We start from the raw sequence: 72,089 nt of genomic DNA on the forward strand, positions 1-72,089 counted from the left end.
GTGAGATGGGTTCTATCATCACCAGTCAACTCATTTCTGATTTTGGTCTTGGTCTATGAGTGACTTCATCAATAATAGAGGCATCATATGAATCTTCATTAACAATAAACCACAGTTCAATATCAATAGATTGCAAGAAGATAATCATTCTTTCCTTCCAACTCACATAATTGGATCCATTAAATATTGGGGGTCTAGTGACAGATTGTCCTTCAAAAAATATGGCATTGTTAGTTGTCATTTTTTACTCCAAAATCGATTGAACTTAATCTCTAGGAGACCAAGGTCTGATACCAATTGTAAGGATCAAAGACAACCTAAGAGGGGGGTGAATTAGGTAAATTAAAAACTAACCAAGTTATGAGATATTTTTTGGTTAAATATGAAATTTACCCTCTTTTCTAGATGACCACACAATGGAACAATTAATGAGAAAGCACGAATGCTCGTGAGTAGAAGAGATGAACAATTTATATTGCAAGATAATAAATACAAGAGATAGAGTAGCAAACCAAATTTCAAACTCCTCTTGAGTTTGAATATCACTTTATAAAGCAAGCTTCTTCTAGTTGATCAATTACAACCAATCTTTGTGTACAAAGGAAGGATCACTTCCTCCTTACCCTAAGTTACACTTGGTCAAGTTAGAAAGTTTTACTATCACTCGGATAACCCTCACAAAACTATACTATTGAAGTAATTTACTCACACAAGAAAAGTTTATACAAGATTCACACAACTAAGAGTACAAATCTTCTTTTGAGAAAGTTTTCTCACTAAAATTGCTCTTGATCTTTTGTAGCCTCAATGTGCAAAAGTTGTCTTGAAGTGGTTGACTTTGATCTATTTATATGGGACCAAAAAGTTCCTCCATTAATGCTTCCAACGGATAGAAAGCAGTTGAAAAGTCAACTAGCCGTTGGTGGTGTCGGACGTTCGGTGATCTTGTTTCTTATGTCCGACAGCAGGCAGTAAGCAAAAGACATTTTCTTTAATTCATTCAGACGTCTGATACCTTCATAGTTTGCATCCGAAAGCAGATAATAAAATTGAGAAATTTTCTTCAATCCTTTCGGACGTCCGGTACCTCCAATGCTCTGCGTCCGAAGTGTTGCGCAGATTAACGGACGTCCGGTGCTTTCATGTTTTACGTCCGATCGAGGTCAGTGAGTTTAGGGAAATGTTTTAATTCTTTCGGACGTCCGGTGATGGAATTATTCATGCGTCTGAAGCTGCTCAATGATTGTCGGGCGTCCGATCCAGTCTTTACGTGCGTTCGACAGCTTCAGCAACAATTTCATCTTTGAACCTGATTTACTTCATTTCTGAAAAGGTCTTTGAGGAGATATTAGTAACATTCATTTGTTTTGTAATCATCAAAAGCTAAGAACGGAGATTAATAGACTTAAATGTTATTTTTGAAGGATTGAATGGTTAATCTTGAGAGTTGATTGAAGTAATGAGTGAGTCCCGATGAGAGTTGGGCAGGCGGTCCGCCAAACCCTTAGGTACGCCCTAGGGGGATGGGTCGTCACAGGTGGTATCAGAGCCGTCTAGCGTGGTCTCTACGTGGGATGAACTTGGGACAAGTGGTGTTATGGTACCGATTACATGAATGAGTGTAAAGCACTAGGTACTTTTCTTGAACATAAACTGTGAATCATGATTGTTGTAGGCATAAAACCTTTATCATGATACTTGGAGAAGATAGATATGTACGTCAGGTAGGAATCTCTAATATAGGTGATTTACTCTTGGGACCGCCCGAATCGAGTTATGAATCATCTTATTTTGGATTCTTGTACCCGAGTACTCAAGAGTTGAGGGCATTTAGATGAGAGTCGACATCACGAATGTCTTTGAGGTAGATGTGAATGGAAAAGGTTAACGCATGAAAGATTTTAATATGTGACCTAGGAATTGAACTGATTGAAGAGAATAGATCGATAAGTGCTATAATGGACTAATCCAGTAATTGGTTGGTTAGGGTTTCTATGGCTGGTAGTTAGATTGTTTGCATGTTGGAGAAGCTAGTACTGCAGACCTATCTCCTTTTAATTTGGTTCTTGATTGACTACCTTTGCCTATGCTTCCTTGATACCTACCCCTTGATGTAAAAGTAGGGATTTGGCTTTGATTCCTATCTTGTCTAGATTGAGAGATTTGGATTCGGTATGGAAGTTTTGGAGAAAAGGGTTTGGATTCTAATCTTGTATATAGTCTTTTGGTGAACGTAGGATGACCGCTCCAATTGATAATGGAAAGGATACTATGGGGGTAAGTAACCGTAGTATCTTTTGGGTATATCTTTGACAATGACCATGAGTAAATTGGAGGTTGTAGACTTGAGTTTTTGTGAACAAAAATTAGAATTTCGAGGACGACATGTCATTTTCCTTATTTTGCAACTATATTGCTACTGTATGTATTTTGTTCGTGACATGTCAATGCTAATATGTATGGTACTTGCTTTTGTCTTGTGTACTTGAATTTGATCAGGTGATATGTACAGTATCTTTGTGATTTGATGTAAGAACTTGGTGTGTTATAAATATACTAAACATGTTTTCTTATCTTTGGCTTTGAGATTTGAAAATGTCATTATCTTGCCACTTTAGTCAAGTTATTTTATTTATGTACTATATAGCCTATTTTGACAAAAAAGAAAGAGAGGGAAAGAAGGGTATGGATGGAAGACGTAGTCATGAACGTGGAGCTGGTCGAGGACATGAGGCTAGGGAATCGTAAGAACCAAGGAATGAAAGAGAAGCAGCGGCCGAGCAAGACCGTGGACTGAGGGTCGAAGTAGAGAACCAAATATTGACGGCGATACAACAAATGACCAATATCTTAACGCGATTGGTAGAGCAACAAAGCCAAACTCTAGTGAATCAGTCTAGGAACCTTGAGATAGGCGAGGATAGGGCCCTAGAGCGTTTTCAAAAGTTTTTGCCACTAAAGTTCTTTGGAGGGCCTGATTCGGAGATAGCTGTGCATTGGTTGGAGACGATGGTTAATATCTTTGCAGCTTTGAACTATATGAAAGAAAGACAAGTAAACTTTGCTATATTTCAATTCAAAGGACCGGTCCGGGCATGGTGGAATGTTATTAGGGCAAAGTGGGAGAGAGAACAGACTGCATGGACTTGAGTGAATTTTATAAAGGAGTTTAATGAAAAATACCTCCCACCTTTGGTCCAAAAGAAGAAAGAGGACAATTTTATTAGGTTACATCAGGGAACCCTGAGATGGCTGAGTATGAAATGTAATTCACTAAACTGTCTAAATTTGCTCCTGAATTGGTGGTTCCGGAGCGAAGGAGAGTGAGATTGTTTACACAAGGATTGAATTTGGAGATCCAAGAAGCTTTAGCGGCGGTTCAAGTTAATACTTTTACGGAAGCTCTTGATAAAGTTCAAAGGATTGAGAATGCAAAGGCACAAGTAAAAGCTTTCCACGCACGCAAGAGGAGTTTACCTAGTAGTACACATGAGGAATTTAGAGAAAATGCAATGCCTTCCAAAGTAAAAAGAGCGAACCATTCACCTTATCCACCACGGACATTAGGAACACTAGAAAAAGGTTCAACAAGAGGAAGTCAAGTAGGAAAAGGGCAACAAGAGGGAATTCCTCAAGAGAGTCGAATAGTGCCTCCTCGCTTGGTCTGTGGATATTGTAGAAAGACAAATCATATTGAGAATGAATACTGGGTAAATGGGCGAAAATGCTTGGTTAGTGGGAATATCGACCATCAAATTAGCAACTGCCCAAGGAAGCAGTAACAGGGAAATAATGCTCAATAAGGGGATAAAACTACCTCTAGACAAGCTAATGAAAGAGGGAATAGACCAAGAGTGCTAACGCGGGTATACGCCATAGACAAGCAATAGGCTCCAGAGTCATTTGAGACAATGGAAGGTAAAAATTTCGAGGACAAAATTTTCTTAAGGGGGAGAGAGTGTGAGGACCCGAAAATAATTTCAAATTTTCTCCTATTTTGAAAAAATAATTTATATTTTCTTTTAATTTTACTTTGCTTGCCTTAATTTCATAGTGATTTTATTAGTTGAATCAAGATTCTTATCATTTTCCTTTTATATTTTAGCTCATGTTAAGTTTTATAGAGTATTAAGGTAGTTTGACCGACTAGTGAAATATGTGTGTTACATTTGGTGGACAAGAACGAGTGTGGTACTAGAGAAGTTATGTGATTAAAAGTGTTAAGAGTGTATTAGAGAAACACAAGATGGATTAGCTATAAGAAACACAAGAGAGACAAAGAGATAGGAATGGAATTGGATTTTGACACCTGTCAACCATCAAACCCAACTTTGACCAAGACTATCCTTTGCCTTTATCTTGAAAAATTGAAGAAAAATCCATCACTTTCTTTACACCTTGTGGCCGAACCTCTAAGGGAAGAAAAGAGAGAAAACTCTTCAAGTTCTATTTTGCTTTCTAGCTTGATTTTGTGGGAAAATCAACCTCAAACCCTAAATCCATCCATAAAAGGTTGCAACAAGGAAGGAAGGAGTTTGGTGTGGTATGATTTTGAGGAAGAAAGCTGTGATTTGCTACTCTTCTTAGGGATTGAAGGTAATCTTGGTAAGGAACTACTTTTCCCCTTTAATCTTGCATTTTAGTGGATATATTACTTGAATATGGAAGTTTTATGGAAGATTTCATGGGTTGTGAAGTTGGTGAAACTTTTCTAGCTTGGATTCATATTTTCCAGCCATGAAATGATTATTTTTTAGCTTTGCTATGAAATTTTGGGTTGCCATGAGGATTTTCCAACTTATACATGTATTTTTAGCTTCACTTAAAGGATTTCTTACTCTTGGCGTCAAATTCCAGCCTAGGACTTAAATTTCCAACTTAGGGTTATGATGTGTATGTGCTAGATATATACTTAAATTAGTTAGTTTTGTGGTTGAAATAAGGACCTCTTTGTAGTTTATATTTTGTGGACTTGTTGGAGCTGCTTTCCTGTGAAACTTCAGCTTTGGAATTGAAGGGAAAAATTAGGAAAAAACAGGGGAGATGCTGGCTCTTTTTCTTTCCTGTAGTTCATGTGAGTGGAAGTGATATTGAGGTGTGAATTTAGGGCATTTTTGTCTTCCTCTTGCATATGATTTTACTCAAAACACTTGTTACAAGATATTTCTTTGCATTTGTGTTAGTTTTGAGCCAAAACAAAGAGGTTTAAGAAAAGAAAACCTAGTTTTTCAAACTAATAGTTTGCTGAAAAATTTTCGTAGGAAGCCCTGCATAGTTTTGGGAAATTGACTATAACTTTGTATAGGAAAGTCGGAATTGAGTTCCGTTTGTTGCTTTTGAAACTAGACTTATAAGCCTTCAATGATATAAAATTCCGAGTTTGGTTCAACTCCTATAAATAACAACAAATTTGCAAAGTTTCTTGAAAAACCATGACTGTTTTGTCTTTGCACATGAGACAGCAGTGAGTTTGAACTAAAATTTGACTAGCCTATAAGTTGAATTTCATGAAGATGTCTTCTAAAGTATGTTAGTGGTTAGAGTCTATTTTCTAATGGTGTAAATTTGTGATTTTTTGACTTACGAAACTCAAGTTATACCTTTTCAGAAAATGTCACCAAAGCTGAAATTTTTATCAAATGGATTGAGTGGGACTTGGAAAACTTTGGAAAACATTTTCTGGGTTTTAAACCTTATTTTGGTGAGATTTTGGATGGTTAAATTTCTCTCCTCATTTTAGGATACATTTAGATTTTTCCTTGACTTGTGCTACCAAATTTTTCCTTGAACCATGTGTGTTTGAGAGGCCATCTTGTATAGGCTTGTGGCTCATAGTTGAACCTAATATGCGAACTTTGTTTGCTTAACCTTTGGATGGTTGGACTATAATATTTTTATCTTGGTTGTTCTTAGGATTTGTCGGTGAGCACGAGTATAACTCGAAGACGAACTTTTGACATTTACTCTACTGATATCGGTGAGTGTTCCTTGCATGTTGTGCTTCCAATGATTATGTGGAATGTTATAAATGTTTGCTTGAATGTTAAACGCTTCTCAATGATTGTTAAATGGATTTTCAATGGGCGAGTGTGTATTTTATCGCACTCGACCTTAGTGAATGCGAATTTTCAATGATCAAATGATTGAACGTTACTTGTGCATGAATGTAAGCTTTTGGCTGAACTAGGCCCTTGCCTTTCGTTGCCAGTCGACTCGAGCCAGAAGCGGTTTCGGTCGGACGGCTGGTGACCTTGGAACAGTGTTTGGTATACTCGAGTATAACCATAAAGTCTGGTGGAGAACTGGCTAGTGAATACAATGCAATGATTGAAATGAATGAATGAAATGAACACTGAAGGAGTTTTCACTGTTAAATGTTTTCAAATGTCGGAGGAATAAGAAAAATGGTTGGAGACTGAATGGCTAAATGAATGGCTCCAAGTGAGCACGTATCTTTCCAATGATTGAATGTTTATTTCTTGAATGACTGTTTATTACTGTGTAAAGTGTTAAATGTAATATTTCTATGTTTTACCTACTTGATGCTTGTTTGGGAACTTCGCTGGGCTTTTAACTCAATCCTTTACTTTTATGTTCCTTACAGGAGTGGAGGCCGGAGCAATTAAGTGTGAATTAGTGTGTCTAACCCTCTTGTACTTATACCTTTGGTAGATAGAATGTATTTTGACATTTGATATTGTATCTTACATTTGGCTTTTGGGTTGTAAATAAGTTTGTATTTTGGTTGAATTGTAGAACTTAAATGTTATTTTTGGAGGATTGAATGGTTAATCTTGAGAGTTGATTGAAATAATGAGTGAATCCTGGTGAGAGTTGGGTAGGCAGTCTGCCAAACCCTTGGGTATGCCCTAGGGGGGGCGGGTAATCACAGAAGAACAAGAAAAAACTAAAACTAAACTCTAAATGCTAAAATCTGATAAGAACTCTTTCTAATGACTAACTCCTTTCTTGTCTAATGATTCTTGCATATATAATGTTAAGAAAGTCAAAAAGTGTTCAATGAAAAGACATAAAACTTCCATTCCACTATCCTAGGGTCTCTTGAACTTATGTAGCTGAAATTCTAGGCTGGAATTGAGTTGGAAAGTAATGTGAAAACACAGCAAGTTGCAGAACAAGTTGCAGAAAATCTGTGCACAATACACGACCTGCAATATGTGACTTTCACTGGTGTTTTCTAAGGTCGCGTATTGTCTTCAAATACGTTTTCTTGCTTCTTTTCTTCTCCAATTCAATTCTAAGGCTCAAAACAAGATGTCTTCAATTGAGTTCATACATGGCTTCAAGAACAATTGCCTTGAATAACCGACTTTCTTTCCAAGTTATCGTTAAATCAAGCTCTAATGGATTTGAAGTGTGTCCTACTTGATCCAATATTTAATAACTCTTCTCCATTCCTACAAATATAACCAACATTTGCACATTAAGTTGCTCAAATGAAATTCACAAAATTAAAAAACTTAGGGAGCAAGTTACAAATTAAATCATCCTAAGTTGCATAAAAAATAAGCACAAAATACTACTTAATAATATTAATAATAAACACTTATCAAATTCCTTCACACTTAAATCATTACTTGTCATCAAGTAATAAGAAAAATAACCCAGCAATGATTTGAGGTGAGACGAATTAAGTGAATTTGAAATTCAATCCTTCTCTCAAATCAGCAAGCTTTCATTATGCAACCATTCCTATTACCCTCATTACTCATTATATCAGGTAAAAGAGAGACAATTATACCCAAGATTCCACATAACAAAGTCAGTCTCTCTATCTCACTTACTCTCACAAATAACTAACCTATATTATCACCTCAGAGTTTCTTCCTTTGAATTGAAATATGCTAACTTATGAGATTTAAGAGGGAACTATTCACTTTATTTTTCCTTTATTCATTCTTAAAAAGATGAAAGTGTCTTTTAAAGCAAAAATCAATATTTTTAGATGAAGATCCCTAAGTACTCCGTAGTTCACTTATTTCTCCTTAATTCCAATACCTTTTTACGCGAAAGTCGACATTTTCAAATGAAAACTCCCAATTACTTAGTACTGGAATTTATTGAAGTTTTTTCTTTCTCTTTTTTGTTATTTGTTTTTTTCTTTTGATGAACATGTGACGCCCCCACTTCTCCCTAAGGCGAACCAAAGGGTATCCGCGGAACACCTGCCCAACTCTCGCCAGGACTCAAGCAATTTTCGTTCAAGCTTAATGCAAATACTATTCAACAACACTAGATAAGTAAGAAAGTGCGGAAAACTTCCAAACTTAACAATATATATAACGATTATCCAACCCTTTCATCAAGTTCCCAAAATATACAACATCCAGGTACATCAAATACCCAAATCATACATTAGATTCCCAAAAGTACAATCAATAAGAGATCTAGTCCAAATTACATTAGAAACCCTAAGCTAGAAGTACACCAAAAGGGGTTTCTCCAAGTTCAGTCCATGTTCCATCCTGTTAAGAAAAATAAATCTACAGGGTGAGCAAAACGCTCGTGAGGCCAAGAACACACATGCAAGCACATTGTTCAAGTAACAATCCCAATTTAACAAATAGAGCAACAATATTGCAATAAATAACAATTCGAGCGGGAAAAGTAAACAGAAACAATTCAAGGATATAGTAGCTCTCAGGAGCTAAGTTCCACTCGCTCTGCCGATGTCATTCGTATACCTTCCCGCGATGACACTCCGTCAACCGGGTCCATATTTCCATTCCGTAGATCACCACTTACTTCCCTCCATCCACCGTGCACCTCCCGAGCCCGCAAAACATTTATAAGGCGATACTCCACGAGTATTCCAAGCAAGACCTCTCATTAGGTCGAGCTTCATTATCTCATGGCTCGCCAAGGTTCCCAACCAAGCCCATGTCGGCTCGAGTCCAAGGTCGGCCTATGAGTTTGGGCGTCCCCCATTTACATTTGAGAGTCGAGGAGATTCACTCCAACGACGTATGCAGCCATAGCATACTATTTCATTTCATTCAATCATTCAATCATCTCATTTCATTCAATTAAGTCATTCATAATTCATTTAGTACATTTGAATCATGAGTCATTTATTTCAAATAAAAATGAGTGCGGTAAAGTACACACCCGCCTCTATTTTCAAAATCTCCAAACAATCATAACAATTAAATTTGTATCAAGTATTCATACACTTGACACTCACCAATATAAGTAATGAGGAAGAAATGTCCCTCGGAGCTTTAGACATTCACTGTGGGATCCTCTTGAAGGTCCTCGTGTGCGCCTGAACAAATAATAATAGACTATCATTCACAAACCCCCACTATTAAAGAAGATCGTACCATAGTACAATCTTAGAAAGTCTCGTGAAACGAGCCCAAATTATCCTAAATCGAGACTCTCAAGTGGGGTTTCAAAGTACAAGAGAAATTTAGTTTTCATCTTGGAAATCAAGTATAAAACATTCAAGTAATATCGAAGGAATAAGGAGTACTTGAAAAACTCCATTTCCTTGGAATTCGGAAGATTTCAGTTTTGATACGATACATTAGAAAAATCGTATCTCACGCTTTACAAGTCAAAAATTGGAAAACTTGGTACCGTTGGAAACCTCTTCCAAGATACTAAAAGTTCATAGAATACACTTTTCCATGATTCCAGACGGAAAGTATTAAAACATTGGCTCAAAGTTACTGTTTTGAACATGAAGACAGCTTTCGGGGTTGGTTTTTGGCCAAATTTGGAAATTCGGCAAAATTCGTTCAATTCGAACTAGTCTTTGAAATTTGAAAATCTATTAGAGTTGCAATCCAAGTTTAGAATAGAACAAGCAGAATGAGAATTGAGGTTTTGAGCAACAAGATATGGTAGCTCAAAGTTACTCAAATTTCCTTGTTAAACAAGGGTTTTCTAAAGTCAAGTCATGCATTTTGGAAATTTAGTTAGGCAATGAAATGGAATCGGATTAGCACCACAATTAGCAGTATGATACTACCATATAAGGACTATATCTCTACCAAATTTCATGGATAAATACCTTCGGGAAGGTAATCAACCAAACAACCAAATTTTCGAAAAATCCTAAGGCAAAACTGCCTTGAGCTTTTTGTTTTCTATTTCCAAACATTTTGTCAAGGGATATCTCAAACATGGTTCATTCCAGTAGAAAATGTCCAAAATGTGTCCAAGGTACATTCGATAGATGATTTACACTAAGAAGCTTCGGATAACAAGTCCCAAACCATACATAGTTTCAAATCTGTCCAAAACACTGTTTTCGTTCACAAAGTCAGTTTTGAATTTCGATCATAAATCACTCAATTCAACTCAGAATTGAGTGTGGTTTGTGGTGTTAGAAACAAGACTCATAAGGTTATATTTTCTTAGAAGAAACCATTCTCAAAATCTGTCCATAACTAACTCATACAGGAGCATCAAATCGCAGTTCATAATCTGCCTCCCAGTGACAAACGAAACAGGACAGCAATTTTTAAACGAATGGTTTGGCTCGCTCGAGAGGAACCAGAGTGTGCATTTTATACCAAATGAAAGCTGGGAATGTTTAGTTTTTAGTACAACAAACGGCACTCGATTCTGACATCGGAGCGATGAATTATAGCCGAAACAAGATGACTGTCTGGTAGTGACGGGAATCATTTTCCAGTTTGGCAAATTTTCTAAATCTCAACATGCACTCACCCAAATCACGTAACATCTTGAGGAAACTTTACACACAACCTATATTACACATTTACATCAGAAACAAGTCAATTTCACTTCAAGAAAGTACACTAAAATGCACGAAAATGGCAGGGCAGAATCGGCACCTTCACATGCAACCCCTCATTTGACTTCCTTTTCACTTTTATCACTTAACTCTACTAAATTAACACTTAATCAACACAATTAACATCTAATCTTATCAAATCAGATCATCAAAGTCATTGTGGGATTTCATAGAGCCCACTCACCAATCCTTTAACAAGTTAAAGCTGCCCATGAGAATCCAAGAGCTCATGAGTGTAATCTATCTTCCATAAATCAAGAATTAAGTGGTTGATCATTACTTACTTTCTTAGAGAGCTGTAAGGATCGAAGACAACCTAAGAGGGGGGGTGAATTAGGCTTTCAAAGAACTGCTAAAATATAGTCCACTTTTTTCACAGATTACCTTTCTTTTCTCAAAAACCTCCCAATGAACGAGATAGCACAAGAGCACAGATATTCGTGAGATGAAGAGAGGAATAGTTTATGTAGAAAAGCAGTAAATGAAAGTAAAGAAACAAACCAGGCTTCAAACACAACTGAGGTTTGAACACCACCTTTATATATCAAGTTACTTCAAGTTGAACAAACTTGCAACCAATCTTTTGTGTACAAGGAAGGGATCACTTCCTTCTTGCCCCAAACCACACTTGGTCAAGTAAGGAAGTTTTACAAACACTCGCAAACCCTCACTATGCTACACTATTGAAGAAGCTGTGTCACACTTGAAAAACTACACGAAGATTGCACAAAACAAAGAGTACAAATGTTCCTTTTGAGTATTCTAGCACTTGAATCACTCACAATCTGATGGAGTCTTGTTGTACAAAGTTGTCTTGAAGTGGTTGACTTTGTTCTATTTATAAGAGACCAGAGAATTCTTCAATTAATGCTGTCAACGGGTAGAAAGCAACTGAAGAGTCAACTAGCCGTTGGTGCTGTCGGACGTCCGATACTTGGTATTTATGCGTCCGAGGGTAGGATGCATTCTTGGACTTTCTTCTTCAATTCCTTCGGACGGCTGATGCATCCTGAGTGATTCGTCCGAAGAGCAGCAATACTTGTCGGACGTCCGATACACAGTTGTTGAGCGTCCGATCCTGATCAGTAAACAAGTAACTCCTGGCTTGTCTTCTTCGGACGTCCGAGTCTGAGTTCTTTATTCGTCCGAAGATACTCAAAGAATGTCGGACGTCCGATACTCTCCTTTTGTGCGTCCGACATCATCCTCAGCAGACTTCATTCTTTTTTATCTTCTTTTTCTACTTTAAATCCACAGACCTGTTTGGTTCATTTCTGAAAAGGATCTCTACAAAAGGTATTAGAAACATCCAATTGTTTTGTAATCATCAAAAGATATGAGTTGAGATAAACAATCTCCCCCTTTTTGATGATGACAAAACAATTGGATAGAGCAAAATATAATAGCTTCCCCTAACGAAGTGCACGAGTAGTATACAGGAAAGAAACGCAATCCACATCATCAGTGCTGATCCAACTTAACTCCCCCTGAGACTGACTCCCCCTAACTAGTTACTCTATACCATCAGTGTTAAACCAAATCCAATTCCAATATACCAATTCTCCCCCTTTTTGTCATCACAAGATTTCGAAGCAGTATACATCACAGCAATGCATCTCATTAGAAACAATATCATTTACAATGCACATCACAGTTTGGAATCAATCATTGAGCAGATATCAATCAGAAACATTCATTCAACCAGCAAATTGCACAAACACATAACCAATTATATCATTCATAACAAAATACTTAGTTATAACATTCATAAGCAGTAAAGAAAATATCCAGTTGTACAGACCATGTGTCCAGCACTTAATACAAAAGTACAATGCAAAAGATAAACTATAGTCCTAGATAAAGGTGCAATGACTTAGTAGTGCCTAGATGGTGATTTTAGATGATCCAGGCCTTCTCCTTGCCAGACGATACTGTGCAGGATCCTCTTCTTCTTCAGTTTCTTCATCACCATCTTCATCTGATTCCTCAGTTGCTGGAGCCTTGCCTTTATCCTTGGGTTGAGAACTAGAAGCTCGTGTAGTCTCAGCACCAGTAGTTGGTCCTGTGTGATACGAACTCGACCCAACAAGAACCTGTCTTGAAGAACCGAATCGATCAGGCAGCGGAAGGATCTATCTTGACCAGGTTATGGATACAAAGATGGAAAGACCTTACGACCCCTCTAATCCCCGTGACTACGAACTTGTTGATATTATCTCAACCCGTAACCAAACGAATTAGTGAACCTCAGGCAAGTGTATCAAGGAACGCTCCCAAAGGAACAAGAAAGAGAAAACTCTCAATTTTTATTCATCTCATAATTGTCTTTTCAATAATTAAATAAAGTTGGCTATTTATAGCCTTACAAGACTCAAAACCCTAATCTAAATTGGAAACAATACAAGCTTCCTTATTTGACTTGACACAACTTCCTAAATAAATTTGGAAGTAATTAACTACTTCTCTAAAACTCTAATTTAATTAGAATAGGGAACTAACTGACTCAATTGGCTTAACTATGGTCAACATGACCTTAGCCTTTATTCCCTAATTCAAGCGACTTACTTAACTCTCAATTTGGAAATCAATCAAGATATCAATCAAGATTTGGAAATCAATCAAGATACCAATCAAGATTTGGAAGCCAATTAAAATTTGAAAAATTTGGATCTTCAATGATTCTCGAGCCCGATTGCACCATCAACCATCATTAGAATGTGAAGACTTGTAAAATGAAAGGAATCCATGCAAATCTTCATGTTCTCATCATTCCCCTCCTCTTGAAAGACGATTTGTCCTCAAATCGAGTGCTTGTTTACAAAGGAATAACTTGGAGAATGTTATATGTAATCCAAGAACTTCAAGAAATTATCAAGCCAACTACAAGAAGCAAGAACAACAAGAAACAACCACAAGGTATGGGGAAAAAAGAGAAAAAAAAAATAATAATAATAATTTTCGGATGAATAGTACTGCTACAGTCGATGAACAGTACTGCTACAGTTGCGGCGATGAACAGTACTGATACAGTGTGAACAGTTCCGATGAACAGTACCGCTGTGAACAGTATTTTTTTTTGCTATTGACGACTCGATGCAAGGTTAGGACTTCACTTGGAAGAAATTTAATGGGAGTTAAACCCTTGAAAAACCTGTTTTCAAGAACGACACCAAGAAATTCCAACCTCGATCAATCAAGGGGGTAGGTTAGACTCAAGTGATAAAATAAAAAAAAAAACAAGAATCAAAAAATTTTTTTCTTTTAAAATTGAAAGGCGGCTAGGGTTTCGATAGAAAAAAAAATAGACAAATAAGAAAAGAAAAAGGATATTAACCTGAATCAAGAGCCGAAGCTCTGATACCAGATGATACGAACTCGACCCAACAAGAACCTGTCTTGAAGAACCGAATCGATCAGGCAGCGGAAGGATCTATCTTGACCAGGTTATGGATACAAAGATGGAAAGACCTTACGACCCCTCTAATCCCCGTGACTACGAACTTGTTGATATTATCTCAACCCGTAACCAAACGAATTAGTGAACCTCAGGCAAGTGTAGAAGGCGCCACAATTCAACATGGTCTTGAATTGATAAGCCGAAACTTGAACAAAGGAGATACAACTCACTTTGTATCAAGGAACGCTCCCAAAGGAACAAGAAAGAGAAAACTCTCAATTTTTATTCATCTCATAATTGTCTTTTCAATAATTAAATAAAGTTGGCTATTTATAGCCTTACAAGACTCAAAACCCTAATCTAAATTGGAAACAATACAAGCTTCCTTATTTGACTTGACACAACTTCCTAAATAAATTTGGAAGTAATTAACTACTTCTCTAAAACTCTAATTTAATTAGAATAGGGAACTAACTGACTCAATTGGCTTAACTATGGTCAACATGACCTTAGCCTTTATTCCCTAATTCAAGCGACTTACTTAACTCTCAATTTGGAAATCAATCAAGATATCAATCAAGATTTGGAAATCAATCAAGATACCAATCAAGATTTGGAAGCCAATTAAAATTTGGAAAATTTGGATCTTCAATGATTCTCGAGCCCGATTGCACCATCAACCATCATTAGAATGTGAAGACTTGTAAAATGAAAGGAATCCATGCAAATCTTCATGTTCTCATCACTGTGGGCTCAGTTCTTGGCTCATTTACATTGCTCTTAGGTATTGGATGGACAAGAAGGTTTCTTTTTTCAATGAAGGAGGATTTTTGGTCAGAGGTCATGGTCATCATGAGACCTTCTTCAACAAGCAAGACATGCTGCTTGAGGTCTTCAAGCAAGGAAATGACTTCAGAATTGGATGCAAAGGATCTGCTAGCAGACTTCCTAGGATGAATGGTGAAAGGAGAGACAAGGTCTGACTGATCATGAGGAGTCCTAGGAGTGACAGGGATTTCATGAAGATTCTTCCTTCTAGACTCAGCAACAGTTTCCTTATAGCACCAATGGCCTTCAAAAAAATTTTAAGTTCTTTCGTTCAACATAAGCTTTTGAGAAGATGGATGAAGCACTGTCTTTGGGAGATTTTCTAGAGAATGGAATTTCAAAATGGGCAAAGATAGGGGTCAGAAATCTGCCATAAGAGAGCTTCCTACGGCTGTCAGTGCTAATTTTGAGCAAAAACTTGCACATTACAAATCCAAAGTCAATGCGAATTTTTTCAACAAAGCAGTAGAACAGATAGAGTTCCATTTTGTTTGCATCTGTTCTGTGGCCATCAGTTGGCACTAACAGATTTGAAATGATGGTGAAGATGATCAAGTTCTGAGGACTAAGATTATCCAGTCTTGCCTCAGCAGGAGTATTGAATGTGGTTTGAAAATAGGTCATGAGTTTAGCATTGTAAAAATGATGATAGGCAGAAGGAAATTCCTCATACGAAAAGAAATTGGCAATTTTTCCTTTGAAACCAGTTTCAATGCTAGTTTTCAGAATAGAATTCACAATGTCAGGAGTTAACATGATGTCTACAGAGTTGACCCTAGAGATGAGTTCAGTGTGTACTCTACCCTTTCTAAGATTAGCAAAGAATTGATAAAGCATGTCAGGATAAAAAACATTAGGAATGGTCAGAAGATGAGTCCATTTCTGGAATTCAAATAGATTGATGACAGGTTCAAGATCAAGCTTACGAAATTCAAAGGGAATGATGAGCCTTTGGGTGATGAACCCTTTTTGAGAGACTAGCTCAAATCTATCTCTGGCTTCATCATCGATGAACTTTGGTAGAGGAACAGGTTCAGGTTCAGGCTGAGATACTGGATTCTTCCCAGAACGTGTCTTTTTTGAGGTTTGGGTGACAGATGCACCAACATTTTGAGTCTCAGTCCTTGTCCTTGGAGACTTCCTGATGGAGGGTTCAGGTGTTGGCTAACTCTCAGTAGTGTTTTCTTCATTCTGCTGATCAACAGAGGGATCAGCAGATTGCTTTTCCTTGGATTGGGGAGTTCTCTTCCCCTTTGCAGTCCTTTTTCTTTTACTAGAAGACCTTATGGCAGTTTCATCACCTTGGGTAGCCTGCTCTGGTTCCTCATTTCCACCAGCAATGTTCCCTTCAGAGATCTGCCCTTCCGTTTGTTCATCAGATGATTCAGCAGTTGGAGTAACCAATTTTCTTCGAGCAGTCTGCTTCACTTTGCCACCACGGGTCACTTTCTTCTTTTTAGGTGTCACAGGAGGTGGATCAACAATTTCAATGTCTTCATCCCTAAGCCTAAAAGACCGTCCGGCACTAGTAGATCCTCCCCTAATTCTAACCATGATGCAATGTGGATATGATTTTTGATGCAGAACGTTGTGTATAGAGAAAAAAAAACAGTAAAAGCCAACAAGAGTGCACTAAAATGCCGCAAAGAGAAGGTTATATGAAGTTAGGGTTCCGTGAGTAAATTGGGAATTTTGGGGTAGTTGGGTGTTAGGAGTGCTTTTTATGAGTGGTTAATGAGCAGGAGAGGTGTAATAGAGTTGGTTGAGTCAATTTCTCGGAACTTGGTTTGAGGAGGGAGGAATTTGAATTTCAAATTTTAGAGAAACTGAAAGGTCGCGTTCGAGTCTTATGGAGGAGAATGAATTAAGAAGAATGGGTAACTGCCTTATACGACACATTTTTTTAGTGTCGGACGTCCGAACGAAGTGATGCGTCCGACACAACCGTCCGAACCAGGGTTTTTCTGGAACTTGGATGAAGAACACTGTCGGACGTCCGTTCCAATTTATTGGACGTCCGATAAAGATTGACTAGAAATAAGACTTAGAGCATTTTTTCTGAAACACCCAATTTTGTCCTCAAGGACACAAATTGATCTAACGGAAGAGCTTTTGTGAGGATATCAGCGATCTGTTCTTTAGAACAAACAAACTCAACACGGATTACCCCCTTTGAAACAAGATCGCGAATGAAATGATGCTTTATATCAATGTGCTTAGTCCTAGAGTGTTGAATGGGATTTTTTGTTAAATTGATTGCACTAGTGTTGTCACAGTACATGGGTACACATTCATATACTAAACCGAAATCATTTAATGTGTTTTTCATCCATAGCAATTGAGCACAGCAAGCACCAGCAGCAACATATTCAGCTTCAGTAGTGGACAGTGAGATAGCATTTTGTTTTTTACTAAACCAAGAGACCAAGCAATTTCCAAGAAAGTTGCATATGCCAGTAGTACTTTTTCTATCTATTTTACAGCCACCAAAGTCAGCATCAGAGAATCCACACAAAGGAAGTTCATGACATTTTGGATACCACAAGCCATAATTTAAGGTTCCTTTAAGATATCTTAAGATTCTTTTTACCGCATTCAAGTGTGATTCTTTTGGACAGGATTGAAAACGAGCACATAAACACACAGCAAACATGATGTCAGGCCTACTAGCAGTTAAATAAAGTAAACTTCCAATCATACATCTGTACTTCTTCTCCTCAACTTTTGTACCTTCTTCATCCTTGTCAAGTTTGGTAGATGTGCACATAGGTGTCCCAACAGGCTTTGAATCCTCCATTCCGAATCTTTTCAGCAACTCCTTGGTATATTTTGTTTGATTTATAAATGTTCCATCTTGGGTTTGAATCACTTGGAGTCCAAGGAAGAAGTTCTGTTCTCTCATCATGCTCATTTCAAATTCTTTTTGCATGATGATGGAAAAGTCCTTGCACAATTTTTCATTAGTAGCACCAAATATGATATCATCCACATATATTTGCACAATCAAAAGATCTCGTGAGCTTTGTTTTGTAAAAAGTGTAGTGTCTACAATGCCTCTTTTAAAACCATTTTCAATCAAAAATCCACTCAGACGTTCATACCATGCTCTAGGAGCTTGCTTTAATCCATATAAAGCTTTTGATAGTTTAAACACGTGATCTGGATAAGATTCATTTTCAAAACCAGGAGGTTGGTCAACATAGACTTCTTGATCTATAAATCCATTTAAGAAGGCACTCTTAACATCCATTTGAAATAATTTGAAATTCTTGAAACATGCAAATGCTAAAAACATTCTTATGGATTCCAGCCTGGCTACTGGTGCAAAAGACTCATCAAAGTCTATTCCCTCTTCTTGAGTGTATCCCTTAACCACCAGTCTAGCCTTATTTCTAACAATCTCCCCTTTATCATTCATTTTGTTTCTAAAAACCCATTTAGTGCCAATGATAGGATGGCCTTGTGGTCTGGCAACCAGGGTCCAAACTTTGTTTCTATCAAATTGGATTAACTCTTCTTCCATAGCTAAAATCCAGTGCTCATCATTCAATGCATCAGCAACATTTTTGGGTTCAATATGTGATACAAAAGCAAGATTGTCTACCAGGTGACTAGAGGAACGAGTCCTGACCTTTTCAGAAGGATCACCAATTATAAGTTCCCTGGGATGATTATGAGCAAATTTCCAGGCTCTTGGAAGATCATTAGTAGTAGTGGTATCTCTATTATTTACTTCTTCAGCTGGATTTACATGAGCATCAGTATCCTTTGAGTCAGTTTCTGGTGAGGCAGAGTCATGATCATTGATTGCTAGCTTCTTCAGTTCTTCTTGAACACCTGTGTCATCATCTTCACCACAACTCATAGAGATGTCACCATTAGATTCATCAAAAGTAATGTGTATAGCCTCCTCTATAATCAATGTTCTACGATTATAAACTCTAAAACCTCTTTTGTTTTCACAATATCCCAAGAAAATTCCCTCATCAGGTTTCTTGTCAAACTTTCCAAGATGTTCCTTGATATTCAAAATGAAACATTTACAACCAAATACTTTGAAATAACCGACAACAGGCTTTTTGTCATTCATGAGCTCATAGGAAGTTTTGTTCAAAATTGGTCTTAGAAGAACTCTATTCATGGTATAACAGGCTGTGTTTATGGCTTCAGCCCAAAAATATTTTGGTAAATTGCATTCACTAAGCATGGTTCTAGCAGCCTCTTGGAGAGTTCTATTTTTTCTTTCTACAACTCCATTTTGTTGAGGGACTCTAGCAATAGAGAATTCATGAGTAATACCATTATGATCACAAAATTCTGGAAAACCACAGAACTTGAATTCTGTCCCATTATCACTTCTAATTCTGACAATTTTCAAGCCAAGCAGATTTTGTACTTTAGCAAATAATGAGGTAAAATTCTTAAAGGCATCATCTTTATGAGCAAGGAATATCACCCAAGTATATCTGGAATAGTCATCAACAATCACAAAACAGTATCTCTTACCACCAAGGCTTGCAGTCTGTGTAGGACCAAACAGATCAAGGTGCAGAAGTTCAAGTGGTTTTGAAGTAGAAACACATTTCTTAGGTTTAAAAGAAACCTTGACTTGTTTTCCAAATTGGCAAGCATCACAAATTCTGTCTTTTTCAAATCTAATTTTTGGAAGACCTCTAACAAGCTCCTTTTTAGAAATTTCTTTCAGCAAATCCATATTGAAGTGACACAACCTTCTATGCCACAACCATGGGTCCTCATTTGCTACTTTGAGACATTTGAGATAAGAGGAATCAATTTTTTCAAGGAAAACTACATAGACATCATTAACTCTTTTTCCATTGAAAACAATGTTGAACTTTGAGTCAAATATGAGACATTCAAACTTTTTGAACAATACAAACAGATTCCTGTCACACAACTGGCTAACACTTAACAGATTGTAGCTCAAATTGTCAACAAGAAGAACATTTTGGATAAAAGTTTGATCATTCTTACCAACATCGCCAATACCAATAGTCTTGGCTTTGTTATCATCTCCAAACGTTACCTTACCACTTGCTTTTTGCTTGAGTTTAATGAATTGTGATGCATCACCAGTCATATGTCTTGAGCATCCACTATCAATGAACCATTTTGATTTTTTAGCAGTGTTATCCTGGTTTACCTACACACAAACCCACAAGATAATACTTGGTACCCTTTATATATTGGGTCCTTGAGAGTTAGTCTTATGTTTAACTACCCACATGCATCTCATGCCATTCCTCATATTTTTCTTAACATGACAGTTGCTATTCATGTGACCAGATTGACAACAAAAGTTGCATACTAACATTGGATTAATCAAATGAACAGGTTTAATGAATCTGACTTGCCTTCTTCTGTGGATAGCAAACTCATTTGTATTATGGTTCAGTCTTATTTGATGAGTATAAGGCACAGTGTTATTCTTTTGAATATGGTTCTGTTTCAAATGATGTAACAATTGACATAAGTCATCCATCCTTTTTCTTAAGCTGCATTGCTCACTCCTGAGTATGTCACAGTAATTTTTCTTTTTGTAAAGTCCAGCAAGCACATCAAACTCAGTCCTTTTCAGGTTGTCATTTTCATACTTAAGACATTTGTTTTGTCGAAAAAGATTTGCATTGTCTTGTATTAAAAAGCTAATTTTCTGCTTCAGTTCCTTGTTTTTAACATAGGATTCTTTCAATCTGTTATGCATTTTTTCTAAAAAAGAATTAACATCATCATCAGATTCACTATCACTATCGGTTTGAGAGTTGTATTGTGTTACCTCTTCATCTCCAATAGCCATGAAAGCCACTTGAGCAGATTCCTCTTCTTCTTCAACTTCGCCTTCTGAGTTGCAATCATTCCAGGTAATTTGAAAATTATTGAACTTTGGTTTTCGTTCAATCTTGTTTTCCTTCTTTTTCTTCATTGGACACTCATTTGCATAATGCCCAGATTGACCACATTCAAAACATTTGTCGTTTTGCTTCTTGTTGAACTCTTGTTTCCCTCTATTTCTGAAGTCATTAGTCTGATTCTGGAAGGAATTGTTGGATCCGCTTTTCCTGAATCTTCTCTTATTGAGAAATTTTTTGAATCCTCTTGTGATAAGTGCAATATCACTGTCATCACCTTCCAAGTCATTTTCATCCAGTGAGGCTGTTTCATCTTCATCTTGTGAGGCTTTCAGAGCAATACTCTTCCTTCCTTTTGTATCTTCTTCTTCCTGCATCTTAGATTTAAGTTTCAGTTCATAAGAGGTTAGAGAGTTAATCAGAGATTCAATGGATAAAGAATTTAGATCCTTGGCTTCCTCTATGGCAGTCACTTTGCTTTCCCAATCCTTTGATAGAGCATTCAGAATTTTTCTGTTCTTTTCACCTAGAGAGTACTCCTTCTCAAGTACCTCTAAATCCTTGATCAGATCATTAAATCTACAATACATTTTGTCGATGTTTTCATGAGGCTCCATCTTGAAAGATTCATACTTGGTGACCAGAATGGACTTTTTCTGTTCTCTTACGTTGTCACTACCCTCATGAATTTCTCTTAGCTTATCCCACATTTCTTTGGCAGATTTGCACCCTTTTACTCTAATTGACTCATTTGAGTCTAAGGCACTATAAAGAACATTCACGGCTTTAGCATTTAATGTGATATTGGTTCTATCTTGAGCATTCATCTCAGCTCTCGTTTTTGACCGCAACAACCCTGTTTCTGCATCAAGAAAGTTAGCATCATGCGGTCCTTCATTCACAATAAACCACAGCTCAATATCAATGGATTGCAAGAAGATAATCATTCTTTCTTTCCAACTAACATAATTGGAACCAGTAAACATGGGAGGCCTAGTAACAGATTGCCCCTCAACAAACATAGCATGACTGGTTGTCATCTTTACTCCAAGCCGTTAGAGCTTAATCTCTAGGAGACCAAGCTCTAATACCAATTGTAAGGATCGAAGACAACCTAAGAGGGGGGGTGAATTAGGCTTTCAAAGAACTGCTAAAATATAGTCCACTTTTTTCACAGATTACCTTTCTTTTCTCAAAAACCTCCCAATGAACGAGATAGCACAAGAGCACAGATATTCGTGAGATGAAGAGAGGAATAGTTTATGTAGAAAAGCAGTAAATGAAAGTAAAGAAACAAACCAGGCTTCAAACACAACTGAAATTTGAACACCACCTTTATATATCAAGTTACTTCAAGTTGAACAAACTTGCAACCAATCTTTTGTGTACAAGGAAGGGATCATTTCCTTCTTGCCCCAAACCACACTTGGTCAAGCAAGGAAGTTTTACAAACACTCGCAAACCCTCACTATGCTACACTATTGAAGAAGCTGTGTCACACTTGAAAAACTACACGAAGATTGCACAAAACAAAGAGTACAAATGTTCCTTTTGAGTATTCTAGCACTTGAATCACTCACAATCTGATGTAGTCTTATTGTACAAAGTTGTCTTGAAGTGGTTGACTTTGTTCTATTTATAAGAGACCAGAGAATTCTTCAATTAATGCTGTCAACGGGTAGAAGGCAACTGAAGAGTCAACTAGCCGTTGGTGCTGTCGGACATCCGATACTTGGTATTTATGCGTCCGAGGGTAGGATGCATTCTTGGACTTTCTTCTTCAATTCCTTCGGACGGCCGATGCATCTTGAGTGATTCGTCCGAAGAGCAGCAATACTTGTCGGACGTCCGATACACAGTTGTTGAGCGTCCGATCCTGATCAGTAAACAAGTAACTCCTGGCTTGTCTTCTTCGGACGTCCGAGTCTGAGTTCTTTATTCATCCGAAGATACTCAAAGAATGTCGGACGTCCGATACTCTCCTTTTGTGCGTCCGACATCATCCTCAGCAGACTTCATTCTTTTTGATCTTCTGTTTCTATTTTAAATCCACAGACCTGTTTGGTTCATTTCTTAAAGGATCTCTACAAAAGGTATTAGAAACATCCAATTATTTTGTAATCATCAAAAGATATGAGTTGAGATAAACAAGAGCTAAGACAGAAATTTCGGTCACTTTGAGCTGGAGAAAAACCGTGAGAGGCAGCTCCTATCCTAGCTTATCTTGATCACCAAGTGATTTCAGTGTTATGTGTAAAATTTGGAGGTAATTTGAGCAAGGAATTGAGGAGAAAGAGTGGAGGAATTTTCTGGTCTTGTTCTTCCTTTGTTGCTCGGTTGTTTGAGTGTATGTGAGGAAGGAAATTCTGATGTTATTAGCTTCTAAGGTAGGCTTAAAACTTGTGGCTCAAATTTGCTCAAAGTTGTCCACTAAAATAATGCACATGCACGTGCGTTTCGTGCTCGATTCCTCTTGAGTTTATTGCACTAGTGCACAAAACCTCTAATGCACTTACATTCATATTATTATTATTCACTCTTAATAGTCTCAAAATAATGGTCTAAGGCTCCTCAATTAATCGCGTGCGTAAAACGCGTATTTCTAATTTAAGCGCGATATAGTGAAATTTCTAAGAAGTTCTTATAACGGTAATATAACTAACTAACCTTTGAACACTTATACATAAAAAAATACCTATTTTAGGACTAATGTACAAGTCTCCAATTTTCCAAGCTTATTGTATCCTCGAATCGATTATTGACTCCAATCGCGTATTCACTATTTTTATTTAACGAGCTTCCAAAAATTAAATTTTGAAACAAGTCACTTTAAAAATATAACTAAGCTATAAATCCATATAATTAGGTCTAAAAAGGTTAGAAAATAATATTCAGGGCAATTGGCCTAATAAATAATTAAATGAGCTTGAATTAAGAGTTTAAAATAGATGAATTTTGTGAATCTTCACATGAGTCTTGTATTACTTCCTCAAATCTCCAAAAATTTGTATCAGCACGTCTTTCGAAATATTATCGACACGCAAGCGGTAGACACTTACTTAGAACTCATTCACCTTTAATTTCTCAATTAACTTTTCTTTATCTACTATTGATCATTTTTAATTCTCCAATATTAATACACTCCCAATCCAAGTATAGCCTCGAAAACGTGTACTCTTTGTTCCGAACTAAACGAATTTTCAAAAATTAAATTTTCCTACAAAACGCTTTAAAATATAAAAGAGGAATTGTTCCATATAAATGGATTTTTAAATGGTCAAAATAAATAATTCGGAGAAAATGAGTAAATAAATATTTAAGTAAACTTGTAATATTCGATAAATAAGAAAATTTTCGGGTCCTCACAGAACAACTCTCTCAAGAATATAGATACAATGAAGAAAACACCTTAGCAACTATATAAATCAATTACATGTAAAAGCAGGTAGGATGAGAGATTTCATTTCTCTTGCAAAATTGTAGGCATAATTTTCTCTATTTTACAAGATATACTTTCTCACATGTAATAATTCTAATCACAAAATAATTGCTATAATTGCTTCCAAGTTGAGTGAACATCGAATTGTCAAGTTACTTGAAATTATCTCACTTAAATAGGAGAAAATTAAATAAAAAGGGACTTAATTGTCATGCATTGGTGAACTTAATTGAAGTAGATTGCAAAAATTTGGGGCTAAAAGTTGAAATTTGGATAAAATTGTGAAAAAATTTTTGACAGAGTTTCCCCTTAAAACTGGATGAAACTCCTTATCAGCAATAGCCAAAAAGCAACATTTTAAGCATAGGCAATAATTTCCAACAACAAATCCAAATATTTCATGCAATCACAGAACAAAAGTAACTACTTAACACATTTCCTCCCCCACACTTAACATACATATTGTCCTCAATGTGTAGGGAAAGAAAGTAAAGAAAATAAGAACAAGTTACCCTCCAGTTTAAATGGCTGAGATCCATTTCAACCATAAGCCACGAGCCATCTACAATCGACAACCAACGATCTACTAAAGCTGCCATAAGTCCCCAAATGGAAACTGATAAGTGCAAGTTAAATATTCTACAAAGAAAAGATGAAAAGAAAACTACTAAAAATAAGCACAATGGAAACAAAAACAAAGAGCATGAAGAGTCCGGCTTGACTTCAATGATCTTCATCTTCATCATCATCATCATTGTGAGGTGGAGGTATGCCCAATTGATATTCAATCCACTCCAAACAAGTGTCCATTCTTCCCAACCGATATTCAATGTCATCCAAACTTCTAAAAAACCTCTGCCAGTTAGATTGATGCTGTAGAGGAGGAGCAGTAGTGGAACGTCCAGTTTCGTCCTGGCCATGACGGGCTTTCTGTCGCCGTTCTCGAGTAGGCTGAGGAATGTGCTCAATAGTAATGCCCATGATTCGAAGTGAAGAAACCGATAACTGGGTTTTAGGGCGAACAAATACCCGAGCCACTCCCTGCAAATTAACTTCCACCCGCTCAAACACCAAAGAGAGGAGGTGGGGAAATGCAAGCTTGAAAGAAGTAGTTCATCATCTCACCGTCGACCTTATGTAACTGATGATGATATTTGGTAATGGGATATGAGCGAAAGAGGATTCTCTATTGTGAAACATATAATCTAAGAAATAAATGTTGCTCTTTCAGATCTCCGTATGGCCAATCTTCTTTGGGATCAGATTATGTGCCATCATATAGATAATGAGGCGATGACAAATGTCGAAGACACTAGCGACCATCTCTCCTTCCTTGAAGATCGGAATGGCTGGTACTCAAGACCAAATCGAGACATGGCGTGTGATGGATCCCATTTCTTATTTGGAGCAACAAACCCTTTCTTCTGATCAACAACTAGACCCGTGCTGTTGCACCCCAAAATGCTTGCGAGAAGACTACGAGTCAAGTAAATTCGACTAATGCGCACCCATGAGTCCACCAACTCTCTCCTATGGCTTGCCTTGTTGATAATATTGGCATAGAACTCGCGCACCAAGTCCGAGTAGTAATAAGTCGGCAACATGAGAATCAGTGCCCAATCAAATTGGTTAAACGCCTCAAAAATCTGATAAACTACCTCAATTTCCAAACTAACATGTTTCTAAAAAATAAATTCTAGGTTAGCATGTGCTTCATGCCACTGTTGATTTTGTAGACATGTAAATCTGGCATTATCAAAAACTATAACCTCGGCGCTACGCGAAGTGCTCCCCCATTGTCGCTAGGTGCAGGTTGAGGCAAAGGTGATAGTTCCTCTTCTTCACTTTCCTCGATTTCCTCACTTACCTCCGTCTCCTCGCTCCCTTCACTATCCTCAGTGCTAGAGGAGGAAGGTTTGCGAACAACAGGTCGCTTTCCCCTTGCCATGGTATCTAAGAAAGAAAAGATCATTAACTGCTTATACTAAATTGGTCACATTACACAGTACACAAGAATTAAGTCTTATAAAATGCCTAAAGAAAATCTTTCCAATTATAGTAACTGTAGGCATTTTATAGGATTATCTTCCAATTGTAGGGATCACAATTGACTCAATGAACCATAATTGCACATCTTAATGTCATAAATAAGCAATGAAAGCCCTAAAATGTACAAAATTATGACATATAAGACTTGACGTTAAATTTTTCAAAAATGTCAAATTTGTCAAAAATTGTCAAAATCACCAATTTATTAAAATTGGTGACAATGAAGATTAATTTAGTGATTTTAGCAATAATTATATTTATAGCAAGCATAATTTAGCAATAATAATCAAAATGTAGCTATAAACTTAGTCAGGCAAAAATTATCCCCATAATTCACAAAATCCATTAAAATTACTCTCTAACAACAATGTACATGGGAAAACATTATCAACCAACCAATTCTTAGTCAAAAACATCAATGAAAATAACTCAATATCATTTTAGGCTAATTTTCTAATTTTATCCTAATATAGCAACTTAAAAATTAAACAACCATATAGACATCAAATTGTAACATTAGAACATGTAATCATGCTTAAATAATCTCAATAAGCATATTAGAGACCATAAACATCCAAAAAAGGTATCAAAAATTCAAAATTAGAAGATATCAGAAAATTCAGGAACTTGAAAAATACCAACTTCTAAAATTCAACGATTTGATGAAGAAACTTATCTCAATCACGTAGAATGATGTTTGGTGATGAAGAATATGTAAAAAAAAAGAAACCCTATCAAAAACACCCCAATTGATTTCCAATTGCAAAATTAAAGAACTAAGAACACTAGCCCTCAGGCTCTTGAAACCCAATTTTTGGATATTTTTCTTGGATTTTAATCGGTTAAAAAGGTTCTATCGAGGTCAAATAATGTTGGGTTGATGATTTCTTACAAGAAAATGGAGTAAAATTGATTATTTGTGAAGATATCTGTGTGGGGGTAAGAATACGCAGGTTAAGAAGAGGAAAAAAAGCAAACAATGCAGGCTACATTTTTGATTTTTAACACCAAGGAGCAATACACGACTTCAGGAAAACGCGACCTTAAGTCGCATTTTGCTTACTCGCTTTTTATGTGTTATACTCATATAAGACAATACGCGAGTTTAGTGAATACGCGACTTCAAGTCGCGTTTTTCTGATACTCACGTATTCTACTTTAAAATCGCAGAATTGAAAATGCAGCTTGGGAAAAGCCACTTTAGATCGTGTATTGATGCCACGTTTTTCAATTTCTGCAATTTTTCTGCAGAAAATGCTAACTTTCCAAAAAATCACATTTTTTGCCCCAATTGCTCAAAATGCATTCTGGATAATTTCTTTGTGAAAATAATTAATATGCGCGTATGTAAAATGATCAAAACATGCATTTACCCCCTTCTAATGAATTAAAAGCAACATTTGCTCAAATAGAATGGTTGAGTTCCTTGATCGAAATTCGTCTTTTTTGTCTCAAATGGTCATCTTTGCTTCCATTTTGAATTCCTACAATATAAAAACAAAAAACTAATTTAAATACATACTTTAAACACAAAATCACATCAAATTAACATATACAATAAAAACATTGGGTTGCCTCCCAATTAGTGCTTTTGTTTATAGTCGTTGGCTCGATTCAAAAACCTCGGCTCCTTAGGTTGAAGAAGAATCACCCAAAGGACATATAAGTCCCTTGGGGATGATTTCACCCGCCATGTAAGATTTTAATCTTTATTCATTGATCTTGAACTGCTCATTTCTTACATTAACCACCTCAACTACTCCATAAGTAAAGACTTGAGTAACTTCAATGGTTCCGATCATCTCGACTTAAGTTTTTCTGAAAACAATCTTTGGCATGAGTTGTGTAGAAGCACTTTATGCCCCATCTCAAATTGTTTAGGGATAATATGCTTATCATGCCAATATTTGACCTTATCTTTATAAATTTTGGCATTCTTATAAGCATGAAGTCGGTGTTCGTCTAATTCGCTCAACTCAAGTAATCTTCTTTCACCTGCAAGATTAAAATCCATATTAATTGCTTTAATAGTCTAATATGTCTTATGTTCAACCTCAACAAGTAAATGGCAAGTTTTTTCATAAACTAATCGATACGATGACATTCCTAAAGGTGTTTTAAATGTCGTCCGATAAGTTCAAAGTGTTTCATCGAGTTTTCTTGTCCAATCTTTTCTCGATTTGTTCACCATTTTCTCCAAGATGGGCTTGATTTCCTGATTTGCTAACTCTGCTTGTTCATTTGCTTAAGGATGGTATGGGAGCGATGTTTTGTGTCTACAACCATATTTAAGCAATAAGGAATCAAGTTGTTTATTATAAAAATATTTCTTTCATCACTTACTATAACTCTCGGGATACCGAATCTACTAAAAATGTTCTTCTTAAAAAACCGAAGTACCACCTTAATATCATTAGTAGGTGAAGCAATTGCTTCTATCCATTTAGAAACATAGTCTACAACTACTAAGATGTACCTATTATTAAAAAATTATGAAATGGTCCCATAAAATCCATACTCTATACATCAAATAACTCAACTTCTATGAAGGTAGTTAAGGGCATTTCATTTTTTTTTTAGAAATATTTGCGGTTCTTTGACAAGGATCACAACTTTTAACATATTCTCTAACATCTCAATACATGGTCGGCCAATAAAATCTCGATTGCCACACCGTAACTATGATTTTTTAAGTACTAAAATGACCACCCTTTTCTAAATTATGACAATGATATAAAATATCACGTACCTCATTCTTGGGAATACATCTACGTATCATACCATTAGCACAATACTTATATAGCAACTGTTCCTCCCAAAAGTAACTTTTGACATCATGCAAGAATTTCTTCTTTTGATGAAAATTTAAACCCTTTAGCATTACTTCACTTACCAAATAATTAGCAAAATCCGCATACCATGGAGAATTGATAATTGTTAGGACAAGTTCATCCAAAAAATTCTCTTTAATTGGAATTTGATCATTTGTAGGGATATATTCTAGCTTCGAAAGATGATATGTCTGTGATGCCCCCACTTCTCCCAAGGGCGAATCCAAGGGTATCCGCGAGACGCCTGCCCAACTCTCGTCAGGACTCGGTACAAATTCAATTCAAACTTAAGAATAACCAATCGATACTACAAGTCGAAGATATGAAGGAAGGTCAATTCCTTAATAATCGTTCAAGTCTTACATCATAAGCTACCAACAATATCTTACATTCCCAAAATATACAGCTTCCAAAAGTTGTCTAAACAAATACATTCAAAATTCTAATCAAAAGGGCCATCAAATCGACATCTCCATAATTCCCTCCATTTCGGCTCCTGTTAAGGAAAACAATACTAATGAGATGAGCTGACGCTCAGTGAGGCCAAGAAAAATCATGCAAGCAGGTAATTCAAGTAGCAATAAAGCTGGTACGAGAGATAAAGCTATAACATTCAAGCAATTCCCGAATATTCACAAAACACATTCAAGAAGGATACGGGAGCTCTTAGGAGCTCATTTTCACTTGCTTTGCCAAAGTTCAATCCAAAAGTCTATAGAACTTTACTTATTCCATTTATGGTTCTGAGTCAAATGAGAGGTACCTCCCACCCGAATCGGTGTGATACATACTATCGCTCAGTGGTCGATTATACATTTATGGTTCTGAGTGGAATGAGAGGTACCTCTCACCCGAATCGGTGTGGTACATACTATCGCTCAGTGGTTGATGAGACATCGCTTCAATCGACTTATACTTTGCTTATAGTTCTGAGTCGAATGAGAGGTACCTCCCACCCAAATCGGTGTGGTACATACTATCGCCCAGTAGTCGATGAGACATCGCTCCAATCGACTTAAAAAGGTTTATGGTTCTGACACGACATGAGAGGTACCTCCCACCCGAATCGGTGTGGTACATGCTATCGTTCAGAGACCCGATTATACGATTATAATTGTAAGGGTTGATGACATTCAGTCCAATCGACAAATACCGTTATAAACCGATGAGCGCACTCCAATCGGCAGTTATACAGTTCAATTATGAATCGAGGAGAATCACTCCAACGACATATACAGCCATAGCATATAATGCAATTCAATTCAGGTAATTCAATTACAATTTATTTTATTGAGAATGCATTCGATAAAGTACACACTCGACTCAGCAGTTATAACCCATCCATTTCATAATGAGCAATTCACATAATTTTCAAATATTCATGTACTTGACACTCACCAAATAATTCAAGTAGCAATGCACAAGCGTTTGTTTTAGACGTCTCCCGTGAGATCCTCTTGAAGGACCTCTTGAGTGCCTGAGCAATTAATAATGAACTATCACTCAACATCACTTAAAACCCCTAATTATCAAGAAAGATTGCACACCTGTACAATCTAAGAAAATTTCACGAGTACGACCTTTACTTACTCGTAAATCTAGACTCAAAAGCAGGGTTTTAAAAGTACAAGAGAGATCTGATTTTCCTCTTTAAAAATCAAGTGCAAAACGTTGGAGTGATATGGAAGGAAAATGGAGAGTTAGAAACCCTCAATTTCCCTTAAGTTCGGAAATTTCAGATTTATCAAGTGGTCTTTGAAAAATTGTATCTCACTCTCAGTAAGTGCAAAATTGGAAAACTTGGTACCGTTGGAAACTATTTCCAAAGTACTAAAAGTTCCTAGAAGACACTTTTCCATGATTCCAAAGGGATGACATTCAAAATGTGGCTCAAAGTGGCTGTTTTGGACCATTAAGACAGTTTTGGGTTGATTTTCGGCAAAGTTTGGAAATTCGGCAAAATTCACACAATGCGAACTAGCCTCTAAAATTTGGAACTCAATTAGAGTTACAATCAAAGTTTAAAACACAATAGGTGGAACAGGAATCGAAGTTTTGAGTATCGAGAGATATCAGTCCAAAGTTGGTCACATTTCGCAAACTGTTCAGTCATTTTCCAGATTTAAAGACTATCTTTGAAATATCATTTGGCCATCGATTTGGCATTAGAAATACACCAAAATTGGTACACTAAATCCTCCATGTGTGAACAACATTTCTACCAAGTTTCAAGCAAAAATTCCCATGGGAAGGTAGTCATTAAAACAACCAAAGTTCAAGAAATATTTCAAGGCTAATCTGCCTTCTCACTTTTCTTTTGCTTGCAAACATTTTGTGCAATGAAATCAATTCTAAATCACTCCATTTTCAAAACCAAGAGTCCATAAACATCCACTAAACAATTTAAAGGTAATGAACATCACAATTTTTGAAATATAACTCCCCAAATCAGATTTGACCATTCGGCCAAGAGAAAAGGAAAAGTTTTCCAGATTTGAAAAGCAGACTTTGGGACATCTGTTGGGCATCGAGAAGGACTTGGAATGGCACCAAATTTGGTAGTATTACCCTACCATAAAAGGGTTATTCCTCTGTCAAATTTCATGCAAAAATTCATACGGAAGGTCAGTTAACAAAGCCACTAAAGTTCCAAGAATTTCCAAGGCAAATCTGCCTCGTACGTAAATTTTCCTTTTCTAAACATTTGGCCAATGAAATCTTCTCAAATACGGTCCATTTGTGTAGACAATATCTAAGAAACATCCAAGATGTGTTTGATAGTTGATTAACACCAAGAATTTCGAAACAACAAGTCCCAAATCAAGATTAGCTAAAAATCAGTCTAGAATTAGGGTTTTCTTTCACGAAGACAGTTCTGAAATTTGGCCACATCTCACTCAATTCAACTCAGAATTGAGTGTGATCAGTGGAGTTGAAAACTAAATTCATAAGGCTACAATTTTTTAGAAGGAATCATTTTAAAATTCTGTCCACAACTAGCTCATATTTGAGTATCAAGTTGCAGTTCAAAACAGGGCTTCTAGTACAGACGCGAAACAAAACGGGCAACTTTACAAGGGTGGTACGGATCACTCAGGTAGAATCAGGGCATGCATTTTATACCATTGAAAAACTAGGAATGTCTAGTTTCTAGTGCCACAAATGAAACTCGATTTTGACGTCGGAACAAAATGTTATGGCTGAAACAAAATTACTGCCAGAGCAATACAGGACAAAATTCCAGTTTTGGTAGAATTTCAAAATCTCAACATTTGCTCATCCAAATCATGTAAATTTTTGAGGAAACTTTATACACAACCTATATTACACATTTACATCAAAAAAGGTCAATTTGACCACAAAAAAATGCACTAAGGGTCATGGCAATGGCAAGGGCAGAACGGGTAAAATTTTCCTCTTCACTTCCTTTGAACTTTCTTCAACAATACAACTCATTTCCACTAGATTAAATACTAATCCAACATAAACAACATCAAATCTCATTAAATCAGTCCATCAAGCCATAGTGGGATTTCATAGAGCCCACACATAAAATTTCCAACAATATAAAGCTACCCATATGAATTTATAAGCTCACAAGTGCAAGATAACTTCCATAAACTAAGATTTTTGAGGTTGATCGTTCATTACCTCTTTAGATGAGCAAGGCAGAAAATTTCGGTCCCTTGGAGCTAAAGAAAAACCATGAGATGAAGCTCTTTTCCTAGCTTGAGGTGATCTCCATATGGTTAGCAAAGTGTATGTAAATTTTGGGGTGATTTGGTGAAGATTTAGTGATGAAATGAAGAAGAAATTGATGAAGAAATTTGGATCTTTTCTCCTTGGATGGCCGGCCAGATTAGAGCAAGAGAGAGAGTGTGTTTGATGAAAAATGAAGCTTCCTTGAGAAGCTAAAATATGTGGCTAAGAATGCCTCAAAAGTCAACTCTCTCCTCGCGTGCACACAAGCGAGTTTTGTGCTCGATTCCTTTCGAGTTTATTTCACTTGTGCACTAAACCTCTAATGCACTTCCATTCATACTATTATTATTCACTCTTAGTGGTCTAAAAATAAGGGTCTAAAGTTTCTCAATTAATCGCGTGCGCTAAAATGCGTACTTCCGATTTGTCCGTGATAAAGTGGAATTTCCAAGAAATTCTTATAATGATAGTATCACTAACTAATAATTGAATACTTAAACATAAAAATACCTATTTCAAGACTAATGTACAAGTCTCCAATTTTTCAAGTTTATTGTATTCTCGAATCGATTATTGTCTCCAAACGCGCATCCACTATTCACTCTAAACGAGCTTTCAGAAATAAATTTTCGAATCAAGGCACTTTTAAAATACTTGTAGGTCATAGTTCCATGTAATTGAGTATAAAGAGGTTGGAATAAAATATTCAGAGAAAACGGGTGAGTAAATAATTAATTAAGCCATTAAAATAAGATTAAAATAAGTAAAAAATTCGGGTCCTCACACTGTCACAAGATTCTCCGATCCCTTTTTATCCTTTATTTTAATATCAAATTCCTGTAATAAGAAAATCCATCGGATTAGACTAGATTTAGCATCTTTTTTATGAAGGAAATATTTAAGAGTCGAATGGTCCGGATAGATAATAACTTTAGATCATACAAAATAGGATCTAAATTTATCTAAAGCAAATATAACTGCCAATAATTCTTTCTCCGTGGTTGCATAATTGAGTTGTGTCTTGTTTAGCAATTTGCTTGCATAATAGATGACATGCATCCTTCCTCCCTTCCTTTGCCCTAAAACCGCTCCAACCACATAATCGCTTGCATCACACATCAATTCAAATGGAAGTGACCAATCCGATGAAGTTATAATTGGTGCAGAAGTCAATTCCTTCTTCAACCTATCAAGGCAATTAAACACTTGTCATCAAATTGAAAAGGGGTATCTTTACATAATAAATTACACAATGGTTTTGCTATTTTAGAAAAATCTTTAATAAAATGTCTATAAAAACTAGTGTGTCCAAGAAAATTTCTTATCCCCTTGACATTGTTTGGAGGTGGTATTCATTTGATAATTTCTATTTTTGCCTTGTCCACCTCAATTCCCTTAAAAAAAAATCTTGTACCCTAAGACGATTCTTTCATGAACCATAAAATGGTATTTCTCCCAATTTAGCACAAGATTAGTATCCTCACACCGCTGCAAAATCAAATCTAAATTATGGAGACAACGGTCAAAAGATGAACCAAATACTGAAAATTCATCCATAAAGATCTCCATAATTTTCTCAATATAATCATAAAATATGACCAAATTTATAGTAAATGTGATATTCTCTTGACCCTCTGGAGCTATAGCTATTTGGTTATAATTTGAAAAGCCATCAAGAAAATAGTAAAATTCAGAGCCGGCTATTTACTCTAATAGTTGATCAAGAAAGGGTAATTGAAAGTGATTTTTTGTAGTAACTGCATTTAATTTCCGATAATCAATGCACATTCTCCACCTAACCACAAGACGAGATGAAATTATTTCATCATTTTTGCCGATTATTATTGTGATTTCACCCTTTTTAGGAACAACATGAATTGGGCTAATCCAAATACTATCAAAGATAGGAAAGATTATACCTGCATCGAGCCACTTGAGAGTTTCATTTCTTATCACCTCTTTCATATTTGGATTGAACGTCCTTTGTATTTCCACCACCGGTTTGCAATTGTCTTCTAATAGAATGCTATGCATATATATAGAAGGACTTATACCCTTAATATCCAAGATTGTCCACCCAATTGCCTTTTTATACTTTCTTAGAACTCTTAGCAACTTTGTACAATGTTCTTCATCTAGGTGAGCACTTACGATTACCGGTAGTGTGCTATTTTCTTCAAGAAACTCATACCTTAGATGATTTGGAAGCTGCTTGAGTTCTAATTTTGGAGGTTCAATTTTCGAAGGTGGTGGGAGCCCTTTTCCTTGACCAAGATTTTTATAAACATTACCTCTTTTATAAGGTGTTTGAAAATCCAAATACTTGGTCAATTCTTCAATTTCTTTACAATCTCCCTCTTGTATTGCTATACTTATTAAACAAAACTCAAGAGGGTCGAAGTCAAAGTTGACTCGACTCAACTCTTGGGTTAGCTTATCAATAGTGCCTATGGAACAAGCATGATCAGTAAAAAAAAATACTTTTTCATTTCATTCAAATTAAATTTCACATCTTTTCAATTACTTGAAACTTAAGTTTGCCTTTTTTGAAATCAATAATAGTACCTGCAGTTGTTAAAAATGGTCTATCAAGAATAATTAGCATAGACATATCTTCTTCCATATTTAATATCACAAAATCCACAGAAATGATAAATTTTTTATCTTTAATCAATACATTCTCTAACACTCCCAATAGATATCTAGTAGACCTATCGACTAACTGCAAGGTCATATTAGTGCATTTTAACTCATACAAATTTAATTGTCTAACCACCGTTAAAGGAAGTAATGATACACTAGCACCAAGGTCACATCATGCCTTAGAAAATTCAATGTTACCAATAGTGCATGATATAAAAAAACTTCCCGAATCATTCAATTTTGGCGACAGCTTGTTTTGTATGATGGCACTGCATTCCTCCGTCAATGTTATTGTTTCACAATTATTTAAAAATTCTAATAAACTTTAAAATCTTAATCAAGCTTATTTGGCTTGAGTTTTTTAGGAGATGGAACGCCGGAGGTATTAGAATGGTAGTGGAGGATGAAGGTTGATCTTCTTTTAGTTTATCTTTACTACATTCCCCCACACTTACCTCTTGGTCCACTCTCTTATCTTCTTGTTTTTCACTCTCACTTTTGCTCCTACTTTCAACCATCGGAGGATCCTCTAGTTGTTTACCACTATGAAAATTAATGACTTTAAATGCTCCCTCGGATTCACCTTCATTTTACTAGGCAATTCTCCTTGATTTCTATTATTGATCGAATTGGCAATTTGACCAATTTGGACCTCTACATTTCTATACATCCTGATCAATGCTCCAATCTCCCCTCTATTAGCTCAATCTCTCCAAAGTGCCCTTGGCAAGTTTTTTCACCGCAATCTCTCAACTTGGTTTAGTATCCGCTTGTGTTTGCCTTGGATGGAATCCCAGCAGGTTAGTCGACCGTTGAGGGTTGTTTTGATCTTTCTATCCAAAATTTGGATGATTTCTCCACCTCGGATTGTATGTGTTCGAGTAGGGGTTATTTTGAGCATTTCTATTGAAATTGTTAACAAATTGAACCTGCCCAAAATCAACACACTCATTAATATCATGGTCACCTCTACATGTAGAACAACAATCCACATGTACATTAGATGAAGAACTCAGACCAACACCGGCTTGTCTATTTAACAATTTAATCACATTGTTCATTTGGGCACTTAGCATGTTAAAAGTGTCCATTTCGATCATACTTGCTTGGCGCCTAGAATTACCTCGTTCATTAGCCTATTGATAGTTGTTTGTCGCCATATCCTCTATCAAGTTTTGAGTTTCTTGGGGTGATTTATCCATTAAATCTCCACCTGCAGCTGCATCAATAGTAGGTTTAATAGAGAAAGATAAACCATTATAGAAAAGTTTGTATAATGAGCCAATCGGAAAGTCTATGGTGTGGACATTTCTGAAGCAAATCTCTAAATTTTTTTCGCGTTTCATATAATGATTCATCCTCTTATTGGTTAAAACTAGTTATATCCATTCTAAAATTAGCCATTTCATCCGGTAGAAAATATTTATTCAAGAATGCCCTAGATGAATCATCCCAAGTAGTGAAAGTATTAGAAGCATGAGAGTGTAGCCAAACTTTGGCTTTATCTCTTAAGGAAAATGGGAACAACCTTAGCCTTATAACATCTTCACTAACTCCATTTATTTTAATAGTATTACATATCTCCAAAAATATGGTTAAATGTGTATTTGGATCCTCTACGGCATTACCTCCAAATTGAGATTGTTGAACCATTTGAATGAGTAATGGTTTAATCTCAAAATTGTTAGTGTTTACCGTCAGCCGTACTATGCTCGTTTGTGATCCTTGTATCCCTAGTAGAGCAAAATCTCTAAGAGCTCGCTTATTTGCTTCGTTTTTCTCCATTTCTTGTTCAAAAGACAACTCTATAGCAATTCCCTCTATGTGTTGAATTTCTTCTTCTTGTTGTTGTGGTGTGCACTTTCTTTATCTACGTAGTGTTCTTTCAATTTTCAGATCAAAAGTATGACTACCCATAAAACTCGATGCATGCACTACAAATAAAAAGAGAATTACAAAATTGGTAGTTTTACACTAAATAGCAATCAAAAAATCTATAAAAATGAAACACTAAAATTTTAACTATAATTAAAAGAAAATATCTAAATTAATAAAGTTTGTTTGGTCCTAATATTGCTGCTCCCCGACAACAGCACCAAACACTTGACAGGTTCTAGATATGAGTACAAGTATAATTCTAAAATATACCCTAGAAGTATACAGGTCAAATAATAGTTTAGAACATATATCAGGTCGATCCCATGAGGAACAACTTATACAAGTACTAAGACCTTACTTACATTATTATTTAGACCAACTATCAATAAAAGTAAGAGAAATGACAATTACTTACAACTTAAGTTACCTAACTAATTAGCTTGCAAGACACAATGGAGAAATTTCACTAAATACTTGATTCTAGAGATGTAGAGTCCACTTATAGCATAAAAGATACAAGTGAATAGATTTATCTCTTGTTACTACTTTTGTTCAACTAGAGATTCATTTCCAATGTTACTAAAATTCACTCTCATAATGAAATGGCCTAGACTAGACTAGTTTTTCCTATTTTCATAGTGAATAACTAGATCTACTCGTGTGTTCTTCATGAAATGCAAAGTTAATCCACATAAGTATATCTCTATTCTTATGAGCCCACTACTTAAGCTCCATTTATGTTGTTCCATCATTATTACAAACTTTCATTACTTAATAACAATTAAAGACTTGCTATTGGTGATCAAGCAACAATAAGTAATAAGCATGCATAAATGAGCAAGTTAATACATGTAACAAGTGTAAATCATATTCAACTCATATCAAGTAGCCACAAGTTTCATCTACTCCTTAGATTTAGAAATTTAGCTACTCATTTGATATATAACTAGAAAGAATATAATTTCATTGCATTAACACATATTGAATCACAAGTAAAAAGATAGATAAGAAAGCTTAGTCACGATAATGAACAAGCTCCCAATGATCTTCTATTTCTTCAACAAAAATGAGTTGTATAATGAAATCTCCAATTGTTTTCACAATTTTCTTGTTAGGAAGAACAAGAAAAGACTAAAACTAAACTCTAAACGCTAAAATTTGATAAGAACTCTTTCTAATGACTAACTCCTCTCTTGTCTAATGATTCTTACATATATAATGTTAAGAGAGTCAAAAAATGTCCAATGACAAGACATAAAGCTTCCATTCCACTCCCCTAGGGTTTCTTGAACATGTGCAGTCGAAATTCTGAGCTGGAATTGAGTTGGAAAGTAATATGAAAATAGAGCAAGTTGCAGAATAAGTTGCAGAAAATTTGTGCACAATATGCGACTTTCACCCGTGTTTTCTAAGGTCGCATATTGTCTTCAAATACGTTTTCTTGCTTCTTTTCTACTCCAATTCAATTCTAAGACTCAAAACAAGATGTCTTCCGTTGAGTTCATGCATTGCTCCAAGAATGATTGCCTTGAACAACCAACTTTCTTTCCAAATTATCGTTAAATCAAGCTCTAATAGATTTGAAGTGTGTACTACTTGATCCAACATTTAATAACTCTTCTCAATTCCTGTAAATATAACCAATATTTGCACATTAGGTTGCCCAAATGAAATTCACAAAATTTTAGAAACTTAGGGAGCAATTACAACTTAAATCATCATAAGTTGTATAAAAAAATAAGCACAAAATACTACTTAATAATACTAATAATAAACACTTATCACTCGCGTCAGGACTCACTCATATGAGAGATAACATTTATATAGACCAAACTATTAATAAACCATTCACTCTCAAGTACGTATTCCATCAAAACAAAAGCTGTCTTAAACTATTTAATAAGTACATCCCTCAAAAGAAAGTGTGCAAAGCTTTAACATTAATTACAAAATTCATTTAAGCACAAATTCAAAACTTATACTACCGGCCTCTTCTCTTCCCCCCCCCCCCCCCCCCCCGGCGTCCTCCACTCCTGTAAGGAAAACAACTAAAGGGGTTGAGCTAATACCCAGTGAGGTTCCAAGTACATCCAGTAGTCCAATAGAATCACATAGCTCATAACCCAACAAAACAACACATTACAACAATTAATATTCTAAAACAAGTAACACAGTTAATATGAAAGGATACGGTACTGATACGGACTCTAGAGGTGGCTCTCGTCCATTTTCAGACGTAGCACTTAGCTCCATTTAGTAATTCAATGTCATTTCCCATGTTAAACAGTAACCAACATTCTCCTTTCTTCCAATGTTCGATGATCACTTTAGTGGGTTATACTCGAGTATACCAATAAACAATACCCAAGAACTATCGACCTACTCGACTGAACTCATTGTTGGCTCGAATAGGCCAACCATCGATAGGGTTTGGGCCCAAAACAGTCATGCATAGTTAATAGTAGCAGTTAAACAATTAATAGCTTCCAAGAGCAGTTAGGTCGAGTGCAATAGAATACACACTCGCTTTTCAACCAAATTTTCACTCTAAACTATTCAAACGTCAATAATCCAAGAAGTATCAGTCAACTAGGCACTTAACATTTATCACTCATCAATTATTCAATCACTACAAACAAATGTAGAACACTCACTCAAAGTAGTTACAGTTCACTCCTCGGTGCTCAGTCCGTCCTCCAGTTCACCCTCGGCCTCCGGGATATTTGTAAATTTATTAGATTATTTGTTAAATTTCGTAAAGTGATGATTAAGTGTAATACTTGATGATATTAAGGGTCTAAGTGATTATTCTAGCTTTTTAGGCTTACTTGATTCTTTTAACTAAACTCAACTTAATATGATACAATTGGCTAAAAGTGTATATATACCTATATGTATGATCCAAGATGTTTAAATGTATGCATAGAGTTTTGAGGTAATCTTAATACTTATCTTGTTCTAGTAACCTTATATTTCCAAAGTTTAGGTAACTTAACCCACTTAAATCTTAAAATTCTATGTTTCATCGAAATATAGTAAGTTAAGGTGATTAAGTGGTAGCTACAACTTACACTTTCTTATAAAAGTTGGAATCTAGGTCTTAAGGGTCATTTTAGAAATCAAAATTCAAAGTTGATAAATTTCCTAGAGATTGGCAGCTTAGTATTCCTATGAACTTTCTTTATTTCATCCTATATTTGGATGAATTTTTCACAGTAAAACTGTTATAAGATAGTTTGAAGAGGTTTTGGTCAATTTTGGTTCAAGTTCCATTTTAGAATTCAAAGTTAAAATCTAAACACTTGTTTTAGAATGGTTCGAAACAGTTTTGCAACAATGGGTAGTCAAGTTTCTTCCTTTAATTTGCTATATTCTTGGTTAAACTTCCTCAAATTCAAGGTACATTTCACTATCATTCTGTTATAGATTATTTTTTGTTAAGACTTAACTAAAATTTCCAGAAAAACTCAGTAATTCAACCGAAATCATCCAGTCAACTCAAATCTGTCAAAACAGTTTCGCATGCTAGACCGGCTCCCATTTCTTTCTCTAAGATTCAGTTATTTCCTCCTAAATCAGGACAACCACAATATACAGAGTAAAACAAAGGATTAGGTTGTTTTTTTATCAATATATGCATAAATTTCAGGTTGCAAGATGAAATCTAACCTTGAGAAAACACAACAGCATTCTCGGGTTCAAAGTTGGGATTTCCAGCCATATGTCTTCACCAAATTTTCATTCAATGTATCAAACATCAACCAAATTCGACATGCATTCACTTATATACTAAAATGAGGTCATGAAATTTTGAAATTCAACAAAACTCTCCAATAAATTTCAGTTTTTAAAACCAAAAGTTCAGCTAGCTTAACTGGACAAACTATCAAACTATCTCACAGCCTTGCAGTCTTTGTATGATCATTTCAGCCCCTGCAAATCCAATTTTTACCAAGAAACTTGCATGCAACCACAAATACAGCATATACAGAGCACATAACATGATTTTCCAGCCAATTTCCTCCAAAATACCCATTCAAAACTAGAAGATTCATCATCGGCTAAGCTAGAAATTTTCCAGCAGCCATGCAGTCCTCCAAACAAGAATTCCAGCCACAAAAGTCAAGATTTTCACCATAAAAACTCACATGCTTGCTAAGATTGAAGTGTTAGAAGGTATATGGAGTCAAGATATGTCAATTTACAACCAAAGTTTTAGATATAAAGTTAGAAAAATCCCAACTTCTCTCCCACGAGTTCCAACAGAAAATTCTAGCAAGTTTCTTCAAGCTTTCATCCAAAGTCACCAACTTTCCACTAGATTTAATGGTAAAACATTCTATATATCATATAAAGAAATAGATAAGACATATATCATGAACTCCTAGTAAAATTCCTCCAAAATTTAGAATGAAAAGCTGTGAAACTAAGCTCTCTTTTCCCCTCTGCCAAAGCTGGAAATTTCTAGCAAGAAATCAGTCTTCAAGTAAGGTTTTCTCTAGCAAAACTCCTCTTTTCTTCACTCAAATTCAACATGCAACAAGTACCTAGGTATATGGAGAGAATGGAGGGTGTGGTTAGCAAATTTTAACTCTTTTCCCCTGCCAATAAAAGCTGGAAATGCAGAATCAGCTTCACCCCCTTCCCTCTCAGTTTTCAAGCAGCAAGTTGTCCAGAAATTTCCAGCTTTTGGATGAAATTTCTCCAACTAAACCTCTTTTCTTGGTTCTAATTCAATCTAAGACACAACTAACTAAAAGTAAAAGGAAAAAGACGAAGAACTTAGTAAATTACCTCTTATTTCTTCATGGTTTTGGGCTGGAAAATTTTCTGGTCTCTCTCTCTTGATTCCCTTAGCTAAATGAGTTGAAGTTGTTTCTTGTTTCTTGGCTGGTGTTCTACAGTTGAAGAAGGATGGAAGCTTCACGTTTTCTCTTGGTCTCTCAACTCTCTCTTTCTCTCTCAGTTTTAGAAGTGATCGAGACAAGAATGAACTAAAATTGGTGTTTGGGAGGTTTTGTCTTGACATATCTTGCATGGTAGTTTAGGTATATTCACATAGCAATTTGGTCATTTGGCAATAATTTTAACACTTGGCAAGAATCTTGACATTTGTCAAATGCATGTATTTTGTGTCAAGACATTATTCAACTATGGCCAAATAATTTTTAGTGGTCACACTATTGCCCCATTAATTTGTTCGAATTAGTATTATATCCCTAGGATTTAATCGTGCAGTGGATTAAAACACACTTGAACACATAAGTTACACAAAAGCAATTAAACACGTAATTAAATCGATAGATAAGTAACATAACACGTTCGAATTTTTAAGTAACATGTGAAGAGTATTTATATAAATTTTGGATTCTCACATTACAAACTCCTATTATTCACCTCTCAAGTGGTAAAACAATTAAACACTTAAATTCGTTAATAATAAGTTATATATATATAATTAAAATAAAAGTATGAAATTTACACAAAATTTTCGAGTCCTCACATATTTAGCACTTTTGTTGTTTCAATCATGATTAACTTATCATTAATTACGAATATCTAAAGGTGTTGTATCATCAATGAAAGTTGTGATTTAACACTAGTTTATGGAAGTGTTGAATCGAGGGAGTATTCTCATGAAAGTAGGGAAACAACTTTGTGGATTTAACCATGTAATTTCAAAGAATTGAATGAATCTATAGCTAGTTTTTTCACCACTAAATATAGGTGAGGGATAGTTATAGGTATAGTTGGGGCACTAGTGAAAGTGAGTATCACGTACATTAGGAAATTAGTCATGACTTAGCCAAGATAATAAACTCAATGAACCAGTAATATTCACTTACAAGAGTATTTAGGAATTCATTGACTCTAGGAATCTCTTTGTTTTTTAGTAGTATAGATTTATGTACTCTACTTGTGATAGTCTAAATAATAAAGAAGTTCGAATACTATCGGTAGTTGACAATCTTTCCATTGAGATCGACACCTAATATCCGTTATACTCGACAAATAATCTGTACACTTGTAGAAAATGGGTTATTTACCTTTTTAAAATTTGGTGTGAAGTAAAAATCTCATCACTAATTGTTAGAGATGGCAATTTGTCCTAAATCTCAATGAGTCATCTATGCCCAAAGGGACTTTGGGTAGGATGGGTATTCTAATTTTAAAATTGGGTTTTAAATAGTACTAATCTCATTTGTACCCATCAATTGATGGGAAGTTTTGGGAAATACTTGGGTACCATTGGGGCCCAAAGATCTCACCAAAAATTTACCCTATCAATTGTTATATATCTTTTAATGATTCAAGTGAACCATTTTTATTCTTTCAGATAGGTCCTTCAGTTTTTTCCTTGTAATTATGATTAAAATCCCCGTCTAGTTTCTTGAACTCTTTTGTTCCTTAGAAATCAGTTTTTTTAATTTTTTTTCTCTTTTTTCGTAAAAATTCTATCGCCAGTCCCAATTCAGAATGCTTTTTGAAAAATGTCGAAAGAAACATTTTATTTTAAGACAGGAACTCAATGGTTACACAGTCAGGCCGAAAAAGGCCTAAACAAGGCTGGTGGAGGCTCTTTTATGCTTGTAAATGGTTTTAAACTCCTTTTCTAGTAGAATACTAATCAAAATGAATGTTGGGAGTAATATGAAAGTAATTAATATATCATCATATTAGAAATGCTTTTGTCAAGTCTTGGTAGTTTTGTGATGGCTCGTAGTTCCAAACGCCATTTATTTGTATTAGTACTTTTAAGTTTTTATAGGACTGTTTTTTTCCTCAACTAACATTTAACAACATTGGAAATCAAAGATTAAAATATATATATATGCATAAAAAATAAATAAAAGAAAATTTGAGGGAAAAAAGAATTCAAGAAAATATAAATTCACAATAAGATGAGAAGAAATATAATAAATAAAAATATTAAAGTTATATAAAAAAAATAAAAAAGAATTAAAGGAAAAAATACAGCAAATAGATTTGGATATTGGGGAGATCAATTTAAACCTATACCAAAGTGATCCCGCCAAAATTAGTTCCAAAATACATATGGGTAAGATTGGTCCTAAACCTATATTACTCGGTCGCATCTCAAATCCAAGTAGATCCCGCCCATACCCCCATTTTGCCACCTCTACTTATAATCTTTCACCAAAAATTGTTATTACAAAAGTTGGCACATAACAATCGCGTGTATAATCCCCATTTTCTGTTTCTTCTGTAAAGGAAATAGGGAGGATAACTATCAATCATGCAACAAAAGACGATCAATAAATTCCAAATGCTAGTATCTTCCAAATTCAAACAATCAACTTAGAGACCGTAAACATAAAATTTCCTTCTTGATCTTCATTAAAACAAAAATTATTCCTTCTCTCGGAACAAGTAAGAGATGAAACATTATTACAGTACAAGAATTACATAGATCATATCGAATATTATGCCAAATCAAATTATTATTTTTGGAGGAACCTTTTGAACCACTTTGCGGAGAGCTTTGGAGTTCTTTTCAACCCATTTTCAAAATCCACATAGTTGAGTCCAAAACGAACCGTAAAACCAAAACCCCATTCAAAATTATCCAATATTGACCATCCATAAAATCCTTTCACTTGGACTCCAGCACTGTAAAGAATAGAGCATCCACATGATGATGTTAAAATTGATTGAATATCGACTGACTCATGAGTGTGCATTCATAAATGAAGAGTTTACTTTCAAGAAAAGGGTTAATAAGAGAGGTTGTGAAAATGGCTTTCATGAAAATATATATATATATATATATATATATATATATATATATATATACTGCCCTCGTGGATCCAATCCGGCTTGACTCCGAATTTGGCATGGCTCAAAGGTACTACCAGACATTTGGAGTAATACCAAAAAAGGGAAAAAAAAACGAATACTATTTTTTATTGAAAGGAAAAACTGCACAATTCAGCTCTAGCTGTTCTTAGATTATTTGGTTGATTCTTTCATTGAATGTACTAGTAAATGTACACAAAAAACGTGAATTTTGTACAAAAACCAAATATGCTTTACAACAATTAACTTAAATTGGGCATTCTTTATAAATTATCGTCCAAACGGTCCTTTGCAGATAATATTTTTCCCAAACCTTTATTTTTATCTACTTTCCGTAGAAAATAGTGCTCTTCCTTTGGGTCAATATCAAATTGGGAAGAATTTCTCAGGCATTTCAGTTTGAAATGTATACTTTACCGGATTGCCTTGTGTAGGAAAGAAAGATGGCCATGGTAGTATTTGATCCTGAAATTGTCATTGATTGCCTCCGATGGCATTGTAGAATTGTTTCTCTGATCAATACCTAAGAACAAGATTAGTAGTGGATGCATACAACATTAGTGCTCATACATGCTTGAAGTTAGTACACTTAATTGTTTTATTTCACCAATCAAAAAGTTTCAGAAATGGTTGTAGGATGCCGACCCAAATTACAGTTGCCTTCAGTTCAATGAAGACAACATGTTTAAGACGATCAACTTTCTGAAAAAGTTTAGTGATTTCTGGCTCTATTTGCCCAAATATATGTCAATAAGATGTACAGTAGAAAATAGTTCAGATGAGAGACTACAAATAGTTAAAAGGGCAAATTACACTTTACCCCCCTAGGATTTAGTATTTTTTTACATAACCCTTCTATAATTTCAAAAACTATACATAACCCTCTCATGGTTTGGATTAAAATGTCAAAGTGATGGAAATGATCATTCGTAATGGAGTCACTTAAACTGTCAAAAATACTCTTATGTAAAGTTGAAAATTATTAATTAACCAAAGAGGGTTATATGTATATTTTGAAAATCATAAAGGAGTTATATGATAAAGTATTAAACCATAAGACAGTTATATGGTAAAACCTAAAATCATACAGGGTTAGTATGCCATGTATTTATACAGATAATTTCGACATTTTTAAAAGTTCCGTTACGAATGATCATTTCCATCACTTTGACATTTTAATCCAAATCATAAAAGAGTTATGTATGACTTTTGAAACCATAGGAAATTATGTAAAAATCGCTAAATTACATGGGATAAAGTGTAGTTTGCCCTAGTTAAAATTCTTTAGCAGGGCCCAGATCCAAGTGAACCTTCAGCAAATAACTTCAGCACAAATTCCTATGGGCTTGTTTGGGGCTTTTAATTGGAGAACATAAAATCCAGATCAAACGACACTTAAGATTCAATGTCTTGTCAAATCAGATTGTGATTATAGCTATTTAATTTAGGGATAATTTCAGAATCCTCCCCCATGGTTTCTAACATTCCATTTAGCACCCTTCTAATTTTAAAAATAACACTTATCTCCCTTCATAACTCAAAAAGACTATAACAGCCTTCCTAAAAGAATGATATTCCTCCTAAGTAAAAATATAGGCCAATTTTTTAAGTGGAAAAAAATTAAAAATATACTAAAAAAAATTAAAAATGGCTATGACAACACTGACATGTATTTCTCTTCACTAAATAGCCTTATCATCAGCACTGACATTTATTTTCAACAATTTTGACTCATCTATTTCGTCCATTCAAGTTTTTCATTCTTCTCCAAAATACCAATTTTCATATACCACACATTTTGGTGTTATCACGCCCTTAATACACCCATCTTTCATTTTTCTCATTCATTCATTCTCATTCTTTCCTTCTACCAAAGTTTAATAAACAATTATAAAACAATTGTACAATGTTAAATTGGGTTAAAGGAATATGAAGTGATTTAAACCTTAGGCAAAGCAAGATGTTTGAGACTAGGAGGGAAAAAATGATTATATTTATTGAATGGTGTAATTTAAAATAAACTCCTTAAGAAAATTTTGGGACATTAGTATGATTTTTTGTGTACACATCATCCAAATGAAACTCAAAGCTACTATTCAGGGGAGGTATGTGTAACTTTTAAAATATGGAGGGAGCTAGTTGTAGTTTTCATAAATCTCAGGGAAGGTTTGTGAAAGTATCTCTTTAATTTAAGCTCAACAGGTCAATAACCTTTTATTCCTTTGTAGCTTATGACACACACACACACACACTCTCACATATAAACAACTAGAAACCTATAAATATATATATAATAAAAAAAGGTAAGGACGCTCAATTTTCTAGCCGAAGTCATGTCTAATGATTACAAGAGAATTTTACTTTAGCTAAGTTTTGAGTTTATATGTTCAAGCTTGAGCTTAAAAGCTAAACTGTACTTAACAGACCTAGGGTTTGCCTAAAAAAAAAAAAGAAAAAGAAAAACAGACCTACGGGTTGGATTCAAGACAGTTCTACTCACAAGAGCACCCAATGTTCAACAAAATATGATAGAGGCTATAATAAATATCAAACCCAAAACTCCAAAAAAGTTGAAAATTAGTTGACGAACCTATGACTACTATAACTATTGTTGATAAGAAATTATGGTGTAGAAATGGTTGGCACATATTCTGTAAGTGGATTACCATTTTCTGTAATGTAAATAATGGGATTCTGATACTTTCTCTTTACGTATAGCAGCATCTTCCAAAGTCCTCTGGGATAATAAACAACCCTGCCTGATCCAATTTGTTCACCAGGCAGCTTGCCATTGCGTTCCACTACAATGATTAAAAAAAGTTTCGGATGCATTTGGTCAATACTATACTTTTTTTGTTCCTTCAAGAAAGCAGTTCAAAATGAGAATAGAATATACCTGAGGTATTAGTTTTAGAATCTGTTGTATAACTTTTGTTTTTGATGTGAATGGGGAAACTAGCATCGACAACATATAGAGAACTATAGTAGTTTAAGCCAATGAAATCATAAGATCCTTTCACGAGCTCAGACTGTTCCTTTGTGAATTTTGGAAGACGATCACCAACCAGAGTTCTCATTGAAGAAGGATAATCCCCAAAAACCAAAGGGTCCATAAACCTGTAGAGCCAATAGGTAGATTTTTTTTTTTTTTCAAATAGAAGGAAAATACGAAGCATAAATCTAGATGGGCATGAATCAAAACCTTGCTCATGAACTTAGATGCTTGATTCCAGGATTATAGTAACAGATTCGCAGTTAATAAGGGGAGATTACTACTGACTATTTTATCGATGATTTTGCCAACTAAAATATTATGTCCTCTAGCTGAAACACAATGAGGTTTTGATACAAGCCCAGTCTACGTGGAACGAGACATGTTGCACATAGAACAAATTTTTATCTGAATTTTCCAAACATAATCAAGGTCCCATATTTTTCCTAGTCAATACAAGAAGATCGAACACCTACCATCCAAATGAAAAATCGAGGCCTCGAACAGTAGCACGATGATCATCAAGCGAATGGGAGTATGGAACCAACCATATAACAGCATGCGTGATCCCGATTTTTCCCTTTTGATATCCCTAAGTCCATTCAAATTGTAGGAGTTACGATGGAAACTGAACAATCTCGTAATTATTTATTTTTGGTACGAAGAAATGGTAAACATGCAACCTGAAACTTGGTCTGGTACAACTTTACGGCATATGCATGAGCTAGAAGCTGATGATGTGAAACAATATATGGTTCAGTGCTTGAGTCTCCACTTGTACAATTGCTGTTCCTCCAAGAAGAGCAGCGACCTGGTGCACTCTGCCCATAATCATAACCATATATACTGTACATGGATGGCTCATTGAAGGTAATCCAATGTTTTACTCGATCGCCAAATCTCTCGAAGCAAAGATTCGCGAAGTCATGAAAATCGTTCCTACGAGTACGCAAGATAACATGTGCATCAATGATGGCGAATTCTTTGGCGACAAACTAACTTTTTTTTTTCTTTCTTTCTTTTTAAGTAAAAGTTATAGTAGGTTGACTGTTAAAATCACAAATTCATGTTATTTTCTTGTTCCAGGGTACAAACTTTCACAGGCTAAGACAGAGGTGTTAGCAGAAAATTTCATGAAATAATAATCTGTCACCGTAGGATTGGGCACTGCTAGTAATTCAAATCTTAGATATATTTGTCATCCAAATGAATTTGACAAACGGTTTTTTTTTTTTGGGATACGACAAAAAGTTTGCTAGTTCGAGTATATAGGTAGACTTTGAAAGACAGCATGATAAGCACTTACTGTTTGAAATTGTGGAATTGATTTGGGGAAGTCCCAAAATGTTAAAGACGGTTAAACAAATGAGACATATAGATAATAGTAGTTGATTATTTAAATTATACTTACACAATTCGAGGATTTAAAAAACCGCCATACTCATCCTCTAAGGCTTGAGGAAGATCCCAATGGAAAAGAGTCACAGTCGGCAATATATCTGCGGGCATGTTGTAAAATTTTGATATTCAATTCAATTCAATTAATTAACAAATATGTTCTGCTAATGAGTGTTAGTGGGAACTAGTTAAGAGTGTTTATTTTTTTGTTTCAGTATAATTAAATTGAGAAAATATCTAAATGCAAGAGTACAATAAATGTGAATATGTGCATTCAAATGATAAATCAGTGGAGAGAAAAAAATTCTTCACAAATTTATCTTCAATATATATTTTTAAAACAAGGAAACTTGCCGTTAATAAGAAGGTAATCTATGAGATTGTTGTAATATTGAATTCCTTTCTCATTTACACCCCCACTTAATTTTCCACCTGCACAATGAAGAAAAATTGGATAACAAAAATTAGGCTGTTAACTTGTTTACAAGTCTCTGCAACTCTTCTTTTCCATATCTGGAATTCTTTTTGGTGCATTGATTTAACGGAAAAATAATTTTTAGGCACCCCTAAAGATAAATTTTGGTCAGTAGAGATTAGAGAAGATTGGAAGTGACATCTTACGTGGCAAGACTCTTGGCCAAGAAATTGAGAACCGATAAGTGTCCATGTTCATTTCCTTCAAGAGTCTAACATCTTCCTGTAACATTAAACATAATCTGATCAAATTGTTAATGTCTTGGTGGATTTGAGTGTGTGTACGCACATATGTGTGTATATATATATGTGTGTGTGTATGTATATATATGTATGTATATATGTATGTATGTATGTGTGTGTGTGTTTTATTTTTTGTTTTGGCGAGGGATAGTTTTCGAATTGCCTTTGAGGAAATACAGACTAATGAAAGATTAAAGCAATTGTTGTTTAAGCAATTCCAATTACCTTATAAAGATGGTAAGAGTCCGTGGCCACATCTCCATTACTATGGTCCTGTATCTTCTCTGTTGTTCTAGAAAAGAATGCGTTAATAACTGTAGAACTTCAAATTTTATGCCATTGCAAATTGCGGAAATGAATGAAAATGCCGAAGTAATCATTCTTGTCAAATAAAATAAAAAAGAAAAAATCCACATGCCTAAATGTGTATATTCCTCTCCATTTTTCAGAAAAGACTGACCATTTCTGGATACATCAAAACTCTTATTTCATTTTGAGACAAATTGAGTTGAATGATTACTGTAAACTTTTTGACACCCAAAAAAAAGATTAATATAAACCTGGATATTTATGTGTGAAGGCATCCCATATACTCGGTCCTTTGCCATCAACATTCCATGCACCTTCAATCTGTTGGAGAAGATAATTCGGTAAAGGGGAAAAAAAATACCAAACTAAAGATGAAGAATGGTCCAGTCACAAAAAATGAATACTTCAGTAACAAAGCAAAAGAATTAGGCGTGTATTATGCACCTGATAAGCAGAAGACGAGGCCCCAAATAAGAACCCTGTAGGAAAACTACTCCTATTGAACTGATGTATCCGATATGTTGGAAAAAAAGGTTCAGCATTGCGATCGATGGCATGCACCTCTGCAAGAAACAGGAGGCATAGGAGAATAAGCCATATCAGAAATTCCATGATCAACAGCGAATCTACCTTTGCATTGCTTGATCATGAGTTTATACACACAGCATATGAAGCTGGCATTGTCTGATCCCTATGGTTTTTGTGCCGGATTTTCGGCAAATTCTTGTAGACAGCCACATGGAGCAGCATTAAGGGAATTGGTGATGACTTGGAAGAAGTCAAATTCTGTCACTTTTAGTTGTTCTAATATTATAAATTCCGTGCAAGGCCGGATGGCCTGGAAGAAGTCAAGAGGGGCCAATCTAGATTTCTTTGCAGAAACTTAGAAGAGTTTTTGTATATGTATTTCCCTGTTAAAACGAACAAATATCCAACTTCGTTGATTTCGTGAAGAATTCCACCCAAATTGTTAAGATATTGGGCCTATTAGCATAAAAAAATCATGCAGTGAAAGTAATAATATTGTGAGGACCCGAATTTTTACTTATTTTAATCTTATTTTAATGACTTAATTAATTATTTACTCACCCGTTTTCTCTGAATATTTTATTCCAACCTCTTTATACTCAATTATATGGAACTATGACCTACAAGTATTTTAAAGGTGCCTTGATTCGAAAATTTATTTCTGAAAGCTCGTTTAGAGTGAATAGTGGATGCGCGTTTGGAGACAATAATCAATTTGAGAATACAATAAATTTGAAAAATTAGAGACTTGTACATTAGTCTTGAAATAGGTATTTTTATATTTAAGTGTTCAATTATTAGTTAGTGATACTATCGTTATAAAAATTTCTTGAAAATTTCACTTTATCGCGCACAAATCGGAGGTACGCGTTTTCGCGCGCGCGATTAATTGAGAGACTTTAGACCGTTAGTTTTAGACTATTAAGAGTGAATAATAATAGTATGGAAGGAAGTTGTAAGGCCTGGTGCAACCCAATGAGTACAAACAAATTCACAATGATGCACAAAGATATATCAAATTTAAGCACAATAAAGAAAACTTAATTAAAGAGAAAAGATAAGAAATGCAAACCAAATATTAATCCAATAGCCTCTTCAATAGATGGCGATGCTAACCAAGATGTACAAGTGAAGGCTCACTCCTTCCTCACCCCAAACACACTTTGGTTGAGCCAAGGAGTTTTACAACTATTCTAGTTAACCGTCAACAACCTACACTTGAAAGATCACTCACCCAATTAAGAACTATTTTATACAAATGAGGCAACCTTCACCAAGGTTTTACCACTTCAAGTGATAGGTTCACCTTCACCAAGGTTTTACTACTTCTAGAGAGTAACCTTCACTTGAGCAACCTCACAACCCAACTTTCCCAACCCCTTATATAACCAACAAAGAATCTTTCTACTCAAAAATCTCACTTGTAAGCTTGTATTTTGTGTTGGCAAAAGTCCCTTGTCTTCTTGTGCTTTGGGGTTTTTATAGAAGGTGAGAAATGGCTCCAAAAGGCTCTCCAACGGTCAAATATTAAATGCTGTCAAAACTAGCCGTTGGCCTGTCGGACGTCCGAACCACCTGTCGAGCGTCCGAACCCTGCGACCAAACCACCTGTCGGACGTCCAAACCCTGCGTCCGAACGTAGTCAGAGAGTCATCAAATCTTTGCGAAATTTCTCGGACGTCCGATGCGATTGATGTGCGTCCGATGCGTGCATCCGTTGATGTTCTTCATCCTTTCGGACGTCCGATAGCTTCCTTTCGGACGTCCCACATGAGTGCCCTGTTTTTGCTTCTTCTTTTGTGCCACAAGAATCTGTTCTAACAAATTGCTCACATAAAAACATTAGCCCAAATCTACATTTTGGTTTGTTAATCATCAAAACTAAGGATTGATCGACCAAGGTCAACAATCTCCCCCTTTTTGATGATGACAAACAAAATGAAGATTTCTTTGATCAAATAAGTTCAAATAAAACTCCCCCTTAGAAAATGCCAACATACAAAGAAATTTCAATAAATCCTACTCCCCCTTTTGACATCAATCAAAAAGCAAACTCCCCCTTTATTTTTCAAATCAAGACCATATAGAATGACAAAACTGTCATGATACCAATTGTAATTTTTTATAGGGTTCTTGGGAGTTAGTACAACATGATCTAGCAATCCACATGGATTTCATACCTTTTCTCATATTTTTCTTTACATAGCAATCATTTTGCATATGTCCAAATTGACAACAAAAGTGACACATGATAGAAGTATTTTGCACATAAGTGGATTTAATGCAACTAATTTTCTTACTTCTTATCATAGCAAACTTATTTGTGCCTTGAAAAGATTTGCTTTCTTTTGTTTGAGAAAACTTTTGTTTTTCATTTTGGAGAAACTCGTTCAAGTCATTAATTCTTTTCTTTAACAAATTTTGTTCCTCCAACATTTTTTCATAAAACTTTGTTTTCTCTTCCAACTTCCTTTTCAAATTATTTTTGCAATCAAAAACATTTTTTTGATTTTTTAAATCATCATTTTCCATTCTCAAACATTTGTTTTCCTGAAAAAGTTTGGAGTTTTCTTCCAACAAATCATTTATTTTTATTTTCAAATCTTTATTTTTAGCATAAGATTTTCTCAAACTTTTATGCATTTTAATCATAAGAATTTTCACATCATCATCTTCATTATCTTCATCACAAGAAGAGTGATAAGAACTTACCTCATCTTCTCCAATGGCCATTAGTGCCATTTGGGCCAACTCTTCTTTTTCTCTTTTTGAATTGCATTCATCCCATGTAATTTTGCAATCTCTTCTTGAACATCTCTTGTTGAAGATCTTCTTGAAACTTTTGATGTGAGGAGTTATATCATTGTCCACTTCCATGATTTCATTACCCATGAAGGATGGGTTATCCCCCACTTGAGATGCTTTAAAAGCTATGCCTCTCTTATACATTCTTGCATTTTCTTCCTCTTGCACTTTGAATTTCAGCTTTAATTCATAAGAGGTTAGGGTATCCACAAGAGATTCAATGGACATAGAATTTAAATCCTTTGCCTCTTCTATAGCATTTATTTTGTTTTCCCATTCTTTTGGCAAGGCATTCAAAATCTTTCTATTTTTCTCACCCAAAGAATATTCTTTTCCAAGCAATTTAAGATCTTCAATAATGTCACAAAATCTACTACACATCTCATCAACATTTTCAAGAGGATGCATTTTGAAAAATTCATATTGAGAAACAAGCAAAGATTTCTTTTGTTCTTTAATATCTTGGTTACCTTCATGAAATACACACAATTTATCCCAAATATCTTTAGCTGATTTACAACCTTTAATCCTACTAGATTCATTTACATCTAATGTATTGTACAATATACACATGGCCTTGGCATTCAAAGAAAGGTATCTCTTGTCTTTTTCATTCAATTCTTGTCTAGTCTTTAATCTACTCAAATTGGTGGTAGAGTCAACTATTCTAGCTTCATAAGGACCATCTTCTACCACATACCATAATTCAATATAAACGGATTGTATGAAAATCATCATTCTTTGTTTCCACATGCTAAAATGAGAACCATTAAACATAGCTGGTCTATCAATAGATTGCCCTTCTAAAAAAGAAACTTTTATGGTTGCCATGATCTTTACTCTAAGCGGTTAAGCTTGATCAAAAGAGACCAAGCTCTGATACCAATTGTAAGGCCTGGTGCAACCCAATGAGTACAAACAAATTCACAATGATGCACAAAGATATATCAAATTTAAGCACAATAAAGAAAACTTAATTAAAGAGAAAAGATAAGAAATGCAAACCAAATATCAATCCAATAGCCTCTTCAATAGATGGCGATGCTAACCAAGATGTACAAGTGAAGGCTCACTCCTTCCTCACCCCAAACACACTTTGGTTGAGCCAAGGAATTTTACAACTATTCTAGTTAACCGTCAACAACCTACACTTGAAAGATCACTCACCCAATTAAGAACTATTTTATACAAATGAGGCAACCTTCACCAAGGTTTTACCACTTCAAGTGATAGGTTCACCTTCACCAAGGTTTTACTACTTCTAGAGAGTAACCTTCACTTGAGCAACCTCACAACCCAACTTTCCCAACCCCTTATATAACCAACAAAGAATCTTTCTACTCAAAAATCTCACTTGTAAGCTTGTATTTTGTGTTGGCAAAAGTCCCTTGTCTTCTTGTGCTTTGGGGTTTTTATAGAAGGTGAGAAATGGCTCCAAAAGGCTCTCCAACGGTCAAATATTAAATGCTGTCAAAACTAGCCGTTGGCCTGTCGGACGTCCGAACCACCTGTCGAGCGTCCGAACCCTGCGACCAAACCACCTGTCGGACGTCCGAACCCTGCGTCCGAACGTAGTCAGAGAGTCATCAAATCTTTGCGAAATTTCTCGGACGTCCGATGCGATTGATGTGCGTCCGATGCGTGCATCCGTTGATGTTCTTCATCCTTTCGGACGTCCGATAGCTTCCTTTCGGACGTCCCACATGAGTGCCCTGTTTTTGCTTCTTCTTTTGTGCCACAAGAATCTGTTCTAACAAATTGCTCACATAAAAATATTAGCCCAAATCTACATTTTGGTTTGTTAATCATCAAAACCAAGGATTGATCGACCAAGGTCAACAGAAGTGCATTAGAGGTTTAGTGCACAAGTGAAACGAATCCGAGAGGAATCGGGCATGAAACGCGCGCGAACGCGCACTATTGAAGGGTTGACTTTTGGAACATTTTTTGCCACACACTTAAGCTTCTTCAAGAAGCTTTTGCACCAGCCATTTCTCTCTCCTTTCTCCCTCAAGACAGCCGACTCTCTCAAGCAAGAAGGAGCAAGAAACTTTCTTCTTCATTTCTCCCAATCCAACCATCCATTTCACTCCAAACTTACAACTTAAACTCAAGACCACTTGGAGATTCACATAGGCAAGGAGAAGAGCTTCATTTCCACGGTTTCTTGGAGCTTTCTTGTGGCAAAAAATTTGACCTTTAGCATCTAAGAAGGTATCACATGATCTAACCCTTGAAACTTGTTATTTATGAGTTAGATTGAGCTTAGAAACTTGTAGCTTCTTATGGGTAACTTTGTTTGGTTATAAATTTTGTGTGTGGGCTCTATGAACTCCCACTATGGCTTGATGGACTGATTTGATGCGTTTTGATGTTATTAATGTTGGATTAGTGCTTAATTTAGTAGAAATAAGTGATATTGTGAATGGAAACTCAAAGGAAGTGAAGAGGGGAATTTTTCCGTTTCTGCCCCTGTCAATGTCGTGACCCTTAGAGCATTTTTTTTAAGGTTCAATTGACTTTTTTATGATATATATATGTTGTGTGGGCTGTGTGGAAGGTTTCCACAAAAAATTACGTGATTTGGTTGGCCAAATGTTGTGATTTCAAAAATTCATCAAAACTGGAAACGGGTGTCCAGTGTACTCTGGCAGTGTTTTTGTTTCGGTCATAACGTTTTGCTCCGATGTCAGAATCGAGTTCCATTTGTGGCAGTGAAAACTAGACATTCCCAGTTTTCCAACAGTATAAAATGCACGTCCTGTTTCCACTTTAGTGATCCGTACCAACCTTGTAAATTTGCATGTTCTATTTCTCATTTTACTGGAAGCTCTATTTTAAGCAGCAAGTTGATGCTCGAATATGAGTTAGTTGTGGACAGATTTTTAAAATGATCTCTTCTGAGAAATTGTAGCTTTATGATTCTAGTTTTCAACGCCATCAACCACGCTCAATTCCACATCTAAATCAACCACGAAGTTCGAAACTGACTTAGGGATTGAAAACCCTCTTTTTGACTAGTAAATGCCTAAATCTTGATTGGGACTTGTTGTTTTGAAATTCTTGATGTTGATCACCTACCAAATCTATCTTGAATGTTTCTTAGACATTATCTATACAAATAGACCATGTTTGAGACATTTTTTTGGCCAAACATTTTGAAAATGGAAAACAGAACCACAAGGCAGTTTTGTCTTGGAAATTCTTGGAACTTTAGTGGCTTTGTTAACTGACCTTCCGTACGAATTTTTGCATGAAATTTGACAGAGGAATAGCCCTTATATGGTAGGGTAATACTACCAAATTTGGTGCCATTCCAAGTCCTTCTCAATGCCCAACATATGTCCCAAAGTTTGCTTTTCAAATCTAGAAAACTTTTCCTTTTCTCTTGGCCGAATGGTCAAATCTGATTTGGGGAGTTATATTTCGAAAATTGTGATGTTCATTACCTTTAAATTGCTTAGTGGATGTTTATGGACTCTTAGTTTCAAAAATGGAGTGATTTAGAATTGATTTCATTGCACAAAACGTTTGCAAGCAAAAGAAAAGTGAGAAGGCAAATTAGCCTTGAAATATTTCTTGAACTTTGGTTGTTTCAATGACTGCCTTCCCGTGGGAATTTTTGCATGAAACTTGGTAAAAATGTTGTTCACATATGGAGGATCTAGTGTACCAATTTTGGTGTATTTCTAATGCCAAATCGATGGCCAAATGATATTTCAAAGATAGTCTTTAAATCTGGAAAATGACAGAATAGTTTGTGAAATGTGACCAACTTTGGACTGATGTCTTTCGATACTCAAAACTCCGATTCCTGTTTCACCTATTGTGTTTCAAACTTTGATTGTAACTCTAATTGAATTCCAAATTTTAGAGGCTAGTTCGCATTGTGGAAATTTTGCCGAATTTTCAAACTTTGCCGAAAATTAGCCCAAATCTGTCTTGGCATTTCAAAACAACCACATTTTGAATGTCTTCTATCTGGAATCATGGAAAAGTGTCTTCGAGGAACTTTTAGTACGTTGGAAGTAGTTTCCAACGGTATCAAGTTTTCCAATTTTGAACTTACAGAGAGTGAGATACGATTTTTCAAAGACCGCTTGATAAATCTGAAAATTTCTAACTTAAAGGAAATTGGGGGTTTCGAACTCTCCATTTTCCTTCCATATCACTCGAACGTTTTACACTTGATTTTTAAAGAGAAAAATCAGATCTGTCTTGTACTTTTAAAACCCTACTTTTGAGTCTCGATTTACGAGTAAATAAGGCTCGTACTCGTGAAATTTTCTTAGATTGTACAAGTGTGCAATATTTCTTGATAATTAGGGGTTTTAAGTGATGTTGAGTAATAGTTCATTATTAATTGCTCAGGCACTTAAGAGGACCTTCAAGAGGATCTCACGGGAGACGCCTAAAACAAACGCTTGTGCATTGCTACTTGAATTATTTGGTGAGTGTCAAGTGTATGAATATTTGAAAATTATGTGAATTGCTCATTATAAAATGGATGGGTTATAACTGCTGAGTCGAGTGTGTACTTTATCGAATGCATTCTCAATAAAATGAATTGTAATTGAATTGCCTGAATTGAATTGCATTCTATGCTATGACTATATATGTCGTTGGAGTGAATCTCCTCGATTCATAATTGAACTGTATGACTGCCGATTGGAGTGCGCTCATCGACCTGTAACGGTATTTGTCGATTGAACTGAATGTCATCAACCCTTACAATTATAATCGTATAATCGGGTCTCTGAACGATAGCATATATCACACCGATTCGGGTGGGAGGTACCTCTCATGTCGTTTCAGAACCATAAACCTTTTTAAATCGATTGGAGCGATGTCTCATCGACTATTGGGCGCTAGTATGTACCACACTGATTTGGGTGGGAGGTACCTCTCATTCGACTCAGAACTATAAGCAAAGCATAAGTCGATTGGAGCGATGTCTCATCGACTAATGGGCGATAGTATGTACCACACCGATTTGGGTGGGAGGTACCTCTCATTCGATTCAGAACTATAAGCAAAGCATAAGTCGATTGGAGCGATGTCTCATTGACCACTGAGTAATAGTATGTACCACACCGATTCGCGTGAGAGGTACCTCTCATTCGACTCAGAACCATAAACGTATAATCGACCACTGAGCGATAGTATGTACCACACCGATTCGGGTGGGAGGTACCTCTCATTCGACTCAAAATCATAAATGGAATAAGTAAAGTTCTACGGACTTTTGGATTAAACTTTGGCAAAGCACGTGGAAATGAGCTCCTAAGAGCTGTCGTATCCTTCTTGAATATGTTTTGTGAATATTCGGGAATTGCTTGAATGTTACAGCTTTATCTCTCGTACCAGCTTTATTGCTACTTGAATTACCTGCTTGCATGATTTTTCTTGGACTCACTGAGCGTCAGCTCATCCCATTAGTTTTATTTTCCTTAACAGGAGCCGAAATGGAGGGGATTATGGAGAGATTGATTTGATGGCCCTTTTTTATTAGAATTTTAAATGTATTTGTTTAGACAACTGTTGGAAGCTGTATATTTTGGGAATGTAAGATATTTTGGTAGCTTATGATGTAAGACTTGAACGATTATTAAGGAATTGACCTTCCTTCATATCTTCCACTTGTAGTATCGATTGGTTATTCTTAAATTTGAATTGAATTTGTACCGAGTCCTGGCGAGAGTTGGGCAGGCATCCCGCGGATACCCTTGGGTTCGCCCTTGGGAGAAGTGGGGGCGTCACAGTTAGTATCAGAGTTTAGGTTTCAAATATTTGTAGAGTGTCCTAGGCTTAAAAGTTTAGGATACCGGACTGTGGGATTTGATTGTGTATTACGTGCGATGTGATCTTGGTGCTTGAGTTTGTAGCACCATTTTTGCTCACAAAATACTATAAGACTTTACTCTTCAAGTTAGGTTGGAGGTGAGTCAAGATTAGAAAATTTAAATAGCCATTTGGTGAGTTTAAACGTTAGGGACCTTGCTTCCTCCATTATTTTGCTTGCCGAACTTTTCGAAGGAAAAGTTGAACCATTTGAACAATTTTGGGCTCCACTTTGAACTTGAAAATGAGACATCTTTTGTATTTTTTTTGGTTTGACTTATTATCCTAACTTGTATAAGAACTTTCACCTTGAATCTAGTGAGGAGGTTAAGAATTTAAAAAGTAGTTTAGGCTTTGGATGGAATTTGGAGTTTATAATTATTTGAATGATGTGGCTTGGTATCATGGATTCTTCTAGTTCTATCCCTAACTAGACTTATAATTTTCATGTTGATCCTGCCTAGTATAGTAGGGGTGGTGCTCGCCGTGAAGCCTTTTGTATTTTGCCTGCAAGTACAATATTTGTAGCACTTAGTTGCCTATGACCTGTATTTGATACTATTAACTCGTTGTATGCATATTGACATGTGACATGACTTCTAACTTATGCAAATAACTATGCTTTGATTTAAAGTGTTCTTGTAATGTGTACCTGTTTTTCGATTCACATGCTTATACTTTCTACTTCTATTATGCGTTTAGAAACTTGCTAAATGAATAGGCGAGAACGTGGACGGGGGCATGGGCATGGGTTTCGGCAACCCCGCACTCCAAAGAGAGGTAAGGGGTCCGCAACTGGACCAAACCAAAACTCTAGAAACGAAAAGGGTGACCAAGTGGCTACGGCCATTAACCCCATGACTAATATTCTTGAGCGCTTATCTGAGCGCCAAGAACCTGAACCAGTCAACCAACCTAGGAACCAAGAGAGGGGTGAGGATAGAGCTTTAGAGCAATTCTTGAAATTCGCTCCACCTAAGTTCCATGGAGGGTCTGATCCCGAGGTAGCGAAAAATTGGTTTGAAAGGATGGTTGATATTTTTGCCGCTTTAGATTATACCGAGAAAAGGCAAATGAATTTTACCGTTTTTCAGTTTGAAGGAGCGGCACGCTCATGGTGGAATGTCGTTAGTGCAAAGTGGGAAAGAGAACAAACCCCTTGAATTTGGGTAAACTTTGAGAGGGAATTTAATGTCAAGTTCCTCCCGCCAATTATACAAGAAAAGAGAGAGGATGACTTTATTAAGTTAAAGCAAGGATTATTAAGTGTGGCCGAGTATGAGGAGCGGTTCACCAAACTTTTCAAATTTGTCCATGAGTTTGTAGTCACTGAACAAAAAAGGATAAGGAGCTTTATTCAGGGGTTAAATGTAGAAATTCAAGAATCCCTAGCAGCTGCCCAAATTACCACTTTTACAGATGCCTTGGATAAGGTACGGAGGGTAGAGAATGCTAAATCTCAATCTAAGACTTTTCATGTTAGAAAGAGGGGTAACTCGAGCGATACGCTAAACCGTCCGAGAAGTCTACCCAACCTCTTGATATGGGAAAAGGGGCTGAAGGAGTGAGGATGCATGATAAACCCGGAGAAACTCCATCAAGCGAAGTCCCGCCAAAAGGAAATCAGAGTAGGCAAGGTCAACAAAAGGGAAAATCCCAAACTAGTCAAGCCGTGACTCCTCATATAACTTGTGGATACTGTGGTAAGATTAACCATGTTGACCTTGATCCCTAACTTTTGATGATTACAAAACAATGGATGGAAGAAAGAAAAAGATTGAGCATATAAGCATAAGCCCCCCCTCACTCATTGCATCCAAACTTATAATCTCAAAATAACTCCCCCTTACACATAGCATCCACATTTCTCCCCCTTTTTGTCATCATAAAATGAGAGTAAAAATATTATACCGTAATCTAGCAGTAATAACAGAAAATCTAATATTTCAAACAAAAAAATAGAGAAATGATACTAGAGTTCAGCAATTACCAATATGTCAACATATCACAGAAAGTTTAACAACGCAAATCATCATTAGATCAGAATTGTTCTTTTCTCCCCTTTTTTGACATCATACAAATTTAGTAATATTAAAAAACATCAAGAAAAACTCAGGTCAAAGTATCAGAAACTTCAAAAGAGAATTACAGAAAAGCATTATAAACAAGAATCTCACCAATCTTACCAATATCTCCTACTTGTTAGAGTTAGCATCATGTCTAACTATCCACATGCATTTCATGTCTCTTCTCATATTTTTTCTCACATAACAATTATTTTTCATGTGACTTTTTTGACAACAAAAATTACACATAACCAAAGGATTATTTATATGAATAGGTTTAACAAATCTAACTTGGCTTCTTTTGTAAATGGTAAATTCATTTGCACTAGAATTCAACCTTTTTCCATGTATGTCAAAATGAGGTTTTGTATCAATCCTTTGAAAGCAGTTTTGTTTCTTATGTTGAAGCAACTGATTAAGATCATCCATTCTTCTTTTCAAACTCCCTTGTTCATTTTTTAGCATGTCACAGAAGTTTGTTTTTCTATCGATTTCAGCATGTAAATCATTTTCAATTCTTTTCAAGTTTTCATTCATTTTTCAGATTCTTGTTTTCTTGAAAAAGACGTGCATTGTCCTAAAGAAGAAAGCCAATTTTATGTTTTAATTCCTTGTTTCTAGCATAAAATTCTTTCAAACTATCATGCAATTTTATAATGAAAGATTCAAGATCAACATCAGTTTCATCATCACTTTCAAATTGAGAGTTAGAAGATGTTACCTCATTATCTCCAATAGCCATGAAAGCTAATTGAGTAGATTCTTCTTCCTCTTCAATTTCACCATCGGAGTTGCATTCATTCCATGTGAACTGGAAGTTATTGAATCTGGGTTTTCTTTCACCTTTTCTCTTCTTCATTGGACACTCACTTGCGTTGTGTCCAGGTTGGCCGCATTCAAAGCACTTATCAGTTTATTTTTTGTTGAACTCTAGCTTCCCTTTGTTTCTCGAGTTGTTGAACTGATTTGGAAATGAATTGCCAGGTCCACCTTTTCTGAATCTCCTCTTGTTGAGTATTCGTTTGAAGTTTCTTGTGATGAGTGCAATATCACTGTCGTCACCTTCTATGTCATCTCCATCTAAGGAGACTGTATCATCTTCATTTTGTGAGGCTTTTAGAGCAATACTCTTTCTTACCTTTGCATCCTCTTCCTCTTGCACTTTGGACTTAAGTTTCAGCTCATAAGAGTTTAGAGAATTAATAAGTGATTCAATAGGCATAGTATTCAAATCTTTAGCCTCTTCAATAGCAGTCACTTTATTTTCCCAATCATTGGATAAGGCATTCAGAATTTTTCTATTTTTCTCACCTAAAGAGTATTCATTTTCCAGCACCTCCAAATCTTTAATGAAGTCGTTGAATTTATAATACATCTTATCAATATTTTCATGAGTTTCCATCTTGAACGATTCATACTTGGTAACCAGAATAGATTTCTTTTGTTCTCTAACATTCTCACTACCTTCATGAATTTCTTTCAATTTGTCCCAAATTTCTTTAGCGGACATGCAACCCTTGACTCTAATAGATTCATTTGAGTCTAAAGCACAATATAACACATTCATGACTTTTGCATTTAAGGTGAGATGAGCTCTATCCACAACAGTCAGTTCATTTCTAGTTTTTGGTCTAGATCTATGAGTATTTTCTTCTATAAGAGAGGTATCATATGGACCTTCACTAATAATAAATCACAATTCAATATCAATTGATTGCAAAAATATAATCATTCTTTCTTTCCAACTCACATAATTTGACCCATTAAACATAGGTGGTCTAATAACAAAATGTCCTTCAAAAAATATGGCATTATTGGTTGTCATTTTTACTCCAAAACCGATTGAGCTTAATCTCTAGGAGACCAAGCTCTGATACCAATTGTAAGGATCGAAGACAACCAAGTGAAAGAGATAAACAATGTACAGATCACAAACGTAACAATAAGTAAATAGAAAGGAAAGAATTGCAAACCAATTAACTACCCAACTCCTCTTGAGCTTGTAGATTAATTCAAATAAGCTTCTTCAAGTTGATGAAATACAATCACTCTTGCGTACAAAGGAAGGTTCACCTCCTCCTTGCCCCGAACACCACTCGGTCAAGCCAGGAAGTTTTACTATCCCTCAGAACAACCCTCACAGAGCTACACTCATGAAGTTTTCACTCACAAATGAAAAGCTTACAATAAATCTCATACCACTAAGACAACAAATCTTCTTTGAAGAGTATTTTCTCACTAATATCACTCTAGATCTTTTGTATCTTCAGTGTGCAAAGGTTGTTTGATGTATCTGACCAACCACTATTTATATAGGACCAAGAAAGTGCCTCATTAACGCTTTCAATGGATAGAAAGTAGCTGAACAGTCAACTAGCCGTTGGGAGTGTCGGACGTCCGGTACTCCTATTTTTTACGTCCGATAGCAGACAGTGAGTTTGAGAAATTTTCTTCAATTCTATCGGACGTCCGGTGTAAGCTTTTTGTGCATCCGACAGCAAACAAAGAGATTTGAGAAATCATCTTGTTTCTATCGGACGTTCGGTGGAGACATATTCAGCCTCCGATCGAGGTCAGTGATCATAGAAGACTTGGCTTATTATCTTCGGACGTCCGAGTGTGAGTTCGTCATGCGTCCGAAGTTATTCAATGATTGTCGGCCGTCCGATATGGTCCTTTTGTGCGTCCGACAGTTTCAGCATACTTTGTCCCTTCCAAATGTGCTTAATCTTTGAACCTGATTTGTTTCATTTCTGAAAAAGTCTTTGAGAAGATATTAGTAACATCCATTTGTTTTGTAATCATCAAAAGGGGGAGAATGTTGACCTTGATCCCTAACTTTTGATGATTACAAAACAAATGGATGTTACTAATATCTTCTCAAAGGCTTTTTCAGAAATGAAACAAATCAGATTCAAAGATTAAGCACATTTGGAAGGGACAAAGTATGCTGAAACTGTCGGACGCACAAAAGGACCATATCGGACGGCCGACAACCATTGAATAACTTCGGACGCATGAAGAACTCACACTCGGATGTCCGAAGATAATAAGCCAAGTCTTCTATGATCACTGACCTCGATCGGACGCTGAATATGTCTCCACCGGAAGTCCGATAGAAACAAGATGATTTCTCAAATCTCTTTGTTTGCTGTCGGACTCACAAAAAGCTTACACCGGACGTCCGATAGAATTGAAGAAAATTTCTCAAACTCACTGCCTGCTGTCGAACGTAAAATACAGGAGTACCGGACGCCCGACACTCCCAACGGTTAGTTGACTGTTCAGCTACTTTCTATCCATTGGAAGCGTTAATGAGGCACTTTCTTAGTCCTATATAAATAGTGGTTGGTCAGATACGTCAAACAACTTTTGCACACTGAAGATACAAAAGATCTAGAGTGATTTTAGTGAGAAAATACTCTCCAAAGAAGATTTGTAGTCTTAGTGGTGTGAGGTTCATTGTAAGCTTTTCATTTGTGAGTGAATACTTCATGAGTGTAGCTCTGTGAGGGTTGTCTTGAGGGATAGTAAAACTTCCTGACTTAACCGACTGGTGTTCGGGGTAAGGAGGAGGTGAACCTTCCTTTGTACGCAAGAGTGATTGTAATTCATCAACTTGAAGAAACTTATTTGAATTAATATAGAAGTTCAAGAGGAGTTGGGTAGTTAATTTGTTTGCAATTCTTTCCTTTCAATTTACTTATTGTTACGTTTGTGATCTGTACATTATTTATCTCTTTCACTTGATTGTCTTCGATCCTTACAAACCATACCGAGGCCTAGTGCTGGAGAAAGTAAGGAAAATGTCTGAGGTGCGGTAGTACCGAATATAAGTTTTCGAATTGCCCTAAAACTTCTAAGGAAGAAGAAAATTCTCAACAACCTGCTAAATCCATTGCAAATCAATCGAGTGCCAGAAGGAATAATTAATGCCGATGATTGTAAGAGGGATCAAGTAGTGGAAACTCCACGAGTAGGGGTGAATCTGACTCCACTCGACAAATAGGGATTGTGGTTTTACCCTAGCATAGATTGGCACTTTTTGAGGTTGTAATCTTTTGTATAGGGGATGACATCCTTTTGTTGTATATTGCGACTTAGCACATTTTGATCTTGTTGTTTCCCTTTTTCTTTTGAAATGATTTGATGAACTTATTATAACTTAGTACAACTATTATGATCTTTTATGGCATCAACTTGAAGAAGTTTATTTGAATTAATCTACAAGTTCAAGAGGAGTTGGGTAGTTAATTGGTTTGCAATTCTTTCCTTTCTATTTACTTATTGTTACGTTTGTGATCTGTATATTATTTATCTCTTTCACTTGGTTGTTTTCGATCCTTACAAACCATACCGAGGCCTAGTGCTGGAGAAAGCAAGGAAAATATCTGAGGTACGGTAGTACCGAACATAAGTTTTCGAATTGCCCTAAAACTTCTAAGGAAGAAGAAAATTCTCAACAACCTGCTAAATCAACTGCAAATCAATCGAGTGCCGGAAGGAATAATTAATGCCGATGATTGTAAGAGGGATCAAGTAGTGGAAACTCCATGAGTAGGGGTGAATCTGACTCCACTCGACAAATAGGGATTGTGATTTTACCCTAGCATAGATTGGCACTTTTAGAGGTTGTAATCTTTTGTATAGGGGATGACATCCTTTTGTTGTATATTGCGACTTAGCACATTTTGATCTTGTTGTTTCCCTTTTTCTTTTGAAATGATTTGATGAACTTATTATAATTTAGTACAACTATTATGATCTTTTATGGCATATGAAAATTTACCTTACTTCTAATTGATTTTACGGTTTATATGTATATGTAATCTATTGCTCCACGCCTCTAGACCTGTAATAAGATCATGAATGGCACCTGAGAATAGTTAAGTTCTATAAGTGTGAGTTTTGAAAGGGAGAATTAAAAGTGATAAAAATTGGTCATGGGAGAAGAAAGTATTTGGGGTTATTTATAAATCAAGGTATGAATTTCGAGAACGAAATTCTTTTTAAGGAGGGAAGGATGTGAGGACCCGAATTTTTACTTATTTTAATCTTATTTTAATGGTTTAATTAATTATTTACTCACCCGTTTTCTCTGAATATTTTATTCCAACATCTTTATACTCAATTACATGGAACTATGACCTACAAGTATTTTAAAAGTGACTTGATTCGAAAATTTGTTTCTGAAAGCTCATTTAGAGTGAATAGTGGATACGCGTTTGGAGACAATAATCGATTCGAGAATACAATAAGTTTGGAAAATTGGAGACTTGTACATTAGTCTTGAAATAGGTATTTTTATGTTTAAATGTTCAATTATTAGTTAGTGATACTATCGTTATAAAAATTTCTTGAAAATTTCACTTTATCACGCACAAATCGGAGGTACGGATTTTCTCGCGCGCGATTAATTGAGAGACTTTAGACCTTTATTTTTAGATTATTAAGAGTGAATAATAATAGTATGAAAAGAAGTGCATTCGAGGTTTAGTGCACAAGTGAAACGAACCCGAGAGGAATCGAGCACGAAAAGCACGCGAACGCGTACCATTAAAGGGTTGACTTTTGGAACATTTTTTGCCACACACTTAAGCTTCTTCAAGAAGCTTTTCCACCAGCCATTTCTCTCTCCTTTCTCCCTCAAGACAGCCGACTCTCTCAAGCAAGAAGGAGCAAGAAACTTTCTTCTTCATTTCTCCCAATCCAACCATCCATTTCACTCCAAACTTGCAACTTAAACTCAAGACCACTTGGAGATTCACTTAGGCAAGGAGAAGAGCTTCATTTCCACGGTTTCTTAGAGCTTTCTTGTGGCCAAAAATCTGACCTTTAGCATCTAAGAAGGTATCACATGATCTAACCCTTGAAACTTGTTATTTATGAGTTAGATTGAACTTAGAAACTTGTAACTTCTTATGGGTAACTTTGTTTGGTTATAAATTTTGTGTGTGGGCTCTATGAACTCCCACTATAGTTTGATGGACTGATTTGATGAGTTTTAATGTTATTAATATTGGATTAGTGCTTAATTTAGTAGAAATAAGTGATATTGGAAACCCAAAGGAAGTGAAGAGGGGAATTTTTCCGTTTCTGCCCCTATCAATGCCGTGACTCTTAGAGAATTTTTTTGAGATTCAATTGACTTGTTTATGATGTATATATGTTGTGTGGGCTATGTGGAAGGTTTTCACAAAAAATTACGTGATTTGCTGGCCAAATGTTGTGATTTCAAAAATTCATCAAAACTGGAAACGGGTGTCCAGTGTACTCTGGCAGTGTTATTGTTTCAGTCATAACTTTTTTCTCTGATATCAGAATCGAGTGCTGTTTATGGCACTAGAAACTAGACATTCCCAGTTTTCCAACGGTATAAAATACACGTTCTGATTCCACTTGAGTGATCCGTACCAACCTTGTAAAGTTGCCTATTCTGTTTCTCGTTTTACTGGAAGCTCTGTTTTAAGCAGTGAGTTGATGCTCGAATATGAGCTAGTTGTGCATAGATTTTTAAAATGATCTCTTCTGAGAAATTGTATCTTTATGAATCTAGTTTTCAACGCCACCAACCACGTTCAATTCCAAGTTGAATTGAGTGAGTTGTGGCCAAAGTTCAAAACTGACTCAGGGATTGAAAACCCTCTTTTTGACTAGTAAATGCCGAAATCTTGATTGGGACTTGTTGTTTTGAAATTCTTGATGTTGATCACCTATCAAATGTATCTTGGATGTTTCTTAGATATTGTCTGCACAAATGGACTATGTTTGAGACATTTTGTTGGTCAACCGTTTTGAAAACGGAGAACGGAACCACAAGGCAGTTTTGTCTTGGAAATTCTTGAAACTTTAGTGGCTTTGTTAACTGACCTTCCATACGAATTTTTGCATAAAATTTGACAGAGGAATAGCCCTTATATGGTAGGGTAATACTACCAAATTTGGTGCCATTCCAAGTCCTTCTCGATGCCCAATAGATGTCCCAAACTCTGCTTTTCAAATCTGGAAAACTTTTCCTTTTTCTCTTGGCCGATTGGTCAAATCTGATTTGGGGAGTTATATTTCAAAAATTGTGATGTTCATTACCTTTAAATTGCTTAGTGGATATTTATGGACTCTTGGTTTTGAAAATGGAGTGATTTAGAATTGATTTCATTGCACAAAACATTTGCAAGCAAAAGGAAAGTGAGAAGGCAGATTAGCCTTGAAATATTTCTTGAACTTTGGTTGTTTTAATGACTGCCTTCCCATGGGAATTTTTTGCATGAAACTTGGTAGCAATGTTGTTCACACATGGAGGATTTAGTGTACCAATTTTGGTGTATTTCTAATGCCAAATCGATGGCCAAATGATATTTCAAATATAGTCTTTAAATATGGAAAATGACTTAACAGTTTGCGAAATGTGACCAACTTTGGACTGATGTCTCTCGATACTCAAAACTCCGATTCCTGTTCCGCCTATTGTGTTTTAAACTTTGATTGTAACTCTAATTGAGTTCCAAATTTTAGAGACTAGTTAGCATTGTGTGAATTTTTCCGAATTTCCAAACTTTGTCGAAAATCAGCCCAAATCTGTCTTGGCATTCCAAAACAGCCACTTTGAGCCACATTTTAAATGTCTTCCATCTGGAATCATGGAAAAGTGTCTTTTAGGAACTTCTAGTACTTTGGAAGTAGTTTTCAATGGTACCAAGTTTTTCAATTTTGGACTTACAGAGAGTGAGATACGATTTTTCAAAAACCACTTGATAAATCTGAAAATTTCTAACTTAAAGGAAATTGGGAGTTTCGAACTCTCCATTTTCCTTCCATATCACTCGAACGTTTTGCACTTGATTTTTAAAGAGGAAAATTAGATCTCCCTTGTACTTTTAAAACCCCGCTTTTGAGTTTCGATTTTCGAGTAAATAAGGCTCGTACTCGTGAAATTTTCTTAGATTGTACAAGTGTGCAATCTTTCTTGATAATTAGGGGTTTTAAGTGATGTTGAGTGATAGTTCATTATTAATTGTTCAGGCACTCAAGAGGACCTTCAAGAGGATCTCACAAGAGATGCTTAAAACAAACGCTTGTGCATTGCTACTTGAATTACTTGGTGAGTGTCAAGTGCGTGAATATTTGGAAATTATGTGAATTGCTCATTATGAAATGGATGGGTTATAACTGCTGAGTCGAATGTGTACTTTATCGAATGCGTTCTCAATAAAATGAATTGTAATTGAATTACCTGAATTGAATTGCATTCTATGCTATGACTGTATATGTCGTTGGAGTGAATTTCCTTGATTCATAATTGAACTATATGACTGCCGATTGGAGTGCGCTCATCGGCCTGTAACGGTATTTGTCGATTGAACTGAATGTCATCAATCCTTACAATTATAATCATATAATCGGGTCTTTGAGCGATAGCATGTACCACACCGATTCGCGTGGGAGGTACCTCTCATGTCGGCTTAAAACCCTAAATAAATGATCGGTCCTCTAAGTGATAGCATGTACCACACCGATTCGGGTGGGAGGTACCTCTCATGTCGTCTCAGAACCATAAACCTTTTTAAGCCGATTAGAGCGATGTCTCATCGACTACTGGACGATAATATGTACCACATCGATTTGGGTGGGAGGTATCTCTCATTCGACTCAAAACTATAAGCAAAGCATAAGTCGATTGGAGCGATGTCTCATCGACCACTGAGCGATAGTATGTACCACACCGATTCGGGTGGGAGTTACCTCTCATTCGACTCAGAACCATAAACGTATAATCGACTGAGCGATAGTATGTATCACATCGATTCGGGTGGGAGGTACCTCTCATTTGACTCAGAATCATAAATGGAATAAGTAAAGTTCTACGGACTTTTGGATTAAACTTTGGCAAAGCAAGTGGAAATGAGCTCATAAGAGCTCCCGTATCCTTCTTGAATGTGTTTTGTGAATATTCGGGAATTGTTTGAATGTTACAGCTTTATCTCTCGTACTAGCTTTATTACTATTTCAATTATCTGCTTGCATGATTTTTCTTGGCCTCACTGACCGTCAGCTGATCCCATTAGTTTTGTTTTCCTTAACAAGAGCCGAAATGGAGGGGATTATGGAGAGGTCGATTTGATGGCCCTTTTTTATTAGAATTTTGAATGTATTTGTTTAGACAACTGTTGGAAGCTGTATATTTTGGGAATGTAAGATATTTTGGTAGCTTATGATGTAAAACTTGAACGATTATTAAGGAATTGACCTTCCTTCATATCTTCCACTTGTAGTATCGATTGGTTATTCTTAAGTTTGAATTGAATTTGTACCGAGTCCTGGCGAGAGTTGGGCAGGCGTCCCGCGGATACCCTTGTATTCGCCCTTGGGAGAAGTGGAGGCGTCACAACTATTATATCAAAATTTGTCAAACTAAGAAATAAGAAAGCACTCAAAATATATATATATGTATATATATTGGTACAATGGAGGCCAACAGGCCATTTATAGAGTAATATAGCGAGAGGATGCAACTCCCCTTAGATCCTCATTCAAACACCTCTTAACAACATCAGCTGGCCTATCTAGTACTGTTAGTCCAAGTTCTTGCTGGTGACTCCACTTTGCCAAGCTATCTGCGCACCCATTCCCTTCTCTCCAAGTGTGGTTGAGCTTGCACTGCCACTCCTTCCTCATCCATTGTCTAATCCTGTAGATAATGTTGCCATATGGACCATCTTCTGAACCTTCTTTGATTAGTTGTATACCAATCAAAGAATCCGACTCCAATACCACTCTCCTGTACCCTTCTGTCCATGCTAACTGAAGTCCATACAACATGCCCCAGAGCTTCACCAAGCTCAAAATATATTTGATAAACTCTCAAAGCTGTGAGACTTCGGCTGATCTAATGAATCACACACTGAAACTAGAAGGAAGCTATGGGAGGAAAGAAAACATTTTCTAATCATTTTACTACTTTTGCTCAAGTACAACTAAAGCACTTGAAGTCCTTATGTTAGGATTTCAAGTCCTTATATAGAAAAATATAATTGTGAAACCTACTCCAATACTAATATCTAATTATATACAACTCAATTATATTTCCCAAACTAACTTTGACATCAATTATAATCTAGTTACTAAATATTAAATCTAATTCTAAATCAACTAAAACGACCTTTGTTTAATTTTTTTTTCAAAATTACCTCCC

At 35.8% G+C, this 72,089-nt stretch overlaps 2 protein-coding genes and 1 non-coding gene across 3 annotated transcripts in view; 1 reads left to right on the forward strand and 2 right to left on the reverse strand.

Annotated features, from left to right (window-relative positions):
- Positions 1–25,597: 25,597 nt before the first annotated feature.
- LOC113767809 (beta-glucosidase 12-like) lies at positions 25,598–51,272 on the reverse strand. The gene is made up of 15 exons (XM_027312014.1): positions 51,105–51,272; positions 50,912–50,981; positions 50,577–50,635; positions 50,256–50,331; positions 49,989–50,066; positions 49,648–49,735; positions 48,920–49,175; positions 48,713–48,828; positions 48,141–48,361; positions 47,911–48,045; positions 45,662–45,767; positions 44,892–45,058; positions 42,221–42,247; positions 26,104–26,276; positions 25,598–26,005 (listed from the first exon to the last, which is right to left on the reverse strand). Exons 1-15 carry the CDS (start codon positions 51,270–51,272, stop codon positions 25,598–25,600), a joined length of 2,148 nt encoding a protein of 715 aa, XP_027167815.1.
- LOC113752661 lies at positions 36,840–36,946 on the forward strand. Its single transcript, XR_003464890.1, has one exon. It is a non-coding gene; the product is annotated as a small nucleolar RNA R71 (small nucleolar RNA).
- Positions 51,273–71,380: 20,108 nt separating the features above from the next.
- Positions 71,381–72,089, reverse strand: part of LOC113767819 — a 767-nt gene continuing 58 nt past the window's right edge. The window contains exons 1-2 of the mRNA XM_027312024.1: positions 72,085–72,089; positions 71,381–71,698 (exon numbers count right to left, since the gene is read on the reverse strand). The exon at positions 72,085–72,089 is cut by the window's right edge and continues 58 nt beyond it. Coding sequence (XP_027167825.1) covers positions 71,381–71,698; positions 72,085–72,089 — 323 coding nt within the window. The remainder of the gene's footprint in view (positions 71,699–72,084) is intronic.

This window comes from Coffea eugenioides, chromosome 1, assembly GCF_003713205.1.
Source record: "Coffea eugenioides isolate CCC68of chromosome 1, Ceug_1.0, whole genome shotgun sequence".
Taxonomy (NCBI): Eukaryota; Viridiplantae; Streptophyta; class Magnoliopsida; order Gentianales; family Rubiaceae; genus Coffea; species Coffea eugenioides.

Coding starts and splice junctions, on each gene's coding strand:
- LOC113767809 (XM_027312014.1), bottom strand. CDS start 51,272: ATGGAATTTCTGATATGGCTTATTCTCCTATGCCTCCTGTTTCTTGCA. Junction 48,046..48,140: donor TTCTAAAACTAATACCTCAG/GTATATTCTATT, acceptor TAATCATTGTAG/TGGAACGCAATGGCAAGCTG. Junction 26,277..42,220: donor AAACCATGAAGAAATAAGAG/GTAATTTACTAA, acceptor TTTCTTTCTTAG/ATACCATGGCAAGGGGAAAG.